Consider the following 72,089-nt stretch of genomic DNA (forward strand, 5'->3'; position numbering starts at 1 on the left):
ATGCATGTTTACACATATAGCGGTGTAGATATTTCCATGTTCATACAGATAGCTGTGTAGATATTTCCATGTTCATCCAGACGGCTGTGTAGACATATCCATGTTCATACAGATGGCGGTGAAGATATTTCCATGTTCATACAGATGGCTGTCTAGATATATCCATGTTCATACAGATGACGGTGAAGATTTTTCCATGTTCATACAGATGGCGGTGTAGATATTTCCATGTTCATACAGATAGCGGTGCTGATATTTCCATGTTTATACAGGTAGCATTGTAGATATTTCCATGTTTATACACATAGCGGTGTAGATATTTCCATGTTTATACACATAGCGGTGTAGATATTTCCATGTTCATACAGATAGCGGTGTAGATATCTCCATCTTAATAGAGATGGCGGTGTAGATATTTATATGTTCATGCAGATGGCGGTGCAGATATTTCCATGTTCATACAGATGGCGGTGAAGATATTTCCATGTTCATACAGATGGCGGTGTAGATACTTCCATGTTCATACTGATAGCGGTGCTGATATTTCCATGTTTATACAGGTAGCGGTGTAGATATTTCCATGTTTATACAGATAGCGGTGTAGATATTTCCATGTTTATACACATAGCGGTGTAGATATATCCATCTTTGTACAGATAGCGGTGTAGATATCTCCATCTTAATACAGATGGCGGTGTAGATATTTATATGTTCATTCAGATGGCGGTGCAGATATTTCTAAGTTCATACAGATGGCGGTGTAGATATTTCCATGTTCATACAGATAGCGGTGTAGTTATTTCCATGTGTAAAGAGATAGCTGTGTAGATATTCCCATGTATACGCAGATAGCTGTGTAGATATTTCCATTTTCAAGCAGATAGCGGTGTATATACTTCCCTGTTCAAACAGATTGCGGTGTAGATATTTCCATGTTCATACAGATAGTGGTGTAGATATTTCCATGTTTGTACAGATAGCGGTGTAGATATCTCCATCTTAATACAGATGGCGGTGTAGATATTTATATGTTCATACAGATGGCGGTGCAGATATTTCCATGTTCATACACACGGTGGTGAAGATATTTCCATGTTCATACAGATAGTGGTGCAGTTATTTCCTTGTGTAAAGAGATAGCTGTGTAGATATTTCCATGTATATGCAGATAGCTGTGTAGATATTTCCATTTACATGCAGATAGCGGTGTATATATTTCCCTGTTCAAACAGTTAGCGGTGTAGATATTTCCATGTTCAGAAAGATAGCGGTGTAGATATTTCCATGTTTATACAGATAGCGGTGAAGATGTATGCATGTTTACACAGATACCGGTGTAGACATTTCCATGTTCATCCAGATGGCTGTGTAGATATATCCATGTTCATACAGATAGTGGTGTAGATATTTCCATCTTCAAACAGATAGCGGTGCAGATATTTCCTTGTTCATCCAGATGGCTGTGTAGATATATCCATGTTCAAACAGATGGCAGTGAAGATATTTCCATGTTCATACAGATAGCAGTGTAGATATATCCATGTTCATACAGAAAGCGGTGTAGATATTTCCTTGTTCATACAGATAGCGGTGTATGTATTTCCATGTTCATACAGATAGCAGTGTAGATATTTCCATTTTCAAGCAGATGGCACTGTATATATTTCCATGTTCAAACAGATAGCGGTGTAGATATTTCCATGTTCATAAAGATAGCGGTGTAGATATTTCCATGTTTATACAGATAGCGGTGAAAATGTATGCATGTTTACACAGATACCGGTGTAGATATTTCCATGTTCATCCAGATGGCTGTGTAGATATATCCATGTTCATACAGATGGCGGTGAAGATATTTCCATGTTCATACAGATAGCGGTGTAGATATTTCCATGTTCATACAGATAGCGGTTTAGATATTTCCATGTTCATACAGATAGCGGTGCATGTATTTCCATGTTCATACAGATAGCGGTGTAGATATTTCCGTGTTCATCCAGATGTCTGTGTAGATATTTCCAGGTTCGTACAGATAGCGGTGTAGATATTTCCATGTTCATACAGATAGCGGTGTAGATATTTCCATTTTCATCCAGATGGCTGTGTATATATATCCATGTTCATACAGATGGCTGTGAAGATATTTCCATGCTCATACATATAGCGGTGTAAATATTTCCATGTTCATACAGATAGCCGTGTAGATATTGCCATGTTCATACCGATAGCGGTGCTGATACTTCCATGTTTATACAGGTAGCGGTGTACATATTTCCGTGTTGATACAGAGAGCGGTGTAGATATTTCCATGTTCATACAGATAGAGGTGTAGATATTTCCATGTTTATACAGATAGCGGTGAAGATATCTCCTTCTTAATACAGATGTCGGTGTAGATATATCCATGTTCATACAGATGGCGGTGTAGATATTTCCATGTTTAAAGAGATAGCGGTGTAGTTATTTCCATGTGCAAAGAGATAGCTGTGTAGATATTTCCATTTATATGCAGATAGTTGTGTAGATATTTCCATTTTCATGCAGATAGCGGTGTAGATATTTCCATCTTCATACAGATAGCGGTGTAGATATTTCCATGTTCATACAGATAGCGGTGTAGATATTTCCATGTTCATCCAGATGGCTGTGTACATATATCCATGTTCATACAGATGGCGGTGAAGATATTTCCATGTTCATACAGATGGCGTTGTAGATATTTCCATGTTCATACAGATAGCCGTGTAGATATTGGCATGTTCATACCGATAGCGGTGCTGATACTTCCATGTTTATACAGTTAGCGGTGTACATATTTCTGTGTTTATACAGGTAGCGGTGTAGATATTTCCATGTTCATACAGATAGCGGTGTAGATATTTCCATGTTTATACAGATAGCGGCGTAGATATCTCCTTCTTAATACAGACGGCAGTGTAGATATTTATATGTTCATACAGATGGCGGTGCAGATATTTCCATTTTCATACAGATGGTGGTGTAGATATTTCCATGTTTATAGAGATAGCGGTGAGGTTATTTCCATGTGCAAAGAGATAGCTGTGTAGATATTTCCATGTATATGCAGATAGCTGTGTAGATATTTCCATTTTCATGCAGATAGCAGAGTAGATATTTCCATGTTCAAACAGATAGCGGTGTAGATATTTCCATGTTCATACAGATAGCGGTGTGGATATTTCCATATTTATACAGATAGCGGTGAAGATGTATGCATGTTTACACAGATAGCGGTGTAGATATTTCCATGTTCATACAGATAGCTGTGTAGATATTTCCATGTTCATCCAGACGGCTGTGTAGACATATCCATGTTCATACAGATGGCGGTGAAGATATTTCCATGTTCATACAGATGGCTGTGTAGATATATCCATGTTCATACAGATGACGGTGAAGATTTTTCCATGTTCATACAGATGGCGGTGTAGATACTTCCATGTTCATACTGATAGCGGTGCTGATATTTCCATGTTTATACAGGTAGCGGTGTAGATATTTCCATGTTTATACAGATAGCGGTGTAGATATTTCCATGTTTATACACATAGCGGTGTAGATATTTCCATCTTTGTACAGATAGCGGTGTAGATATCTCCATCTTAATACAGATGGCGGTGTAGATATTTATATGTTCATTCAGATGGTGGTGCTGATATTTCTAAGTTCATACAGATGGCGGTGTAGATATTTCCATGTTCATACAGATAGCGGTGTAGTTATTTCCATGTGTAAAGAGATAGCTGTGTAGATATTCCCATGTATATGCAGATAGATGTGTAGATATTTCCATTTTCAAGCAGATAGCGGTGTATATACTTCCCTGTTCAAACAGATTGCGGTGTAGATATTTCCATGTTCATACAGATAGTGGTGTAGATATTTCCATGTTTGTACAGATAGCGGGGTAGATATTTCCATGTTCATACAGATGGCGGTGTAGATATTTCCATGTTTATAGAGATAGCGGTGTAGTTATTTCCATGTGCAAAGAGATAGCTGTGTAGATATTTCCATTTATACGCAGATAGTTGTGTAGATATTTCCATTTTCATGCAGATAGCGGTTTAGATATTTCCATGTTCAAACAGATAGCGGTGTAGATATTTCCATGTTCATACAGATAGCGGTGTAGATATTTCCATGTTTATACAGATAGCGGTGAAGATGTATGCATGTTTACACAGATAGCGGTGTAGATATTTCCATGTTCATACAGACGGCTGTGTAGACATATCCATGTTCATACAGATGGCGGTGAAGATATTTCCATGTTCATACAGACGGCTGTGTAGATATATCCATGTTCATACAGATGGCGGTGACGATATTTCCATGTTCATACAGACGGCGGTGTAGATATTTCCATGTTCATACAGATAGCGGTGCTGATATTTCCATGTTTATACAGGTAGCAGTGTAGATATTTCCATTTTTATACAGATAGCGGTGTAGATATTTCCATGTTCATCCAGATGGCTGTGTAGATATATCCATGTTCATACAGATGGCGGTGAAGACATTTCCATGATCATTCAGATAGCGGTGTAGATATTTCCATGTTCATACAGATAACCGTGTAGATATTGCCAAGTTCCTACCGATAGCGGTGCTGATACTTCCATGTTTATACAGGTAGCGGTGTAGATATTCCCATGTTTATACAGATAGCGGTGTAGATATCTCCATCTTAATACAGATGGCGGTGTAGATATTTATATGTTCATACAGATGGCGGTGCAGATATTTCCATGTTCATACGGATGGCGGTGAAGATATTTCCATGTTCATACAGATGGCGGTGTAGAAACTTCCATGTTCATACTGATAGCGGCGCTGATATTTCCATGTTTATACAGATAGCGGTGTAGCTATTTCCATGTTCATACAGATAGCGGTGTAGATATTTCCATGTTCATACAGATAGCGGTGAAGATATATGCATGTTTACACAGATAGCGGTGTTGATATTTCCATGTTCATAGAGATAGCGGTGTAGATATATCCATGTTCATACAGATAGCGGTGTAGATATTTCCATGTTCCTACAGATAGCGGTGTAGATATTTCCATGTTCATACATATAGCGGTGTAGATATTTCCATGTTCATACAGATAGCGGTGTAGATATTTCCATGTTCATACAGATAGCGGTGTAGATATTTCCATGTTCATACAGATAGCGGTGTAGATATTTCCATGTTTATACAGATAGCGGTGAAGATGTATGCATGTTTACACAGATAGCGGTGTAGATATTTCCATGTTCATACAGACGGCTGTGTAGACATATCCATGTTCATACAGATGGCGGTGAAGATATTTCCATGTTCATACAGATGGCTGTGTAGATATATCCATGTTCATACAGATGGCGGTGACGATATTTCCATGTTCATACAGACGGCGGTGTAGATATTTCCATGTTCATACAGATAGCGGTGCTGATATTTCCAAGTTTATACAGGTAGCGGTGTAGATATTTCCATGTTTATACAGATAGCGGTGTAGATATTTCCATGTTCATACAGATAGAGGTGTAGATATTTCCATGTTTATACAGATAGCGGTGTAGATATCTACATCTTAATACAGATGGCGGTGTAAATATTTATATGTTCATACAGATGGCGGTGCAGATATTTCCATGTTCATACGGATGGCGTTGAAGATATTTCCATGTTCATACAGATGGCGGTGTAGAAACTTCCATGTTCATACTGATAGCGGTGCTGATATTTCCATTTTTATACAGGTAGCGGTGTAGATATTTCCATGTTTATACAGAAAGCGGTGTAGATATTTCCATGTTTGTACACATAGCGGTGTAGATATTTCCATGTTTATACAGATAGCGGTGTAGATATTTCCATGTTTATGCATATAGTTGTGTAGATATCTCCATCTTAATACAGATGGCGGTGTAGATATTTAAATGTTCATACAGATGGCTGTGTAGACATATCCATGTTCATACAGATGGCGGTGAAGATATTTCCATGTTCATACAGATAGCGGTGTAGATATTTCCATGTTCATACAGATAGCGGTGTAGATATTTCCACGTTCATACAGATGGCTGTGTAGATATATCCATCTTCCTACAGATGGCGGTGAAGATATTTCCATGTTCATACAGATGGCGGTGTAGATATTTCCATGTTCATACGGATAGCGGGGCTGATATTTCCATGTTTATTCATGTAGCGGTGTAGATATTTCCACGTTTACACAGATAGCGGTGTAGATATTTCCGTGTTTATACACATAGCGGTGTAGATATTTCCATGTTCATACAGATAGCGGTGTATGTATTTCCATGTTCATACAGATAGTGGTGTAGATATTTCCATTTTCATGCAGATAGCGGTGTATATATTTCCCTGTTCAAACAGTTAGCGGTGTAGATATTTCCAGGTTCATAAAGATAGCGGTGTAGATATTTCCATGTTTATACAGATAGCGGTGAAGTTGTATGCATGTTTACACAGATAGCGGTGTAGATATTTCCACGTTCATCCAGATGGCTGTGTAGATATATCCATGTTCATACAGATGGCGGTGAAGATATTTCCATGTTCATACAGATAGCGGTGTAGATATTTCCATGTTCATACAGATAGCGGTGTAGATATTTCCATGTTCTTACAGATAGCGGTGTAGATATTTCCATGTTCATACAGATATCGGTGTATATATTTCCATGTTCATACAGATAGCGGTGTAGATATTTCCATGTTCATCCAGATGGCTGTGTAGATATTTCCATGTTCATACAGATAGCGGTGTAGATATTTCCATGTTCATACAGATAGCGGTGCTGATATTTCCAAGTTTATACAGGTAGCGGTGTAGATATTTCCATTTTTATACAGATAGCGGTGTAGATATTTCCATGTTCATCCAGATAGCTGTGTAGATATATCCATGTTCATACAGATGGCGGTGAAGACATTTCCATGTTCATACAGATAGCGTTGTAGATATTTCCATGTTCATACAGATAACCGTGTAGATATTGCCATGTTCCTACCGATAGCGGTGCTGATACTTCCATGTTTATACAGGTAGCGGTTTAGATATTTCCATATTTATACACATAGCGGTGTAGATATTTCCATGTTTATACACATAGTGGTATACATATTTCCATTTTTATACAGATAGCGGTGTAGATATCTCCATCTTAATACAGATGGCGGTGTAGATATTTATATGTTCATACAGATGGCGGTGCAGATATTTCCATGTTCATACGGATGGCGGTGAAGATATTTCCATGTTCATACCGATGGCGGTGTAGAAACTTCCATGTTCATACTGATAGCGGTGCTGATATTTCCATGTTTATACAGGTAGCGGTGTAGATATTTCCATGTTTATACAGATAGCGGTGTAGATATTTCCATGTTTATACACATAGCGGTGTAGATATTTCCATGTTTATACAGATAGCGGTGTAGATATTTCCACGTTTATGCAGATAGTTGTGTAGATATCTCCATCTTAATACAGATGGCGGTGTAGATATTTAAATGTTCATACAGATGGCTGTGTAGACATATCCATGTTCATACAGATGGCGGTGAAGATATTTCCATGTTCATACAGATAGCGGTGTAGATACTTCCATATTCATACCGATAGCGGTGTAGATATTTCCATGTTCATACAGATGCCTGTGTAGATATATCCATGTTCCTACAGATGGCGGTGAAGATATTTCCATGTTCATACAGATGGCGGTGTAGATATTTCCATGTTCATACAGATAGCGGTGTATGTATTTCCATTTTCTTACAGATAGCGGTGTAGATATTTCCATTTTCATGCAGATAGCGGTGTATATATTTCCCTGTTCAAACAGCTAGCCGTGTAGATATTTCCATGTTCATAAAGATAGCGGTGTAGATATTTCCATGTTTATACAGATAGCGGTGAAGTTGTATGCATGTTTACACAGATAGCGGTGTAGATATTTCCACGTTCATCCAGATGGCTGTGTAGATATATCCATGTTCATATAGATGACGGTGAAGATATTTCCATGTTCATACAGATAGCGGTGTAGATATTTCCATGTTCATACAGATAGCGGTGTAGATATTTCCATGTTCATACAGATAGCGGTGTAGATATTTCCATGTTCATACAGATATCGGTGTATGCATTTCCATGTTCAAACAGATAGCGGTGTAGATATTTCCATGTTCATCCAGATGGCTGTGTAGATATTTCCATGTTCATACAGATGGCGGTGTAGATATTTCCATGTTTATAGAGATAGCGGTGTATTTATTTCCATGTGCAAAGAGATAGCTGTGTAGATATTTCCATTTATATGCAGATAGTTGTGTAGATATTTCCATTTTCATGCAGATATTTGTGTAGATATTTCCATTTTCATGCAGATAGCGGTGTAGATATTTCCATGTTCAAACAGATAGCGGTGTAGATATTTCCATGTTCATACAGATAGCGGTGTAGATATTTCCATGTTTATACAGATCGCGGTGAAGATGTATGCATGTTTACACAGATAGCAGTGTAGATATTTCCATGTTCATACAGATAGCGGTGTAGATATTTCCATGTTCATCCAGACGGCTGTGTAGATATATCCAAGTTCATACAGATGGCGGTGACGATATTTCCATGTTCATACAGATGGCGGTGTAGATATTTCCATGTTCATACAGATAGCGGTGCTGATATTTCCATGTTTATACAGGTATCGGTGTATATATTTCCATGTTTATACAGACAGCGGTGTAGATATTTCCATGTTTATACAGATAGCGGTGTAGATATTTCCATGTTTATACAGATAGCGGTGTAGATATCTCCATCTTAATACAGATTGCGGTGTAGATATTTATATGTTCATACAGATGGCGGTGCAGATATTTCTATGTTCATACAGATGGCGGTGAAGATATTTCCAAGTTCATACTGATGGCGGTGTAGAAACTTCCATGTTCATACTGATAGCGGTGCTGATATTTCCATGTTTATACAGGTAGCGGTGTAGATATTTCCATGTTTTACTGATAGCGGTGTAGATATTTCCATGTTTATACACATAGCGGTGTAGATATTTCCATGTTTATACAGATAGCGGTGTAGATATTTCCATGTTTATGCAGATAGTTGTGTAGATATCTCCATCTTAATACAGATGGCGGTGTAGATATTTAAATGTTCATTCAGATGGCAGTGTAGACATATCCATGTTCATACAGATGGCGGTGAAGATATTTCCATGTTCATACAGATAGCGGTGTAGATATTTCCATGTTCATACAGATAGCGGTGTAGATATTTCCATGTTCATACAGATGGCTGTGTAGATATGTCCATGTTCCTACAGATGGCGGTGAAGATATTTCCATGTTCATACAGATGGCGGTGTAGATAATTCCATGTTCATACAGATAGCGGGGCTGATATTTCCATGTTTGTACATGTAGCGGTGTAGATATTTCTTTGTTTATACAGATAGCGGTGTAGATATTTCCATGTTTATACACATAGCGGTGTAGATATTTCCATGTTCATACAGATAGTGGTGTATGTATTTCCATGTTCATACAGATAGCGGTGTAGATATTTCCATTTTCGTGCAGATAGCGGTGTATATATTTCCCTGTTCAAAGAGTTAGCGGTGTAGATATTTCCATGTTCATAAAGATAGCGGTGTAGATATTTTCATGTTTATACAGATAGCGGTGAAGTTGTATGCATGTTTACACAGATAGCGGTGTAGATATTTCCACGTTCATCCAGATGGCTGTGTAGATATATCCATGTTCGTACAGATGGTGGTGAAGATATTTCCATGTTCATACAGATAGCGGTGTAGATATCTCCATCTTAATACAGATGGCTGTGTAGATATTTATATGTTCATACAGATGGCGGTGCAGATATTTCCATGTTCATACGGATGGCGGTGAAGATATTTCCATGTTCATACAGATGGCGGTGTAGAAACTTCCATGTTCATACTGATAGCGGTGCTGATATTTCCATGTTTATACAGGTAGCGGTGTAGATATTTCCATGTTCATACAGATAGCTGTGTAGATATTTCCATGTTCATCCAGACGGCTGTGTAGACATATCCATGTTCATACAGATGGCGGTGAAGATATTTCCATGTTCATACAGATGGCTGTCTAGATATATCCATGTTCATACAGATGACGGTGAAGATTTTTCCATGTTCATACAGATGGCGGTGTAGATATTTCCATGTTCATACAGATAGCGGTGCTGATATTTCCATGTTTATACAGGTAGCAGTGTAGATATTTCCATGTTTATACAGATAGTGGTGTAGATATTTCCATGTTTATACACATAGCGGTGTAGATATTTCCATGTTCATACAGATAGCGGTGTAGATATCTCCATCTTAATACAGATGGCGGTGTAGATATTTATATGTTCATACAGATGGCGGTGCAGATATTTCCATGTTCATACAGATGGCGGTGAAGATATTCCCATGTTCATACAGATGGCGGTGTAGATACTTCCATGTTCATACTGATAGCGGTGCTGATATTTCCATGTTTATACAGGTAGCGGTGTAGATATTTCCATGTTTTTACAGATAGCGGTGTAGATATTTCCATGTTTATACACATAGCGGTGTAGATATTTCCATCTTTATACAGATAGCGGTGTAGATATCTCCATCTTAATACAGATGGCGGTGTAGATATTTATATGTTCATTCAGATGGCGGTGCAGATATTTCCAAGTTCATACAGATGGCGGTGTAGATATTTCCATGTGTAAAGAGATAGCTGTGTAGATATTCCCATGTATATGCAGATAGCTGTGTAAATATTTCCATTTTCAAGCAGATAGCGGTGTATATACTTCCCTGTTCAAACAGATTACGGTGTAGATATTTCCATGTTCATACAGATAGTGGTGTAGATATTTCCATGTTTGTACAGATAGCGGTGTAGATATCTCCATCTTAATACAGATGGCGTTGTAGATATTTATATGTTCATACAGATGGCGGTGCAGATATTTCCATGTTCATACACAAGGTGGTGTAGATATTTCCATGTTCATACAGATAGTGGTGCAGTTATTTCCTTGTGTAAAGAGATAGCTGTGTAGATATTTCCATGTATATGCAGATAGCTGTGTAGATATTTCCATTTACATGCAGATAGCGGAGTATATATTTCTCTGTTCAAACAGTTAGCGGTGTAGATATTTCCATGTTCAGAAAGATAGCGGTGTAGATATTTCCATGTTTATACAGATAGCGGTGAAGATGTATGCATGTTTACACAGATAGCGGTGTAGACATTTCCATGTTCATCCAGATGGCTGTGTAGATATATCCATGTTCATACAGATAGCGGTGTAGATATTTCCATCTTCATACAGATAGCGGTGCAGATATTTCCATGTTCATCCAGATGGCTGTGTAGATATATCCATGTTCATACAGATGGCGGAGAAGATATTTCCATGTTCATACAGATAGCGGTGTAGATATTTCCATGTTCATACTGAAAGCGGTGTAGATATTTCCTTGTTCATACAGATAGCGGTGTATGTATTTCCATGTTCATACAGATAGCAGTGTAGGTATTTCCATTTTCAAGCAGATAGCACTGTATATATTTCCATGTTCAAGCAGATAGCGGTGTAGATATTTCCATGTTCATAAAGATAGCGGTGTAGATATTTCCATGTTTATACAGATAGCGGTGAAAATGTATGCATGTTTACACAGATAGCGGTGTAGATATTTCCATGTTCGTCCAGATGGCTGTGTAGATATATCCATATTCATACAGATGGCGGTGAAGATATTTCCATGTTCATACAGATAGCGGTGTAGATATTTCCATGTTCATACAGATAGCGGTTTAGATATTTCCATGTTCATACAGATAGCGGTGCATGTATTTCCATGTTCATACAGATAGCGGTGTAGATATTTCCGTGTTCATCCAGATGTCTGTGTAGATATTTCCAGGTTCGTACAGATAGCGGTGTAGATATTTCCATGTTCATACAGATAGCGGTGTAGATATTTCCATGTTTATACAGATAGCGGTTTAGATATCTCCTTCTTAATACAGATGGCGGTGTAGATATTTATATGTTCATTCAGATGGCGGTGCAGATATTTCCAAGTTCATACAGATGGCGGTGTAGATATTTCCATGTTCATACAGATAGCGGTGTAGTTATTTCCATGTGTAAAGAGATAGCTGTGTAGATATTCCCATGTATATGAAGATAGCTGTGTAGATATTTCCATTTTCAAGCAGATAGCGGTGTATATACTTCCCTGTTCAAACAGATTGCGGTGTAGATATTTCCATGTTCATACAGATAGTGGTGTAGATATTTCCATGTTTGTACAGATAGCGGTGTAGATATCTCCATCTTAATACAGATGGCGGTGTAGATATTTATATGTTCATACAGATGGCGGTGCAGATATTTCCATGTTCATACACACGGTGGTGTAGATATTTCCATGTTCATACAGATAGTGGTGCAGTTATTTCCTTGTGTAAAGAGATAGCTGTGTAGATATTTCCATGTATATGCAGATAGCTGTGTAGATATTTCCATTTACATGCAGATAGCGGTGTATATATCTCCCTGTTCAAACAGTTAGCGGTGTAGATATTTCCATGTTCAGAAAGATAGCGGTGCAGATATTTCCATGTTTATACAGATAGCGGTGAAGATGTATGCATGTTTACACAGATAGCGGTGTAGACATTTCCATGTTCATCCAGATGGCTGTGTAGATATATCCATGTTCATACAGATAGCGGTGTAGATATTTCCATCTTCATACAGATAGCGGTGCAGATATTTCCATGTTCATCCAGATGGCTGTGTAGATATATCCATGTTCATACAGATGGCGGTGTAGATATTTCCATGTTCATACAGATAGCGGTGTAGATATTTCCATGTTTATACAGATAGCGGTGTAGATATCTCCTTCTTAATACAGATGGCGGTGTATATATATATATGTTCATACAGATGGCGGTTCAGATATTTCCATGTTTATATAGGTAGCGGTGTAGTTATTTCCATGTGCAAAGAGATATCTGTGTAGATATTTCCATGTATATGCAGATAGCTGTGTAGACATTTCCATTTTCATGCAGATAGCGGTGTAGATATTTCCATGTTCAAACAGATAGCGGTGTAGATATTTCCATATTCATACAGATAGCGGTGTGGATATTTCCATGTTTATACAGATAGCGGTGAAGATGTATGCATGTTTACACAGATAGCGGTGTAGATATTTCCATGTTCATACAGATAGCGGTGTAGATATTTCCATGTTCATCCAGACGGCTGTGTAGACATATCCATGTTCATACAGATGGCGGTGAAGATATTTCCATGTTCATACAGATGGCTATGTAGATATATCCATGTTCATACAGATGGCGGTGAAGATTTTTCCATGTTCATACAGACTCCGGTGTAGATATTTCCATGTTCATACTGATAGCGGTGCTGCTATTTCCATGTTTATACAGGTAGCAGTGTAGATATTTCCATGTTTATACTGATAGCGGTGTAGATATTTCCATGTTTATACACATATTGGTATAGATATTTCCATTTTTATACAGATAGCGGTGTAGATATCTCCATCTTAATAAAGATGGCGGTGTAGATATTTATATGTTCATTCAGATGGCGGTGCATATATTTCCATGTTCATACAGATGGCGGTGTAGATATTTCCATGTTCATACAGATAGCGGTGTAGTTATTTCCATGTGTAAAGAGATAGCTGTGTAGATATTTCCATGTATATGCAGATAGCTGTGTAGACATTTCCATTTTCATGCAGATAGCGGTGTATATATTTCCCTGTTCAAACAGTTAGCGGTGTAGATATTTCCATGTTCATAAAGATTGCAGTGTAGATATTTCCATGTTTATACAGATAGCGGTGAAGATGTATGCATGTTTACACAGATAGCGGTGTAGATATTTCCATGTTCATCCAGATGGCTGTGTAGATATATCCATGTTCATACAGATAGCGGTGCAGATATTTCCATGTTCATACAGATGGCTGTGTAGATATATCCATGTTCATACAGACAGCAGTGTAGATATTTCCATGTTCATACAGATAGCCGTGTAGATATTGCCATGTTCATACCGATAGCGCTCCTGATACTTCCATGTTTATACAGGTAGAGGTGTACATATTTCCGTGTTTATACAGGTAGCGGTGTAGATATTTCCATGTTCATACAGATAGCGGTGTAGATATTTCCATGTTTATACAGATAGCGGTGTAGATATCTCCTTCTTAATACAGATGGCGGTGTAGATATTTATATGTTCATACAGATGGCAGTGCAGATATTTCCATGTTCATACAGATGGCGGTGTAGATATTTCCATGTTTATAGAGATAGCGGTGTAGTTATTTCCATGTGCAAAGAGATAGCTGTGTAGATATTTCCATGTATATGCAGATAGCTTTGTAGATATTTCCATTTTCATGCAGATAGCGGTGTAGATATTTCCATGTTCATACAGATAGCGGTGTGGATATTTCCATGTTTTTACAGATAGCGGTGAAGATGTGTGCATGTTTACACAGATAGCATTGTAGATATTTTCATGTTCATACAGACAGCGGTGTAGATATTTCCATGTTCATCAAGACGGCTGTGTAGACATATCCATGTTCATACAGATGGCGGTGAAGATATTTCCATGTTCATACAGATGGCTGTGTAGATATAACCAAGTTCATACAGATGGCGGTGAAGATTTTTCCATGTTCATACAGATGGCGGTGTAGATATTTCCATGTTCATACAGATAGCGGGGCTGATATTTCCATGTTTATACAGGTAGCAGTGTAGATATTTCCATGTTTATACAGATAGCGGTGTAGATATTTCCATGTTTATACACATAGCGGTGTAGATATTTCCATGTTTATACAGATAGCGGTGTAGATATCTCCATCTTAATACAGATGGCGGTGTAGATATTTATATGTTCATACAGATGGCGGTGCAGATATTTCCATGTTAATACAGATGGCTGTGTAGATATTTCCATGTTCATCCAGATGGCTGTGTAGCTATTTCCATGTTCATACAGATAGTGGTGTAGATATTTCCATGTTCATACAGACAGCGGTGTAGATATTTCCATGTTCATACAGATAGCCGTGTAGATATTGCCATGTTCATACCGATAGCGCTGCTGATACTTCCATGTTTATACAGGTAGCGGTGTACATATTTCCGTGTTTATACAGGTAGCGGTGTAGATATTTCCATGTTCATACAGATAGCAGTGTAGATATTTCCATGTTTATACAGATAGCGGTGTAGATATCTCCTTCTTAATACAGATGGCGGTGTAGATATTTATATGTTCATACAGATGGCAGTGCAGATATTTCCATGTTCATACAGATGGTGGTGTAGATATTTCCATGTTTATAGAGGTAGCGGTGTAGTTATTTCCATGTGCAAAGAGATAGCTGTGCAGATATTTCCATGTATATGCAGATAGCTGTGTAGATTTTCCATTTTCTTGCAGATAGCGGTGTAGATATTTCCATGGTCTAACAGATAGCGGTGTAGATATTTCCATATTCATACAGATAGTGGTGTGGATATTTCCATGTTTATACAGATAGCGGTGAAGATGTATGCATGTTTACACAGATAGCGGTGTAGATATTTCCATGTTCTTACAGATAGCGGTGTAGATATTTCCATGTTCATCCAGACGGCTGTGTAGACATATCCATGTTCATACAGATGGCGGTGAAGATATTTCCATGTTCATACAGATGGCTGTGTAGATATATCCATGTTCATACAGATGGCGGTGAAGATTTTTCCATGTTCATACAGATTCCGGTGTAGATATTTCCATGTTCATACAGATAGCGGTGCTGATATTTCCATGTTTATACAGGTAGCAGTGTAGATATTTCCATGTTTATACAGATAGCGGTGTAGATATTTCCATGTTTATACACATAGTGGTATAGATATTTCCATTTTTATACAGATAGCGGTGTAGATATCTCCATCTTAATACAGATGGCGGTGTAGATATTTATATGTTCATACAGATGGCGGTGCAGATATTTCCATGTTCGTACAGATGGCTGTGTAGATATATCCATGTTCATACAGATGGCGGTGAAGATTTTTCCATGTTCATACAGATGGCGGTGCAGATATTTCCATGTTCATACAGATGGCTGTTTAGATATTTCCATGTTCATACAGATAGCGGTGTAGTTATTTCCATGTGTAAAGAGATAGCTGTGTAGATATTTCCATGTATAAGCAGATAGCTGTGTAGATATTTCCGTTTTCATGCAGATAGCGGTGTATGTATTTCCCTGTTCAAACAGTTAGCGGTGTAGATATTTCCATGTACATAAAGATAGCGGTGTAGATATTTCCATGTTCATCCACATGGCTGTGTAGATATATCCATGTTCATAGAGATGGCGGTGAAGATATTTCCATGTTCATACAGATAGCGGTGTAGATATTTCCATGTTCATACAGATAGCGGTGTAGATATTTCCATGTTCATACAGATAGCGGTGTATGTATTTCCATGTTCATACAGATAGCGGTGTAGATATTTCCATGTTCATCCTGATGGCTGTGTAGATCTTTCCATGTTCATACAGATAGCGGTGTAGATATTTCCATGTTCATACAGATAGCGGTGTAGATATTTCCATGTTCATCCAGATGGCTGTGTAGATATATCCATGTTCATACAGATGGCGGTGAAGATATTTCCATGTTCATACAGATGGCGTTGTAGATATTTCCATGTTCATACAGATAGCTGTGTAGATATTGCCATGTTCATACCGATAGCGGTGCTGATACTTCCATGTTTATACAGGTAGCGGTGTACATATTTCCGTGTTTATACAGGTAGCGGTGTAGATATTTCCATGTTCATACAGATAGCAGTGTAGATATTTCCATGTGTATACAGATAGCGGTGTAGATATCTCCTTCTTAATACAGATGGCGGTGTAGATATTTATATGTTCATACAGATGGCGGTGCAGATATTTCCATGTTCATACAGATGGTGGTGTAGATATTTCCATGTTTATAGAGGTAGCGGTGTAGTTATTTCCATGTGCAAAGAGATAGCTGTGTAGATATTTCCATGTATATGCAGATAGCTGTGTAGATATTTCGATTTTCATGCAGATAGCGGTGTAGATATTTCCATGTTCAAACAGATAGCGGTGTAGATATTTCCATATTCATACAGATAGCGGTGTGGATATTTCCATGTTTATACAGATAGCGGTGAAGATGTATGCATGTTTACACAGATAGCGGTGTAGATATTTCCATGTTCATACAGACAGCGGTGTAGATATTTCCATGTTCATCCAGACGGCTGTGTAGACATATCCATGTTCATACAGATGGCGGTGAAGATATTTCCATGTTCATACAGATGGCTGTGTAGCTATATCCATGTTCATACAGATGGCGGTGAAGATTTTTCCATGTTCATACAGATTCCGATGTAGATATTTCCATGTTCATACAGATAGCGGTGCTGATATTTCCATGTTTATACAGGTAGCAGTGTAGATATTTCCATGTTTATACAGATAGCGGTGTAGATATTTCCATGTTTATACACATAGTGGTATAGATATTTCCATTTTTATACAGATAGCGGTGTAGATATCTCCATCTTAATACAGATGGCGGTGTAGATATTTATATGTTCATACAGATGGCGGTGCAGATATTTCCATGTTCATACAGATGGCGGTGAAGATATTTCCATGTTCATAAGGATGGCGGTGTAGATACTTCCATGTTCATACTGATAGCGGTGCTGATATTTCCATGTTTATACACATAGCGGTGTAGATATTTCCATGTGTAAAGAGATAGCTGTGTAGATATTTCCATGTATATGCAGATAGCTGTGTAGACATTTCCATTTTCATGCAGATAGCGGTGTATATATTTCCCTATTCAAACAGTTAGCGGTGTAGATATTTCCATGTTCATAAAGATAGCAGTGTAGATATTTCCATGTTTATACAGATAGCGGTGAAGATGTATGCATGTTTACACAGATAGCGGTGTAGATATTTCCATGTTCATCCAGATGGCTGTGTAGTTATATCCATGTTCATACAGATAGCGGTGTAGATATTGCCATGTTCATACAGATAGCGGTGCAGATATTTCCATGTTCATCCAGATGGCTGTGTAGTTATATCCATGTTCATACAGACGGCGGTTAACATATTTCCATGTTCATACAGATAGCGGTGTAGATATTTCCATGTTCATACAGATAGCGGTGTAGATATTTCCATGTTCATACAGATAGCGGTGTATATATTTCCATGTTCATACAGCTAGCGGTGTAGATATTTCCATGTTCATCCAGATGGCTGTGCAGATATATCCATGTTCATACAGATAGCGGTGTAGATTTTTCCATGTTCATCCAGATGGCTGTGTAGCTATTTCCATGTTCATACAGATAGTGGTGTAGATATTTCCATGTTCATACAGATAGCGGTGTAGATATTTCCATGTTCATACAGATAGCCGTGTAGTTATTGCCATGTTCATACCGATAGCGCTGCTGATACTTCCATGTTTATACAGGTAGCGGTGTACATATTTCCGTGTTTATACAGGTAGCGGTGTAGATATTTCCATGTTCATACAGATAGCGGTGTAGATATTTCCATGTTTATACAGATAGCGGTGTAGATATCTCCTTCTTAATACAGATGGCGGTGTAGATATTTATATGTTCATACAGATGGCAGTGCAGATATTTCCATGTTCATACGGATGGCAGTGAAGATATTTCCATGTTCATACAGATGGCAGTGTAGAAATTTCCATGTTAATACTGATAGCGGTGCTGATATTTCCATGTTTATACAGGTAGCGGTGTAGATATTTCCATGTTTATAGAGATAGCGGTGTAGTTATTTCCATGTGCAAAGAGATAGCTGTGTAGATATTTCCATGTATATGCAGATAGCTTTGTAGATATTTCCATTTTCATGCAGATAGCGGTGTAGATATTTCCATGTTCAAACAGGTAGCGGTGTAGGTATTTCCATGTTCATACAGATAGCGGTGAGGATATTTCCATGTTTTTACAGATAGCGGTGAAGATGTATTCATGTTTACACAGATAGCGGTGTAGATATTTTCATGTTCATACAGATAGCGGTGTAGATATTTCCATGTTCATCCAGACGGCTGTGTAGACATATCCATGTTCATACAGATGGCGGTGAAGATATTTCCATGTTCATACAGATGGCTGTGTAGATATATCCATGTTCATACAGATGGCGGTGAAGATTTTTCCATGTTCATACAGATGGCGGTGTAGATATTTCCATGTTCATACAGATAGCGGGGCTGATATTTCCGTGTTTATACAGGTAGCAGTGTAGATATTTCCATGTTTATACAGATAGCGGTGTAGATATTTCCATGTTTATACACATAGCGGTGTAGATATTTCCATGTTTATACAGATAGCGGTGTAGATATCTCCTTCTTAATACAGATGGCGGTGTAGATATTTATATGTTCATACAGATGGCGGTGCAGATATTTCCATGTTCATAAAGATGGCGGTGAAGATATTTCCATGTTCATACAGATGGCGGTGTAGATACTTCCATGTTCATACTGATAGCGGTGCTGATATTTCCATGTTTATACAGGTAGCGGTGTAGATATTTCCATGTTTATACAGATAGCGGTGTAGGTATTTCCATGTTTATACACATAGCGGTGTAGATATTTCAATGTTTATACAGATAGCGGTGTAGATATCTCCATCTTAATACAGATGGCGGTTTAGATATTTATATGTTCATTCAGATGGCGGTGCAGATATTTCCATGTTCATACAGATGGCGGTGTAGATATTTCCATGTTCATACAGATAGCGGTGTAGTTATTTCCATGTGTAAAGAGATAGCTGTGTAGATATTTCCATGTATATACAGATTGCTTTGTAGACATTTCCATTTTCATGCAGATAGCGGTGTATATATTACCCTGTTCAAACTGTTAGAGGTGCAGATATTTCCATGTTCATAAAGACAGCAGTGTAGATAATTCCATGTTTATACAGATAGCGGTGAAGATGTATGCACGTTTACACAGATAGCGGTGTATATATTTCCATGTTCATCCAGATGGCTGTGTAGATATATCCATGTTCATACAGATAGCGGTGTAGATATTTCCATGTTCATACAGATAGCGGTGCAGATATTTCCATGTTCATACAGATGGCGGTGAAGATATTTCCATGTTCACACAGATAGCGGTGTAGATATTTCCATGTTCATACAGATAGCGGTGTAGATATTTCCATGTTCATACTGAGAGCGGTGTATGTATTTCGATGTTTATACAGATAGCAGTGTAGATATTTCCATGTTCATCCAGATGGCTGTGTAGATATATCCATGTTCATACAGATAGCGGTGTAGATATTTCCATGTTCATCCAGATGGCTGTGTAGCTATTTCCATGTTCATACAGATAGTGGTGTAGATATTTCCATGTTCATACAGATAGCGGTGTAGATATTTCCATGTTCAAACAGATAGCGGTGTAGATATTTCCATGTTCATACAGATAGCGGTGAAGATATTTCCATGTTTATACAGATAGCGGTGAAGCTGTATGCATTTTTACGCAGATAGCGGTGTAGATATTTCCATGTTCATCCAGACGGCTGTGTAGACATATCCATGTTCATACAGATGGCGGTGAAGATATTTCCATGCTTATACAGAAGCTGTGTAGATATAACCATGTTGATACAGATGGCGGTGAAGATTTTTCCATGTTCATACAGATGGCGGTTTAGATATTTCCATGTTCATACAGATAGCGGTGCTGATATTTACATGTTTATACAGGTAGCAGTGTCGATATTTCCATGTTTATACAGATAGTGGTGTAGATATTTCCATGTTTATACACATAGCGGTGTAGATATTTCCATGTTTATACAGATAGCGGTGTAGATATCTCCTTCTTAATACAGATGGCGGTTTAGATATTTATATGTTCATACAGATCGCGGTGCAGATATTTCCATGTTCATACAGATGGTGGTGTAGATATTTCCATGTTTATAGAGATAGCGGTGTAGTTATTTCCATGTGCAAAGTGATAGCTGTGTAGATATTTCCATGTATATGCAGATAGCTGTGTAGATATTTCCATTTTCATGCAGATAGCGGTGTAGATATTTCCATGTTCAAACAGATAGCGGTGTAGATATTTCCATGTTCACACAGATATCGGTGTGTATATTTCCATGTTTATACAGATAGCGGTGAAGATGTATGCATGTTTACACAGATAGCGGTGTAGATATATCCATGTTCATACAGATAGCGGTGTAGATATTTCCATGTTCATCCAGACGGCTGTGTAGACATATCCATGTTCATACAGATGGCGGTGAAGATATTTCCTTGTTCATACAGATGGCTGTGTAGATATATCTAGGTTCATAGAGATGGCGGTGAAGATTTTTCCATGTTCATACAGAAGCGGTGTAGATATTTCCATGTTCATACAGATAGCGGTGCTGATATATCCATTTTTATACAGGTAGCAGTGTAGATATTTCCATGTTTATACAGACAGCGGTGTAGATATTTCCATGTTTATACACATAGCGGTGTAGGTATTTCCATGTTCATACAGATAGCGGTGCTGATATTTCCATGTTTATACAGGTAGCAGTGTAGATATTTCCATGTTTATACAGATAGTAGTGTAGATATTTCCATGTTTATACACATTGCGGTGTAGATATTTCCATGTTTATACAGATAGCGTGTAGATATCTCCATCTTAATACAGATGTCGGTGCAGATATTTCCATGTTCATACAGATGGCGGTGAAGATATTTTCATGTTCATACAGATGGCGGTGTAGATATTTCCATGTTCATACAGATGGCGGTGCTGATATTTCCATGTTTATACAGGTAGCGGTGTAGATATTTCCATGTTTATACAGGTAGCGGTGTAGATATTTCCATGTTTATACACATAGCGGTGTAGATATTTCCATGTTTATACAGATAGCGGTGTAGATATCTCCATCTTAATACAGATGGCGGTGTAGATATTTATATGTTCATTCAGATGGCGGTGGAGATATTTCCATGTTCATACAGATGGCGGTGTAGATATTTCCATGTTCATACATATAGCGGTGTAGTTATTTCCATGTGTAAAGAGATAGCTGTGTAGATATTTCCATGTATATGCAGATAGCTGTGTAGACATTTCCATTTTCATTTAGATAGCGGTGTATATATTTCCCTGTTCAAACAGTTAGCGGGGTAGATATTTCCATGTTCATAAAGATAGCAGTGTAGATATTTCCATGTTTATACAGAAAGCGGTGAAGATGTATGCATGTTTACACAGATAGCGGTGTAGATATTTCCATGTTCATCCAGATGGCTCTGTAGATATATCCATGTTCATACCGATAGCGGTGTAGATATTTCCATGTTCATACAGATATCGGTGCAGATATTTCCATGTTCATCCAGATGGCTGTGTAGATATATCCATGTTCATACAGATGGCAGTGGAGATATATCCATGTTCATACAGATAGCGGTGTAGATATTTCCATGTTCATACAGATAGCGGTGTAGTTATTTCCATGTTCATACAGATAGCGGTGTATGTATTTCCATGTTCATACAGATAGCGGTGTAGATATTTCCATGTTCATCCAGATGGCTGTGTAGATATATCTATGTTCATACAGATAGCGGTGTAGATATTTCCATGTTCATCCAGATGGCTGTGTAGCTATTTCCATGTTCATACAGATAGTGGTGTAGATATTTCCATGTTCATACAGATAGCGGTGTAGATATTTCCATGTTCATACAGATAGCCGTGTAGATATTGCCATGTTCATCCCGATAGCGGTGCTGATACTTCCATGTTTATACAGGTAGCGGTGTACATATTTCCGTGTTTATACAGGTAGTGGTGTAGATATTTCCATGTTCATACAGATAGCGGTGTAGATATTTCCATGTTTATACAGATAGCGGTGTAGATATCTCATTCTTAATACAGATTTCGGTGTAGATATTTATATGTTCATACAGATGGCGGTGCAGATATTTCCATGTTCATACAGATAGCAGTGTAGATATTTCCATGTGTAAAGAGATAGCTGTGTAGATATTCCCATGTATATGCAGATAGCTGTGTAAATATTTCCATTTTCAAGCAGATAGCGGTGTATATACTTCCCTGTTCAAACAGATTACGGTGTAGATATTTCCATGTTCATACAGATAGTGGTGTAGATATTTCCATGTTTGTACAGATAGCGGTGTAGATATCTCCATCTTAATACAGATGGCGTTGTAGATATTTATATGTTCATACAGATGGCGGTGCAGATATTTCCATGTTCATACACAAGGTGGTGTAGATATTTCCATGTTCATACAGATAGTGGTGCAGTTATTTCCTTGTGTAAAGAGATAGCTGTGTAGATATTTCCATGTATATGCAGATAGCTGTGTAGATATTTCCATTTACATGCAGATAGCGGAGTATATATTTCTCTGTTCAAACAGTTAGCGGTGTAGATATTTCCATGTTCAGAAAGATAGCGGTGTAGATATTTCCATGTTTATACAGATAGCGGTGAAGATGTATGCATGTTTACACAGATAGCGGTGTAGACATTTCCATGTTCATCCAGATGGCTGTGTAGATATATCCATGTTCATACAGATAGCGGTGTAGATATTTCCATCTTCATACAGATAGCGGTGCAGATATTTCCATGTTCATCCAGATGGCTGTGTAGATATATCCATGTTCATACAGATGGCGGAGAAGATATTTCCATGTTCATACAGATAGCGGTGTAGATATTTCCATGTTCATACTGAAAGCGGTGTAGATATTTCCTTGTTCATACAGATAGCGGTGTATGTATTTCCATGTTCATACAGATAGCAGTGTAGGTATTTCCATTTTCAAGCAGATAGCACTGTATATATTTCCATGTTCAAGCAGATAGCGGTGTAGATATTTCCATGTTCATAAAGATAGCGGTGTAGATATTTCCATGTTTATACAGATAGCGGTGAAAATGTATGCATGTTTACACAGATAGCGGTGTAGATATTTCCATGTTCGTCCAGATGGCTGTGTAGATATATCCATATTCATACAGATGGCGGTGAAGATATTTCCATGTTCATACAGATAGCGGTGTAGATATTTCCATGTTCATACAGATAGCGGTTTAGATATTTCCATGTTCATACAGATAGCGGTGCATGTATTTCCATGTTCATACAGATAGCGGTGTAGATATTTCCGTGTTCATCCAGATGTCTGTGTAGATATTTCCAGGTTCGTACAGATAGCGGTGTAGATATTTCCATGTTCATACAGATAGCGGTGTAGATATTTCCATGTTTATACAGATAGCGGTTTAGATATCTCCTTCTTAATACAGATGGCGGTGTAGATATTTATATGTTCATTCAGATGGCGGTGCAGATATTTCCAAGTTCATACAGATGGCGGTGTAGATATTTCCATGTTCATACAGATAGCGGTGTAGTTATTTCCATGTGTAAAGAGATAGCTGTGTAGATATTCCCATGTATATGAAGATAGCTGTGTAGATATTTCCATTTTCAAGCAGATAGCGGTGTATATACTTCCCTGTTCAAACAGATTGCGGTGTAGATATTTCCATGTTCATACAGATAGTGGTGTAGATATTTCCATGTTTGTACAGATAGCGGTGTAGATATCTCCATCTTAATACAGATGGCGGTGTAGATATTTATATGTTCATACAGATGGCGGTGCAGATATTTCCATGTTCATACACACGGTGGTGTAGATATTTCCATGTTCATACAGATAGTGGTGCAGTTATTTCCTTGTGTAAAGAGATAGCTGTGTAGATATTTCCATGTATATGCAGATAGCTGTGTAGATATTTCCATTTACATGCAGATAGCGGTGTATATATCTCCCTGTTCAAACAGTTAGCGGTGTAGATATTTCCATGTTCAGAAAGATAGCGGTGCAGATATTTCCATGTTTATACAGATAGCGGTGAAGATGTATGCATGTTTACACAGATAGCGGTGTAGACATTTCCATGTTCATCCAGATGGCTGTGTAGATATATCCATGTTCATACAGATAGCGGTGTAGATATTTCCATCTTCATACAGATAGCGGTGCAGATATTTCCATGTTCATCCAGATGGCTGTGTAGATATATCCATGTTCATACAGATGGCGGTGTAGATATTTCCATGTTCATACAGATAGCGGTGTAGATATTTCCATGTTTATACAGATAGCGGTGTAGATATCTCCTTCTTAATACAGATGGCGGTGTATATATATATATGTTCATACAGATGGCGGTTCAGATATTTCCATGTTTATATAGGTAGCGGTGTAGTTATTTCCATGTGCAAAGAGATATCTGTGTAGATATTTCCATGTATATGCAGATAGCTGTGTAGACATTTCCATTTTCATGCAGATAGCGGTGTAGATATTTCCATGTTCAAACAGATAGCGGTGTAGATATTTCCATATTCATACAGATAGCGGTGTGGATATTTCCATGTTTATACAGATAGCGGTGAAGATGTATGCATGTTTACACAGATAGCGGTGTAGATATTTCCATGTTCATACAGATAGCGGTGTAGATATTTCCATGTTCATCCAGACGGCTGTGTAGACATATCCATGTTCATACAGATGGCGGTGAAGATATTTCCATGTTCATACAGATGGCTATGTAGATATATCCATGTTCATACAGATGGCGGTGAAGATTTTTCCATGTTCATACAGACTCCGGTGTAGATATTTCCATGTTCATACTGATAGCGGTGCTGCTATTTCCATGTTTATACAGGTAGCAGTGTAGATATTTCCATGTTTATACTGATAGCGGTGTAGATATTTCCATGTTTATACACATATTGGTATAGATATTTCCATTTTTATACAGATAGCGGTGTAGATATCTCCATCTTAATAAAGATGGCGGTGTAGATATTTATATGTTCATTCAGATGGCGGTGCATATATTTCCATGTTCATACAGATGGCGGTGTAGATATTTCCATGTTCATACAGATAGCGGTGTAGTTATTTCCATGTGTAAAGAGATAGCTGTGTAGATATTTCCATGTATATGCAGATAGCTGTGTAGACATTTCCATTTTCATGCAGATAGCGGTGTATATATTTCCCTGTTCAAACAGTTAGCGGTGTAGATATTTCCATGTTCATAAAGATTGCAGTGTAGATATTTCCATGTTTATACAGATAGCGGTGAAGATGTATGCATGTTTACACAGATAGCGGTGTAGATATTTCCATGTTCATCCAGATGGCTGTGTAGATATATCCATGTTCATACAGATAGCGGTGCAGATATTTCCATGTTCATACAGATGGCTGTGTAGATATATCCATGTTCATACAGACAGCAGTGTAGATATTTCCATGTTCATACAGATAGCCGTGTAGATATTGCCATGTTCATACCGATAGCGCTCCTGATACTTCCATGTTTATACAGGTAGAGGTGTACATATTTCCGTGTTTATACAGGTAGCGGTGTAGATATTTCCATGTTCATACAGATAGCGGTGTAGATATTTCCATGTTTATACAGATAGCGGTGTAGATATCTCCTTCTTAATACAGATGGCGGTGTAGATATTTATATGTTCATACAGATGGCAGTGCAGATATTTCCATGTTCATACAGATGGCGGTGTAGATATTTCCATGTTTATAGAGATAGCGGTGTAGTTATTTCCATGTGCAAAGAGATAGCTGTGTAGATATTTCCATGTATATGCAGATAGCTTTGTAGATATTTCCATTTTCATGCAGATAGCGGTGTAGATATTTCCATGTTCATACAGATAGCGGTGTGGATATTTCCATGTTTTTACAGATAGCGGTGAAGATGTGTGCATGTTTACACAGATAGCATTGTAGATATTTTCATGTTCATACAGACAGCGGTGTAGATATTTCCATGTTCATCAAGACGGCTGTGTAGACATATCCATGTTCATACAGATGGCGGTGAAGATATTTCCATGTTCATACAGATGGCTGTGTAGATATAACCAAGTTCATACAGATGGCGGTGAAGATTTTTCCATGTTCATACAGATGGCGGTGTAGATATTTCCATGTTCATACAGATAGCGGGGCTGATATTTCCATGTTTATACAGGTAGCAGTGTAGATATTTCCATGTTTATACAGATAGCGGTGTAGATATTTCCATGTTTATACACATAGCGGTGTAGATATTTCCATGTTTATACAGATAGCGGTGTAGATATCTCCATCTTAATACAGATGGCGGTGTAGATATTTATATGTTCATACAGATGGCGGTGCAGATATTTCCATGTTAATACAGATGGCTGTGTAGATATTTCCATGTTCATCCAGATGGCTGTGTAGCTATTTCCATGTTCATACAGATAGTGGTGTAGATATTTCCATGTTCATACAGACAGCGGTGTAGATATTTCCATGTTCATACAGATAGCCGTGTAGATATTGCCATGTTCATACCGATAGCGCTGCTGATACTTCCATGTTTATACAGGTAGCGGTGTACATATTTCCGTGTTTATACAGGTAGCGGTGTAGATATTTCCATGTTCATACAGATAGCAGTGTAGATATTTCCATGTTTATACAGATAGCGGTGTAGATATCTCCTTCTTAATACAGATGGCGGTGTAGATATTTATATGTTCATACAGATGGCAGTGCAGATATTTCCATGTTCATACAGATGGTGGTGTAGATATTTCCATGTTTATAGAGGTAGCGGTGTAGTTATTTCCATGTGCAAAGAGATAGCTGTGCAGATATTTCCATGTATATGCAGATAGCTGTGTAGATTTTCCATTTTCTTGCAGATAGCGGTGTAGATATTTCCATGGTCTAACAGATAGCGGTGTAGATATTTCCATATTCATACAGATAGTGGTGTGGATATTTCCATGTTTATACAGATAGCGGTGAAGATGTATGCATGTTTACACAGATAGCGGTGTAGATATTTCCATGTTCTTACAGATAGCGGTGTAGATATTTCCATGTTCATCCAGACGGCTGTGTAGACATATCCATGTTCATACAGATGGCGGTGAAGATATTTCCATGTTCATACAGATGGCTGTGTAGATATATCCATGTTCATACAGATGGCGGTGAAGATTTTTCCATGTTCATACAGATTCCGGTGTAGATATTTCCATGTTCATACAGATAGCGGTGCTGATATTTCCATGTTTATACAGGTAGCAGTGTAGATATTTCCATGTTTATACAGATAGCGGTGTAGATATTTCCATGTTTATACACATAGTGGTATAGATATTTCCATTTTTATACAGATAGCGGTGTAGATATCTCCATCTTAATACAGATGGCGGTGTAGATATTTATATGTTCATACAGATGGCGGTGCAGATATTTCCATGTTCGTACAGATGGCTGTGTAGATATATCCATGTTCATACAGATGGCGGTGAAGATTTTTCCATGTTCATACAGATGGCGGTGCAGATATTTCCATGTTCATACAGATGGCTGTTTAGATATTTCCATGTTCATACAGATAGCGGTGTAGTTATTTCCATGTGTAAAGAGATAGCTGTGTAGATATTTCCATGTATAAGCAGATAGCTGTGTAGATATTTCCGTTTTCATGCAGATAGCGGTGTATGTATTTCCCTGTTCAAACAGTTAGCGGTGTAGATATTTCCATGTACATAAAGATAGCGGTGTAGATATTTCCATGTTCATCCACATGGCTGTGTAGATATATCCATGTTCATAGAGATGGCGGTGAAGATATTTCCATGTTCATACAGATAGCGGTGTAGATATTTCCATGTTCATACAGATAGCGGTGTAGATATTTCCATGTTCATACAGATAGCGGTGTATGTATTTCCATGTTCATACAGATAGCGGTGTAGATATTTCCATGTTCATCCTGATGGCTGTGTAGATCTTTCCATGTTCATACAGATAGCGGTGTAGATATTTCCATGTTCATACAGATAGCGGTGTAGATATTTCCATGTTCATCCAGATGGCTGTGTAGATATATCCATGTTCATACAGATGGCGGTGAAGATATTTCCATGTTCATACAGATGGCGTTGTAGATATTTCCATGTTCATACAGATAGCTGTGTAGATATTGCCATGTTCATACCGATAGCGGTGCTGATACTTCCATGTTTATACAGGTAGCGGTGTACATATTTCCGTGTTTATACAGGTAGCGGTGTAGATATTTCCATGTTCATACAGATAGCAGTGTAGATATTTCCATGTGTATACAGATAGCGGTGTAGATATCTCCTTCTTAATACAGATGGCGGTGTAGATATTTATATGTTCATACAGATGGCGGTGCAGATATTTCCATGTTCATACAGATGGTGGTGTAGATATTTCCATGTTTATAGAGGTAGCGGTGTAGTTATTTCCATGTGCAAAGAGATAGCTGTGTAGATATTTCCATGTATATGCAGATAGCTGTGTAGATATTTCGATTTTCATGCAGATAGCGGTGTAGATATTTCCATGTTCAAACAGATAGCGGTGTAGATATTTCCATATTCATACAGATAGCGGTGTGGATATTTCCATGTTTATACAGATAGCGGTGAAGATGTATGCATGTTTACACAGATAGCGGTGTAGATATTTCCATGTTCATACAGACAGCGGTGTAGATATTTCCATGTTCATCCAGACGGCTGTGTAGACATATCCATGTTCATACAGATGGCGGTGAAGATATTTCCATGTTCATACAGATGGCTGTGTAGCTATATCCATGTTCATACAGATGGCGGTGAAGATTTTTCCATGTTCATACAGATTCCGATGTAGATATTTCCATGTTCATACAGATAGCGGTGCTGATATTTCCATGTTTATACAGGTAGCAGTGTAGATATTTCCATGTTTATACAGATAGCGGTGTAGATATTTCCATGTTTATACACATAGTGGTATAGATATTTCCATTTTTATACAGATAGCGGTGTAGATATCTCCATCTTAATACAGATGGCGGTGTAGATATTTATATGTTCATACAGATGGCGGTGCAGATATTTCCATGTTCATACAGATGGCGGTGAAGATATTTCCATGTTCATAAGGATGGCGGTGTAGATACTTCCATGTTCATACTGATAGCGGTGCTGATATTTCCATGTTTATACACATAGCGGTGTAGATATTTCCATGTGTAAAGAGATAGCTGTGTAGATATTTCCATGTATATGCAGATAGCTGTGTAGACATTTCCATTTTCATGCAGATAGCGGTGTATATATTTCCCTATTCAAACAGTTAGCGGTGTAGATATTTCCATGTTCATAAAGATAGCAGTGTAGATATTTCCATGTTTATACAGATAGCGGTGAAGATGTATGCATGTTTACACAGATAGCGGTGTAGATATTTCCATGTTCATCCAGATGGCTGTGTAGTTATATCCATGTTCATACAGATAGCGGTGTAGATATTGCCATGTTCATACAGATAGCGGTGCAGATATTTCCATGTTCATCCAGATGGCTGTGTAGTTATATCCATGTTCATACAGACGGCGGTTAACATATTTCCATGTTCATACAGATAGCGGTGTAGATATTTCCATGTTCATACAGATAGCGGTGTAGATATTTCCATGTTCATACAGATAGCGGTGTATATATTTCCATGTTCATACAGCTAGCGGTGTAGATATTTCCATGTTCATCCAGATGGCTGTGCAGATATATCCATGTTCATACAGATAGCGGTGTAGATTTTTCCATGTTCATCCAGATGGCTGTGTAGCTATTTCCATGTTCATACAGATAGTGGTGTAGATATTTCCATGTTCATACAGATAGCGGTGTAGATATTTCCATGTTCATACAGATAGCCGTGTAGTTATTGCCATGTTCATACCGATAGCGCTGCTGATACTTCCATGTTTATACAGGTAGCGGTGTACATATTTCCGTGTTTATACAGGTAGCGGTGTAGATATTTCCATGTTCATACAGATAGCGGTGTAGATATTTCCATGTTTATACAGATAGCGGTGTAGATATCTCCTTCTTAATACAGATGGCGGTGTAGATATTTATATGTTCATACAGATGGCAGTGCAGATATTTCCATGTTCATACGGATGGCAGTGAAGATATTTCCATGTTCATACAGATGGCAGTGTAGAAATTTCCATGTTAATACTGATAGCGGTGCTGATATTTCCATGTTTATACAGGTAGCGGTGTAGATATTTCCATGTTTATAGAGATAGCGGTGTAGTTATTTCCATGTGCAAAGAGATAGCTGTGTAGATATTTCCATGTATATGCAGATAGCTTTGTAGATATTTCCATTTTCATGCAGATAGCGGTGTAGATATTTCCATGTTCAAACAGGTAGCGGTGTAGGTATTTCCATGTTCATACAGATAGCGGTGAGGATATTTCCATGTTTTTACAGATAGCGGTGAAGATGTATTCATGTTTACACAGATAGCGGTGTAGATATTTTCATGTTCATACAGATAGCGGTGTAGATATTTCCATGTTCATCCAGACGGCTGTGTAGACATATCCATGTTCATACAGATGGCGGTGAAGATATTTCCATGTTCATACAGATGGCTGTGTAGATATATCCATGTTCATACAGATGGCGGTGAAGATTTTTCCATGTTCATACAGATGGCGGTGTAGATATTTCCATGTTCATACAGATAGCGGGGCTGATATTTCCGTGTTTATACAGGTAGCAGTGTAGATATTTCCATGTTTATACAGATAGCGGTGTAGATATTTCCATGTTTATACACATAGCGGTGTAGATATTTCCATGTTTATACAGATAGCGGTGTAGATATCTCCTTCTTAATACAGATGGCGGTGTAGATATTTATATGTTCATACAGATGGCGGTGCAGATATTTCCATGTTCATAAAGATGGCGGTGAAGATATTTCCATGTTCATACAGATGGCGGTGTAGATACTTCCATGTTCATACTGATAGCGGTGCTGATATTTCCATGTTTATACAGGTAGCGGTGTAGATATTTCCATGTTTATACAGATAGCGGTGTAGGTATTTCCATGTTTATACACATAGCGGTGTAGATATTTCAATGTTTATACAGATAGCGGTGTAGATATCTCCATCTTAATACAGATGGCGGTGTAGATATTTATATGTTCATTCAGATGGCGGTGCAGATATTTCCATGTTCATACAGATGGCGGTGTAGATATTTCCATGTTCATACAGATAGCGGTGTAGTTATTTCCATGTGTAAAGAGATAGCTGTGTAGATATTTCCATGTATATACAGATTGCTTTGTAGACATTTCCATTTTCATGCAGATAGCGGTGTATATATTACCCTGTTCAAACTGTTAGAGGTGCAGATATTTCCATGTTCATAAAGACAGCAGTGTAGATAATTCCATGTTTATACAGATAGCGGTGAAGATGTATGCACGTTTACACAGATAGCGGTGTATATATTTCCATGTTCATCCAGATGGCTGTGTAGATATATCCATGTTCATACAGATAGCGGTGTAGATATTTCCATGTTCATACAGATAGCGGTGCAGATATTTCCATGTTCATACAGATGGCGGTGAAGATATTTCCATGTTCACACAGATAGCGGTGTAGATATTTCCATGTTCATACAGATAGCGGTGTAGATATTTCCATGTTCATACTGAGAGCGGTGTATGTATTTCGATGTTTATACAGATAGCAGTGTAGATATTTCCATGTTCATCCAGATGGCTGTGTAGATATATCCATGTTCATACAGATAGCGGTGTAGATATTTCCATGTTCATCCAGATGGCTGTGTAGCTATTTCCATGTTCATACAGATAGTGGTGTAGATATTTCCATGTTCATACAGATAGCGGTGTAGATATTTCCATGTTCAAACAGATAGCGGTGTAGATATTTCCATGTTCATACAGATAGCGGTGAAGATATTTCCATGTTTATACAGATAGCGGTGAAGCTGTATGCATTTTTACGCAGATAGCGGTGTAGATATTTCCATGTTCATCCAGACGGCTGTGTAGACATATCCATGTTCATACAGATGGCGGTGAAGATATTTCCATGCTTATACAGAAGCTGTGTAGATATAACCATGTTGATACAGATGGCGGTGAAGATTTTTCCATGTTCATACAGATGGCGGTTTAGATATTTCCATGTTCATACAGATAGCGGTGCTGATATTTACATGTTTATACAGGTAGCAGTGTCGATATTTCCATGTTTATACAGATAGTGGTGTAGATATTTCCATGTTTATACACATAGCGGTGTAGATATTTCCATGTTTATACAGATAGCGGTGTAGATATCTCCTTCTTAATACAGATGGCGGTTTAGATATTTATATGTTCATACAGATCGCGGTGCAGATATTTCCATGTTCATACAGATGGTGGTGTAGATATTTCCATGTTTATAGAGATAGCGGTGTAGTTATTTCCATGTGCAAAGTGATAGCTGTGTAGATATTTCCATGTATATGCAGATAGCTGTGTAGATATTTCCATTTTCATGCAGATAGCGGTGTAGATATTTCCATGTTCAAACAGATAGCGGTGTAGATATTTCCATGTTCACACAGATATCGGTGTGTATATTTCCATGTTTATACAGATAGCGGTGAAGATGTATGCATGTTTACACAGATAGCGGTGTAGATATATCCATGTTCATACAGATAGCGGTGTAGATATTTCCATGTTCATCCAGACGGCTGTGTAGACATATCCATGTTCATACAGATGGCGGTGAAGATATTTCCTTGTTCATACAGATGGCTGTGTAGATATATCTAGGTTCATAGAGATGGCGGTGAAGATTTTTCCATGTTCATACAGAAGCGGTGTAGATATTTCCATGTTCATACAGATAGCGGTGCTGATATATCCATTTTTATACAGGTAGCAGTGTAGATATTTCCATGTTTATACAGACAGCGGTGTAGATATTTCCATGTTTATACACATAGCGGTGTAGGTATTTCCATGTTCATACAGATAGCGGTGCTGATATTTCCATGTTTATACAGGTAGCAGTGTAGATATTTCCATGTTTATACAGATAGTAGTGTAGATATTTCCATGTTTATACACATTGCGGTGTAGATATTTCCATGTTTATACAGATAGCGTGTAGATATCTCCATCTTAATACAGATGTCGGTGCAGATATTTCCATGTTCATACAGATGGCGGTGAAGATATTTTCATGTTCATACAGATGGCGGTGTAGATATTTCCATGTTCATACAGATGGCGGTGCTGATATTTCCATGTTTATACAGGTAGCGGTGTAGATATTTCCATGTTTATACAGGTAGCGGTGTAGATATTTCCATGTTTATACACATAGCGGTGTAGATATTTCCATGTTTATACAGATAGCGGTGTAGATATCTCCATCTTAATACAGATGGCGGTGTAGATATTTATATGTTCATTCAGATGGCGGTGGAGATATTTCCATGTTCATACAGATGGCGGTGTAGATATTTCCATGTTCATACATATAGCGGTGTAGTTATTTCCATGTGTAAAGAGATAGCTGTGTAGATATTTCCATGTATATGCAGATAGCTGTGTAGACATTTCCATTTTCATTTAGATAGCGGTGTATATATTTCCCTGTTCAAACAGTTAGCGGGGTAGATATTTCCATGTTCATAAAGATAGCAGTGTAGATATTTCCATGTTTATACAGAAAGCGGTGAAGATGTATGCATGTTTACACAGATAGCGGTGTAGATATTTCCATGTTCATCCAGATGGCTCTGTAGATATATCCATGTTCATACCGATAGCGGTGTAGATATTTCCATGTTCATACAGATATCGGTGCAGATATTTCCATGTTCATCCAGATGGCTGTGTAGATATATCCATGTTCATACAGATGGCAGTGGAGATATATCCATGTTCATACAGATAGCGGTGTAGATATTTCCATGTTCATACAGATAGCGGTGTAGTTATTTCCATGTTCATACAGATAGCGGTGTATGTATTTCCATGTTCATACAGATAGCGGTGTAGATATTTCCATGTTCATAAAGATGGCTGTGTAGATATATCTATGTTCATACAGATAGCGGTGTAGATATTTCCATGTTCATCCAGATGGCTGTGTAGCTATTTCCATGTTCATACAGATAGTGGTGTAGATATTTCCATGTTCATACAGATAGCGGTGTAGATATTTCCATGTTCATACAGATAGCCGTGTAGATATTGCCATGTTCATCCCGATAGCGGTGCTGATACTTCCATGTTTATACAGGTAGCGGTGTACATATTTCCGTGTTTATACAGGTAGTGGTGTAGATATTTCCATGTTCATACAGATAGCGGTGTAGATATTTCCATGTTTATACAGATAGCGGTGTAGATATCTCATTCTTAATACAGATTTCGGTGTAGATATTTATATGTTCATACAGATGGCGGTGCAGATATTTCCATGTTCATACAGATAGCAGTGTAGATATTTCCATGTTTATACAGATAGCGGTGTAGATATCTCATTCTTAATACAGATGGCGGTGTAGATATTTATATGTTCATCCAGACGGCTGTGTAGACATATCCATGTTCACACAGATGGCGGTGAAGATATTTCCATGTTCATACAGATGGCTGTGTAGATATATCCATGTTCATACAGATGGCGGTGAAGATTTTTCCATGTTCATACAGATGGCGGTGTTGATATATCCATGTTCATACAGATAGCGGTGCTGATATTTCCATGTTTATACAGGTAGCGGTGTAGATATTTCCATGGTTATACAGATAGCAGTGTAGATATTTCCATGTTTATACACATAGCGGTGTAGATATATCCATGTTTATACAGATAGCGGTGTAGATATTTCCATGTTCATGCAGATAGTGGTGTAGATATCTCCATCTTAATACAGATGGCGGTGTAGATATTTAAATGTTCATACAGATGGCGGTGCAGATATTTCCATGTTCATACAGATGGCGGTGTAGATATTTCCATTTTCATACAGATAGCGGTGTAGTTATTTCCATGTGTAAAGAGATAGCTGTGTAGATATATCCATGTATAAGCAGATAGCTGTGTAGATATTTCCGTTTTCATGCAGATAGCGGTGTATGTATTTCCCTGTTCAAACAGTTAGCGGTGTAGATATTTCCATGTACATAAAGATAGCGGTGTAGATATTAACATGTTCATCCACACGGCTGTGTAGACATATCCATGTTCATACAGATGGCGGTGGAGGTATTTCCATGTTCATACAGATAGCGGTGTAGATATTTCCTTGTTCATACAGAAAGCGGTGTAGATATTTCCATGTTAATACAGATAGCGGTGTATGTATTTCCATGTTCATACAGATAGCGGTGTAGATATTTCCATGTTCATCCTGATGGCTGTGTAGATATTTCCATGTTCATACAGATAGCGGTGTAGATATTTCCATGTTCATACAGATAGCGGTGTAGATATTTCCTTCTTCATACAGATAGCGGTGTAGATATTTCCATGTTAATACAGATAGCGGTGTATGTATTTCCATGTTCATACAGATAGCGGTGTAGATATTTCCATGTTCATCCTGATGGCTGTGTATATATTTCCATGTTCATACAGATAGCGGTGTAGATATTTCCATGTTCATACAGATAGCGGTGTAGATATTTCCATGTTCATCCAGACGGCTGTGTAGACATATCCATGTTCATACAGATGGAGGTGAAGATATTTCCATGTTCATACAGATGGCTATGTAGATATATCCATGTTCATACAGATGGCGGTGAAGATTTTTCCATGTTCATACAGACTCCGGTGTAGATATTTCCATGTTCATACTGATAGCGGTGCTGATATTTCCATGTTTATACAGGTAGCAGTGTAGATATTTCCATGTTTATACTGATAGCGGTGTAGATATTTCCATGTTTATACACATATTGGTATAGATATTTCCATTTTTATACAGATAGCGGTGTAGATATCTCCATCTTAATACGGATGGCGGTGTAGATATTTATATGTTCATACAGATGGCGGTGCAGATATTTCCATATTCATACAGATGGCGGTGTAGATACTTCCATGTTCATACTGATAGCGGTGCTGTTATTTCCATGTTTATACAGGTAGCGGTGTAGATATTTCCATGTTTATACAGATAGCAGTGTAGATATTTCCATGTTTATACACATTGCTGTGTAGATATTTCCATGTTTATACAGATAGCGGTGTAGTTATCTCCATCTTGATAAAGATGGCGGTGTAGATATTTATATGTTCATTCAGATGGCGGTGCATATATTTCCATGTTCATACAGATGGCGGTGTAGATATTTCCATGTTCATACAGATAGCGGTGTAGTTATTTCCATGTGTAAAGAGATAGCTGTGTAGATATTTCCATGTATATGCAGATAGCTGTGTAGACATTTCCATTTTCATGCAGATAGCGGTGTATATATTTCCCTGTTCAAACAGTTAGCGGTGTAGATATTTCCATGTTCATAAAGATTGCAGTGTAGATATTTCCATGTTTATACAGATAGCGGTGAAGATGTATGCATGTTTACACAGATAGCGGTGTAGATATTTCCATGTTCATCCAGATGGCTGTGTAGATATATCCATGTTCATACAGATAGCGGTGCAGATATTTCCATGTTCATACAGATGGCTGTGTAGATATATCCATGTTCATACAGACAGCGGTGTAGATATTTCCATGTTCATACAGATAGCCGTGTAGATATTGCCATGTTCATACCGATAGCGCTGCTGATACTTCCATGTTTATACAGGTAGCGGTGTACATATTTCCGTGTTTATACAGGTAGCGGTGTAGATATTTCCATGTTCATACAGATAGCGGTGTAGATATTTCCATGTTTATACAGATAGCGGTGTAGATATCTCCTTCTTAATACAGATGGCGGTGTAGATATTTATATGTTCATACAGATGGCAGTGCAGATATTTCCATGTTCATACAGATGGTGGTGTAGATATTTCCATGTTTATAGAGATAGCGGTGTAGTTATTTCCATGTGCAAAGAGATAGCTGTGTAGATATTTCCATGTATATGCAGATAGCTTTGTAGATATTTCCATTTTCATGCAGATAGCGGTGTAGATATTTCCATGTTCAAACAGATAGCGGTGTAGATATTTCCATGTTCATACAGATAGCGGTGTGGATATTTCCAAGTTTTTACAGATAGCGGTGAAGATGTGTGCATGTTTACACAGATAGCATTGTAGATATTTTCATGTTCATACAGACAGCGGTGTAGATATTTCCATGTTCATCCAGACGGCTGTGTAGACATATCCATGTTCATACAGATGGCGGTGAAGATATTTCCATGTTCATACAGATGGCGGTGTAGATATAACCAAGTTCATACAGATGGCGGTGAAGATTTTTCCATGTTCATACAGATGGCGGTGTAGATATTTCCATGTTCATACAGATAGCGGGGCTGATATTTCCATGTTTATACAGGTAGCAGTGTAGATATTTCCATGTTTATACAGATAGCGGTGTAGATATTTCCATGTTTATACACATAGCGGTGTAGATATTTCCATGTTTATACAGATAGCGGTGTAGATATCTCCATCTTAATACAGATGGCGGTGTAGATATTTATATGTTCATACAGATGGCGGTGCAGATATTTCCATGTTAATACAGATGGCTGTGTAGATATTTCCATGTTCATCCAGATGGCTGTGTATCTATTTCCATGTTCATACAGATAGTGGTGTAGATATTTCCATGTTCATACAGACAGCGGTGTAGATATTTCCATGTTCATACAGATAGCCGTGTAGATATTGCCATGTTCATACCGATAGCGCTGCTGATACTTCCATGTTTATACAGGTAGCGGTGTACATATTTCCGTGTTTATACAGGTAGCGGTGTAGATATTTCCATGTTCATACAGATAGCGTTGTAGATATTTCCATGTTTATACAGATAGCGGTGTAGATATCTCCTTCTTAATACAGATGGCGGTGTAGATATTTATATGTTCATACAGATGGCAGTGCAGATATTTCCATGTTCATACAGATGGTGGTGTAGATATTTCCATGTTTATAGAGATAGCGGTGTAGTTATTTCCATGTGCAAAGAGATGGCTGTGTAGATATTTACATGTATATGCAGATAGCTTTGTAGATATTTCCATTTTCATGCAGATAGCTGTGTAGATATTTCCATGTTCAAACAGATAGCGGTGTAGATATTTCCATGTTCATACAGATAGCGGTGTGGATATTTCCATGTTTTTACAGATAGCGGTGAAGATGTATGCATGTTTACACAGATAGCATTGTTGATATTTTCATGTTCATACAGACAGCGGTGTAGATATTTCCATGTTCATCCAGACGGCTGTGTAGACATATCCATGTTCATACAGATGGCGGTGAAGATATTTCCATGTTCATACAGATGGCTGTGTAGATATAACCATGTTCATACAGATGGCGGTGAAGATTTTTCCATGTTCATACAGATGGCGGTGTAGATATTTACATGTTCATACAGATAGCGGGGCTGATATTTCCATGTTTATACAGGTAGCAGTGTAGATATTTCCATGTTTATAGAGATAGCGGTGTAGATATTTCCATGTTTATACACATAGCGGTGTAGATATTTCCATGTTTATACAGATAGCGGTGTAGATATCTCCATCTTAATACAGATGGCGGTGTAGATATTTATATGTTCATACAGATGGCGGGGCAGATATTTCCATGTTAATACAGATGGCTGTGTAGATATATCCATGTTCATACAGATGGCGGTGTAGTTTTTTCCATGTTCATACAGATGGCGGTGCAGATATTTCCATGTTCATACAGATGGCGGTGTAGATATTTCCATTTTCATACAGATAGCAGTGTAGTTATTTCCATGTGTAAAGAGATAGCTGTGTAGATATTTCCAAGTATAAGCAGATAGCTGTGTAGATATTTCCGTTTTCATGCAGATAGCGGTGTATGTATTTCCCTGTTCAAACAGTTAGCGGTGTAGATATTTCCATGTACATAAAGATAGCGGTGTAGATATTTCCATGTTCATCCACATGGCTGTGTAGATATATCCATGTTCATACAGATGGCGGTGAAGATATTTCCATGTTCATACAGATAGCGGTGTAGATATTTCCATGTTCATACAGATAGCGGTGTAGATATTTCCATGTTCATACAGACAGCGGTGTATGTATTTCCATGTTCATACAGATAGCGGTGTAGATATTTCCATGTTCATCCTGATGGCTGTGTAGATATTTCCATGTTCATACAGATAGCGGTGTAGATATTTCCATGTTCATACAGATAGCGGTGTAGATATTTCCATGTTCATCCAAATGGCTGTGTAGATATATCCATGTTCATACAGATGGCGGTGAAGATATTTCCATGTTCATACAGATGGCGTTGTAGATATTTCCATGTTCATACAGATAGCTGTGTAGATATTGCCATGTTCATACCGATAGCGGTGCTGATACTTCCATGTTTATACAGGTAGCGGTGTACATATTTCCGTGTTTATACAGGTAGCGGTGTAGATATTTCCATGTTCATACAGATAGCGGTGTAGATATTTCCATGTTTATACAGATAGCGGTGTAGATATCTCCTTCTTAATACAGATGGCGGTGTAGATATTTATATGTTCATACAGATGGCGGTGCAGATATTTCCATGTTCATACAGATGGTGGTGTAGATATTTCCATGTTTATAGAGGTCGCGGTGTAGTTATTTCCATGTGCAAAGAGATAGCTGTGCAGATATTTCCATGTATATGCAGATAGCTGTGTTGATTTTCCATTTTCATGCAGATAGCGGTGTAGATATTTCCATGTTCTAACAGATAGCGGTGTAGATATTTCCATATTCATACAGATAGCGGTGTGGATATTTCCATGTTTATACAGATAGCGGTGAAGATGTATGCATGTTTACACAGATAGCGGTGTAGATATTTCCATGTTCTTACAGATAGCGGTGTAGATATTTCCATGTTCATCCAGACGGCTGTGTAGACATATCCATGTTCATACAGATGGCGGTGAAGATATTTCCATGTTCATACAGATGGCTGTGTAGATATATCCATGTTCATACAGATGGCGGTGAAGATTTTTCCATGTTCATACAGATTCCGGTGTAGATATTTCCATGTTCATACAGATAGCGGTGCTGATATTTCCATGTTTATACAGGTAGCAGTGTAGATATTTCCATGTTTATACAGATAGCGGTGTAGATATTTCCATGTTTATACACATAGTGGTATAGATATTTCCATTTTTATACAGATAGCGGTGTAGATATCTCCATCTTAATACAGATGGCGGTGTAGATATTTATATGTTCATACAGATGGCGGTGCAGATATTTCCATGTTCGTACAGATGGCTGTGTAGATATATCCATGTTCATACAGATGGCGGTGAAGATTTTTCCATGTTCATACAGATGGCGGTGCAGATATTTCCATGTTCATACAGATGGCGGTGTAGATATTTCCATGTTCATAAAGATAGCGGTGTAGATATTTCCATGTTCATCCACATGGCTGTGTAGATATATCCATGTTCATAGAGATGGCGGTGAAGATATTTCCATGTTCATACAGATAGCGGTGTAGATATTTCCATGTTCATACAGATAGCGGTGTAGATATTTCCATGTTCATACAGATAGCGGTGTATGTATTTCCATGTTCATACAGATAGCGGTGTAGATATTTCCATGTTCATCCTGATGGCTGTGTAGATATTTCCATGTTCATACAGATAGCGGTGTAGATATTTCCATGTTCATACAGATAGCGGTGTAGATATTTCCATGTTCATCCAGATGGCTGTGTAGATATATCCATGTTCATACATATGGCGGTGAAGATATTTCCATGTTCATACAGATGGCGTTGTAGATATTTCCATGTTCATACAGATAGCTGTGTAGATATTGCCATGTTCATACCGATAGCGGTGCTGATACTTCCATGTTTATACAGGTAGCGGTGTACATATTTCCGTGTTTATACAGGTAGCGGTGTAGATATTTCCATGTTCATACAGATAGCAGTGTAGATATTTCCATGTTTATACAGATAGCGGTGTAGATATTTCCATGTTTATACACATAGCGGTGTAGATATTTCCATGTTTATACAGATAGCGGTGTAGATATCTCCATCTTAATACAGATGGCGGTGTAGATATTTATATGTTCATACAGATGGCGGTGCAGATATTTCCATGTTAATACAGATGGCTGTGTAGATATTTCCATGTTCATCCAGATGGCTGTGTATCTATTTCCATGTTCATACAGATAGTGGTGTAGATATTTCCATGTTCATACAGACAGCGGTGTAGATATTTCCATGTTCATACAGATAGCCGTGTAGATATTGCCATGTTCATACCGATAGCGCTGCTGATACTTCCATGTTTATACAGGTAGCGGTGTACATATTTCCGTGTTTATACAGGTAGCGGTGTAGATATTTCCATGTTCATACAGATAGCGTTGTAGATATTTCCATGTTTATACAGATAGCGGTGTAGATATCTCCTTCTTAATACAGATGGCGGTGTAGATATTTATATGTTCATACAGATGGCAGTGCAGATATTTCCATGTTCATACAGATGGTGGTGTAGATATTTCCATGTTTATAGAGATAGCGGTGTAGTTATTTCCATGTGCAAAGAGATGGCTGTGTAGATATTTACATGTATATGCAGATAGCTTTGTAGATATTTCCATTTTCATGCAGATAGCTGTGTAGATATTTCCATGTTCAAACAGATAGCGGTGTAGATATTTCCATGTTCATACAGATAGCGGTGTGGATATTTCCATGTTTTTACAGATAGCGGTGAAGATGTATGCATGTTTACACAGATAGCATTGTTGATATTTTCATGTTCATACAGACAGCGGTGTAGATATTTCCATGTTCATCCAGACGGCTGTGTAGACATATCCATGTTCATACAGATGGCGGTGAAGATATTTCCATGTTCATACAGATGGCTGTGTAGATATAACCATGTTCATACAGATGGCGGTGAAGATTTTTCCATGTTCATACAGATGGCGGTGTAGATATTTACATGTTCATACAGATAGCGGGGCTGATATTTCCATGTTTATACAGGTAGCAGTGTAGATATTTCCATGTTTATAGAGATAGCGGTGTAGATATTTCCATGTTTATACACATAGCGGTGTAGATATTTCCATGTTTATACAGATAGCGGTGTAGATATCTCCATCTTAATACAGATGGCGGTGTAGATATTTATATGTTCATACAGATGGCGGGGCAGATATTTCCATGTTAATACAGATGGCTGTGTAGATATATCCATGTTCATACAGATGGCGGTGTAGTTTTTTCCATGTTCATACAGATGGCGGTGCAGATATTTCCATGTTCATACAGATGGCGGTGTAGATATTTCCATTTTCATACAGATAGCAGTGTAGTTATTTCCATGTGTAAAGAGATAGCTGTGTAGATATTTCCAAGTATAAGCAGATAGCTGTGTAGATATTTCCGTTTTCATGCAGATAGCGGTGTATGTATTTCCCTGTTCAAACAGTTAGCGGTGTAGATATTTCCATGTACATAAAGATAGCGGTGTAGATATTTCCATGTTCATCCACATGGCTGTGTAGATATATCCATGTTCATACAGATGGCGGTGAAGATATTTCCATGTTCATACAGATAGCGGTGTAGATATTTCCATGTTCATACAGATAGCGGTGTAGATATTTCCATGTTCATACAGACAGCGGTGTATGTATTTCCATGTTCATACAGATAGCGGTGTAGATATTTCCATGTTCATCCTGATGGCTGTGTAGATATTTCCATGTTCATACAGATAGCGGTGTAGATATTTCCATGTTCATACAGATAGCGGTGTAGATATTTCCATGTTCATCCAAATGGCTGTGTAGATATATCCATGTTCATACAGATGGCGGTGAAGATATTTCCATGTTCATACAGATGGCGTTGTAGATATTTCCATGTTCATACAGATAGCTGTGTAGATATTGCCATGTTCATACCGATAGCGGTGCTGATACTTCCATGTTTATACAGGTAGCGGTGTACATATTTCCGTGTTTATACAGGTAGCGGTGTAGATATTTCCATGTTCATACAGATAGCGGTGTAGATATTTCCATGTTTATACAGATAGCGGTGTAGATATCTCCTTCTTAATACAGATGGCGGTGTAGATATTTATATGTTCATACAGATGGCGGTGCAGATATTTCCATGTTCATACAGATGGTGGTGTAGATATTTCCATGTTTATAGAGGTCGCGGTGTAGTTATTTCCATGTGCAAAGAGATAGCTGTGCAGATATTTCCATGTATATGCAGATAGCTGTGTTGATTTTCCATTTTCATGCAGATAGCGGTGTAGATATTTCCATGTTCTAACAGATAGCGGTGTAGATATTTCCATATTCATACAGATAGCGGTGTGGATATTTCCATGTTTATACAGATAGCGGTGAAGATGTATGCATGTTTACACAGATAGCGGTGTAGATATTTCCATGTTCTTACAGATAGCGGTGTAGATATTTCCATGTTCATCCAGACGGCTGTGTAGACATATCCATGTTCATACAGATGGCGGTGAAGATATTTCCATGTTCATACAGATGGCTGTGTAGATATATCCATGTTCATACAGATGGCGGTGAAGATTTTTCCATGTTCATACAGATTCCGGTGTAGATATTTCCATGTTCATACAGATAGCGGTGCTGATATTTCCATGTTTATACAGGTAGCAGTGTAGATATTTCCATGTTTATACAGATAGCGGTGTAGATATTTCCATGTTTATACACATAGTGGTATAGATATTTCCATTTTTATACAGATAGCGGTGTAGATATCTCCATCTTAATACAGATGGCGGTGTAGATATTTATATGTTCATACAGATGGCGGTGCAGATATTTCCATGTTCGTACAGATGGCTGTGTAGATATATCCATGTTCATACAGATGGCGGTGAAGATTTTTCCATGTTCATACAGATGGCGGTGCAGATATTTCCATGTTCATACAGATGGCGGTGTAGATATTTCCATGTTCATAAAGATAGCGGTGTAGATATTTCCATGTTCATCCACATGGCTGTGTAGATATATCCATGTTCATAGAGATGGCGGTGAAGATATTTCCATGTTCATACAGATAGCGGTGTAGATATTTCCATGTTCATACAGATAGCGGTGTAGATATTTCCATGTTCATACAGATAGCGGTGTATGTATTTCCATGTTCATACAGATAGCGGTGTAGATATTTCCATGTTCATCCTGATGGCTGTGTAGATATTTCCATGTTCATACAGATAGCGGTGTAGATATTTCCATGTTCATACAGATAGCGGTGTAGATATTTCCATGTTCATCCAGATGGCTGTGTAGATATATCCATGTTCATACATATGGCGGTGAAGATATTTCCATGTTCATACAGATGGCGTTGTAGATATTTCCATGTTCATACAGATAGCTGTGTAGATATTGCCATGTTCATACCGATAGCGGTGCTGATACTTCCATGTTTATACAGGTAGCGGTGTACATATTTCCGTGTTTATACAGGTAGCGGTGTAGATATTTCCATGTTCATACAGATAGCAGTGTAGATATTTCCATGTTTATACAGATAGCGGTGTAGATATCTCCTTCTTAATACAGATGGCGGTGTAGATATTTATATGTTCATACAGATGGCGGTGCAGATATTTCCATGTTCATACAGATGGTGGTGTAGATATTTCCATGTTTATAGAGGTAGCGGTGTAGTTATTTCCATGTGCAAAGAGATAGCTGTGTAGATATTTCCATGTATATGCAGATAGCTGTGTAGATATTTCGATTTTCATGCAGATAGCGGTGTAGATATTTCCATGTTCAAACAGATAGCGGTGTAGATATTTCCATATTCATACAGATAGCGGTGCTGATATTTCCATGTTTATACAGGTAGCAGTGTAGATATTTCCATGTTTATACAGATAGCGGTGTAGATATTTCCATGTTTATACACATAGTGGTATAGATATTTCCATTTTTATACAGATAGCGGTGTAGATATCTCCATCTTAATACAGATGGCGGTGTAGATATTTATATGTTCATACAGATGGCGGTGCAGATATTTCCATGTTCATACAGATGGCGGTGAAGATATTTCCATGTTCATAAGGATGGCGGTGTAGATACTTCCATGTTCATACTGATAGCGGTGCTGATATTTCCATGTTTATACAGATAGCGGTGTAGATATTTCCATGTTTATACACATAGCGGTGTAGATATTTCCATGTTTATACAGATAGCGGTGTAGATATCTCCATCTTAATACAGATGGCGGTGTAGATATTTATATGTTCATTCAGATGGCGGTGCATATATTTCCATGTTCATACAGATGGCGGTGTAGATATTTCAATGTTCATACAGATAGCAGTGTAGTTATTTCCATGTGTAAAGAGATAGCTGTGTAGATATTTCCATGTATATGCAGATAGCTGTGTAGACATTTCCATTTTCATGCAGATAGCGGTGTATATATTTCCCTATTCAAACAGTTAGCGGTGTAGATATTTCCATGTTCATAAAGATAGCAGTGTAGATATTTCCATGTTTATACAGATAGCGGTGAAGATGTATGCATGTTTACACAGATAGCGGTGTAGATATTTCCATGTTCATCCAGATGGCTGTGTAGATATATCCATGTTCATACAGATAGCGGTGTCGATATTTCCATGTTCATACAGATAGCGGTGCAGATATTTCCATGTTCATCCAGATGGCTGTGTAGTTATATCCATGTTCATACAGACGGCGGTTAACATATTTCCATGTTCATACAGATAGCGGTGTAGATATTTCCATGTTCATACAGATAGCGGTGTAGATATTTCCATGTTCATACAGATAGCGGTGTATGTATTTCCATGTTCGTACAGCTAGCGGTGTAGATATTTCCATGTTCATCCAGATGGCTGTGCAGATATATCCATGTTCATACAGATAGCGGTGTAGATTTTTCCATGTTCATCCAGATGGCTGTGTAGCTATTTCCATGTTCATACAGATAGTGGTGTAGATATTTCCATGTTCATACAGATAGCGGTGTAGATATTTCCATGTTCATACAGATAGCCGTGTAGTTATTGCCATGTTCATACCGATAGCGCTGCTGATACTTCCATGTTTATACAGGTAGCGGTGTACATATTTCCGTGTTTATACAGGGAGCGGTGTAGATATTTCCATGTTCATACAGATAGCGGTGTAGATATTTCCATGTTTATACAGATAGCGGTGTAGATATCTCCTTCTTAATACAGATGGCGGTGTAGATATTTATATGTTCATACAGATGGCAGTGCAGATATTTCCATGTTCATACGGATGGCAGTGAAGATATTTCCATGTTCATACAGATGGCAGTGTAGAAATTTCCATGTTAATACTGATAGCGGTGCTGATATTTCCATGTTTATACAGGTAGCGGTGTAGATATTTCCATGTTTATAGAGATAGCGGTGTAGTTATTTCCATGTGCAAAGAGATAGCTGTGTATATATTTCCATGTATATGTAGATAGCTTTGTAGATATTTCCATTTTCATGCAGATAGCGGTGTAGATATTTCCATGTTCAAACAGATAGCGTTGTAGATATTTCCATTTTCATACAGATAGCGGTGAGGATATTTCCATGTTTTTACAGATAGCGGTGAAGATGTATTCATGTTTACACAGATAGCGGTGTAGATATTTTCATGTTCATACAGATAGCGGTGTAGATATTTCCATGTTCATCCAGACGGCTGTGTAGACATATCCATGTTCATACAGATGGCGGTGAAGATATTTCCATGTTCATACAGATGGCTGTGTAGATATATCCATGTTCATACAGATGGCGGTGAAGATTTTTCCATGTTCATACAGATGGCGGTGTAGATATTTCCATGTTCATACAGATAGCGGGGCTGATATTTCCATGTTTATACAGGTAGCAGTGTAGATATTTCCATGTTTATACAGATAGCGGTGTAGATATTTCCATGTTTATACACATAGCGGTGTAGATATTTCCATGTTTATACAGATAGCGGTGTAGATATCTCCTTCTTAATACAGATGGCGGTGTAGATATTTATATGTTCATACAGATGGCGGTGCAGATATTTCCATGTTCATAAAGATGGCGGTGAAGATATTTCCATGTTCATACAGATGGCGGTGTAGATACTTCCATGTTCATACTGATAGCGGTGCTGATATTTCCATGTTTATACAGGTAGCTGTGTAGATATTTCCATGTTTATACAGATAGAGGTGTAGGTATTTCCATGTTTATACACATAGCGGTGTAGATATTTCAATGTTTATACAGATAGCGGTGTAGATATCTCCATCTTAATACAGATGGCGGTGTAGATATTTATATGTTCATTCAGATGGCGGTGCAGATATTTCCATGTTCATACAGATGGCGGTGTAGATATTTCCATGTTCATACAGATAGCGGTGTAGTTATTTCCATGTGTAAAGAGATAGCTGTGTAGATATTTCCATGTATATACAGATAGCTTTGTAGACATTTCCATTTTCATGCAGATAGCGGTGTATATATTACCCTGTTCAAACAGTTAGAGGTGCAGATATTTCCATGTTCATAAAGACAGCAGTGTAGATAATTCCATGTTTATACAGATAGCGGTGAAGATGTATGCATGTTTACACAGATAGCGGTGTATATATTTCCATGTTCATCCAGATGGCTGTGTAGGTATATCCTTGTTCATACAGATAGCGGTGTAGATATTTCCATGTTCATACAGATAGCGGTGCAGATATTTCCATGTTCATCCAGATGGCTGTGTAGATATATCCATGTTCATACAGATGGCGGTGAAGATATTTCCATGTTCACACAGATAGCGGTGTAGATATTTCCATGTTCATACAGATAGCGGTGTAGATATTTCCATGTTCATACTGATAGCGGTGTATGTATTTCCATGTTCATACAGATAGCAGTGTAGATATTTCCATGTTCATCCAGATAGCTGTGTAGATATATCCATGTTCATACAGATAGCGGTGTAGATATTTCCATGTTCATCCAGATGGCTGTGTAGCTATTTCCATGTTCATACAGATAGTGGTGTAGATATTTCCATGTTCATACAGATAGCGGTGTAGATATTTCCATGTTCATACAGATAGCCTTGTAGATATTGCCATGTTCAAACCGATAGCGGTGCTGATACTTCCATGTTTATACAGGTAGCGGTGTACATATTTCCGTGTTTATACAGGTAGCGGTGTAGATATTTCCATGTTCATACAGATAGCGGTGTAAATATTTCCATGTTTATACAGATAGCGGTGTAGATATCTCCTTCTTAATACAGATGGCGGTGTAGATATTTATATGTTCATACAGATGGCGCTGCAGATATTTCCATGTTCATACAGATGGTGGTGTAGATATTTCCATGTTTATAGAGGTAGCGGTGTAGTTATTTCCATGTGCAAAGAGATAGCTGTGTAGATATTTCCATGTATATACAGATAGCTGTGTAGATATTTCCATTTCCATGCAGATAGCGGTGTAGATATTTCCATGTTCAAACAGATAGCGGTGTAGATATTTCCATGTTCATACAGATAGCGGTGTGGATATTTCCATGTTTATACAGATAGCGGTGAAGATGTATGCATGCTTACACAGATAGCGGTGTAGATATTTCCATGTTCATACAGATAGCGGTGTAGATATTTCCATGTTCATCCAGACGGCTGTGTAGACATATCCATGTTCATACAGATGGCGGTGAAGATGTTTCCATGCTAATACAGAAGCTGTGTAGATTTATCCATGTTGATACAGATGGCGGTGAAGACTTTTCCATGTTCATCCAGACGGCTGTGTAGACATATCCATGTTCATACAGATGGCGGTGAAGATGTTTCCATGCTTATACAGAAGCTGTGTAGATTTATCCATGTTGATAAAGATGGCGGTGAAGATTTTTCCATGTTCATACATATGGCGGTATAGATATTTCCATGTTCATACAGATAGCGGTGTAGATATTTCCATGTTCATCCAGATGGCTGTGTAGCTATTTCCATGTTCATACAGATAGAGGTGTAGATATTTCCATGTTCATACAGATAACCGTGTAGATATTGCCATGTTCATACCGATAGCGGTGCTGATACTTCCATGTTTATACAGGTAGCGGTGTACATATTTCCGTGTTTATACAGGTAGCGGTGTAGATATTTCCATGTTCATACAGATAGCGGTGTAGCTATTTCCATGTTTATACAGATAGCGGTGTAGATATCTCCTTCTTAATACAGATGGCGGTGTAGATATTTATATGTTCATACAGATGGCGGTGCAGATATTTCCATGATAATACAGATGGTGGTGTAGATATTTCCATGTTTATAGAGATAGCGGTGTAGTTATTTCCATGTGCAAAGAGATAGCTGTGTAGATATTTCCATGTATATGCAGATAGCTGTGTAGATATTTCCATTTTCATGCAGATAGCGGTGTAGATATTTCCATGTTCAAACAGATAGCGGTGTAGATATTTCCATGTTCATGCAGATAGCGGTGTGGATATTTCCATGTTTATACAGATAGCGGTGAAGATGTATGCATGTTTACACAGAGAGCGGTGTAGATATTTCCATGTTCATACAGATAGCGGTGTAGATATTTCCATGTTCATCCAGACGGCTGTGTAGACATATCCATGTTCATACAGATGGCGGTGAAGGTATTTCCATGTTCATACAGATGGCTGTGTAGATATATCCAGGTTCATAGAGATGGCGGTGAAGACTTTTCCATGTTCATACAGAAGCGGTGTAGATATTTCCATGTTCATACAGATAGCGGTGCTGTTATTTCCATGTTTATACAGGTAGCAGTGTAGATATTTCCATGTTCATACAGATAGCGGTGTAGATATTTCCATGTTTATACACATAGCGGTGTAGATATTTCCATGTTTATACAGATAGCGTGTAGATATCTCCATCTTAATACAGATGGCGGTGTAGATATTTATATGTTCATACAGATGGCGGTGCAGATATTTCCATGTTCATACAGATGGCGGTGAAGATATTTCCATGTTCATACAGATGGTGGTGTAGATACTTCCATGTTCATACTGATAGCGGTGCTGATATTTCCATGTTTATACAGGTAGCGGTGTAGATATTTCCATGTTTATACATATAGCGGTGTAGATATTTCCAGGTTTATACACATAGCGGTGTAGATATTTCCATGTTTATACAGATAGCGGTGTAGATATGTCCATCTAAATACAGATGGCGGTGTAGATATTTATATGTTCATTCAGATGGCGGTGGAGATATTTCCATGTTCATACAGATAGCGGTGTAGTTATATTCCATGTGTAAAGAGATAGCTGTGTAGATATTTCCATGTATATGCAGACAGCTGTGTAGACATTTCCATTTTCATGCAGATAGCGGTGTATATATTTCCCTGTTAAAACAGTTAGCGGTGTAGATATTTCCATGTTCATAAAGATAGCAGTGTAGATATTTCCATGTTTATACAAAAAGCGGTGAAGATGTATGCATGTTTACACAGATAGCGGTGTAGATATTTCCATGTTCATACAGATAGCGGTGTAGATATTTCCATGTTCATCCAGACGGCTGTGTAGACATATCCATGTTCATACAGATGGCGGTGAAGATATTTCCATGTTCATACAGATGGCTGTGTAGATATATCCATGTTCATACAGACGGCAGTGAAGATATTTCCATGTTCATACAGATAGCGGTGTAGATACTTCCATGTTCATACAGATAGCGGTGTAGATATTTCCATGTTCATACAGATAGCGGTGTATGTATTTCCATGTTCATACAGATAGCGGTGTAGATATTTCCATGTTCATCCAGATGGCTGTGTAGATATATCCATGTTCATACAGATAGCGTTGTAGATATTTCCATGTTCATCCAGATGGCTGTGTAGCTATTTCCATGTTCATACAGATAGTGGTGTAGATATTTCCATGTTCATACAGATAGCGGTGTAGATATTTCCATGTTCATACAGATAGCCGTGTAGATATTGCCATGTTCATACCGATAGCGCTGCTGATACTTCCATGTTTATACAGGTAGCGGTGTACATATTTCCGTGTTTATACAGGTAGCGGTGTAGATATTTCCATGTTCATACAGATAGCGGTGTAGATATTTCCATGTTTATACAGATAGCGGTGTAGATATCTCCTTCTTAATACAGATGGCGGTGTAGATATTTCTATGTTCATACAGACGGCAGTGCAGATATTTCCATGTTCATACAGATGGTGGTGTAGATATTTCCATGTTTATAGAGATAGCGGTGTAGTTATTTCCATGTGCAAAGAGATAGCTGTGTAGATATTTCCATGTATATGCAGATAGCTTTGTAGGTATTTCCATTTTCATGCAGATAGCGGTGTAGATATTTCCATGTTCAAACAGATAGCGGTGTAGATATTTCCGTGTTCATACAGATAGCGGTGTGGATATTTCCATGTTTATACAGATAGCGGTGAAGATGTATGCATGTTTACACAGATAGCGGTGTAGATATTTTCATGTTCATACAGATAGCGGTGTAGATATTTCCATGTTCATCCAGACGGCTGTGTAGACATATCCATGTTCATATAGATGGCGGTGAAGATATTTCCATGTTCATACAGATGTCTCTGTAGATATATCCATGTTCATACAGATGGCGGTGAAGATTTTTCCATGTTCATACAGATGGCGGTGTAGATATTTCCATGTTCATACAGATAGCGGGGCTGATATTTCCAAGTTTATACAGGTAGCAGTGTAGATATTTCCATGTTTATACAGATAGCGGTGTAGATATTTCCAGGTTTATACACATAGCGGTGTAGATATTTCCATGTTTATACAGAGAGCGGTGTAGATATCTCCATCACAATACAGATGGCGTAGTAGATATTTATATGTTCATACAGATGGCGGTGCAGATATTTCCATGTTCATACAGATGGCGGTGAAGATATTTCCATGTTCATACAGATGGCGGTGTAGATACTTCCATGTTCATACTGATAGCGGTGCTGATATTTCCATGTTTATACAGGTAGCGGTGTAGATATTTCCATGTTTATACAGATATCGGTGTAGGTATTTCCATGTTTATACACATAGCGGTGTAGATATTTCCATGTTTATGCAGATAGTGGTGTAGATATCTCCATCTTAATACAGATGGCGGTGTAGATATTTAAATGTTCATACAGATGGCGGTGCAGATATTTCCATGTTCATACAGATGGCGGTGTAGATATTTCCATGTTCCTACAGATAGCGGTGTAGTTATTTCCATGTGTAAAGAGATAGCTGTGTAGATATTTCCATGTATAAGCACATAGCTGTGTAGATATTTCCGTTTTCATGCAGATAGCGGTGTATGTATTTCCCTGTTCAAACAGTTAGCCGTGTAGGTATTTCCATGTACATAAAGATAGCGGAGTAGATATTTCCATGTTCATCCAGATGGCTGTGTAGATATATCCATGTTCATACAGATGGTGGTGAAGATATTTCCATGTTCATACAGATAGCGGTGTAGATATTTCCATGTTCATACAGATAGCGGTGTAGATATTTCCATGTTCATACAGATAGTGGTGTAGGTATCTCCATGTTCATACAGATAGCGGTGTAGATATTTCCATGTTCATCCTGATGGCTGTGTAGATATTTCCATGTTCATACAGATAGCGGTGTAGATATTTCCATGTTCATACAGATAGCGGTGTAGATATTTCCATGTTAATACAGATGGCTGTGTAGATATTTCCATGTTCATACAGATGGCGGTGAAGATATTTCCATCTTCATACAGATGGCGTTGCAGATATTTCCATGTTCATACAGATAGCTGTGTAGATATTGCCATGTTCATACCGATAGCGGTGCTGATACTTCCATGTTTATACAGGTAGCGGTGTACATATTTCCGTGTTTATACAGGTAGCGGTGTAGATATTTCCATGTCCATACAGATAGCGGTGTAGATATTTCCATGTTTATACAGATAGCGGTGTAGATATCTCCTTCTTAATACAGATGGCGGTGTAGATATTTATATGTTCATACAGATGGCGGTGCAGATATTTCCATGTTCATACAGATGGTGGTGTAGATATTTCCATGTTTATAGAGGTAGCGGTGTAGTTATTTCCATGTGCAAAGAGATAGCTGTGTAGATATTTCCATGCATATGCAGATAGCTGTGTAGATATTTCCATTTTCATGCAGATAGCGGTGTAGATATTTCCATGTTCAAACAGATAGCAGTGTAGATATTTCCATATTCATACAGATAGCGGTGTGCATATTTCCATGTTTATACAGATAGCGGTGAAGATGTATGCATGTTTACACAGATAGCGGTGTAGATATTTCCATGTTCTTACAGATAGCGGTGTAGATATTTCCATCTTCATCCAGACGGCTGTGTAGACATATCCATGTTCATACAGATGGCGGTGAAGATATTTCCATGTTCATACAGATGGCTGTGTAGATATATCCATGTTCATACAGATAGCGGTGCTGATATTTCCATGTTTATACAGGTAGCAGTGTAGATATTTCCATGTTTATACAGATAGCGGTGTAGAAATTTCCATGTTTATACAAGTAGTGGTATAGATATTTCCATTTTTATACAGATAGCGGTGTAGATATCTCCATCTTAATACAGATGGCGGTGTAGATATTTATATGTTCATAGAGATGGCGGTGCAGATATTTCCATGTTCATACAGATGGCAGTGAAGATATTTCCATGTTCATACAGATGGCGGTGTAGATACTTCCATGTTCATACTGATAGCGGTGCTGATATTTCCATGTTTATACAGGTAGTGGTGTAGATATTTCCATGTTTATACAGATAGCGGTGTAGGTATTTCCATGTTTATACACACAGCGGTGTAGATATTTCCATGTTTATACAGATAGCGGTGTAGATATCTCCATCTTAATACAGATGGCGGTGTAGATATTTATATGTTCATTCAGATGGAGGTGCAGATATTTCCATGTTCATACAGATGGCGGTGTAGATATTTCCATGTTCATACAGATAGCGGTGTAGTTATTTCCATGTGTAAAGAGATAGCTGTGTAGATATTTCCATGTATATGCAGATAGCTGTGTAGACATTTCCATTTTCATGCAGATAGCGGTGTATATATTTCCCTGTTCAAACAGCGGTGTAGATATTTCCATGTTCATAAAGATAGCAGTGTAGATATTTCCATGTTTTTACAGATAGCGGTGTAAGATGTATGCATGTTTACACAGATTGCGGTGTAGATATTTCCATGTTCATACAGATGGCGGTGTAGATATTTCAATGTTCATACAGATAGCGGTGTAGTTATTTCCATGTGTAAAGAGATATCTGTGTAGATATTTCCATGTATATACAGATAACTGTGTAGACATTTCCATTTACATGCAGATAGCGGTGTATATATTTCCCTGTTCAAACAGTTAGAGGTGAAGCTATTTCCATGTTCAGAAAGATAACAGTGTAGATAATTCCATGTTTATACAGATAGTGGTGAAGATGTATGCATGTTTACACAGATAGCGGTGTATATATTTCCATGTTCATCCAGATGGCTGTGTAGATATATCCATGTTCATACAGATAGCGGTGTAGATATTTCCATGTTCATACAGATTGCGGTGCAGATATTTCCATGTTCATCCAGATGGCTGTGTAGATATATCCATGTTCATACAGATGGCGGTGAAGATATTTCCATGTTCATACAGATAGCGGTGTAGATATTTCCATGTTCATACAGATAGCGGTGTAGATATTTCCATGTTCATACAGATAGCGGTGTATGTATTTCCATGTTCATACAGATAGCAGTGTAGATATTTCCATGTTCATCCAGATGGCTGTGTAGATATATCCATGTTCATACAGATAGCGGTGTAGATATTTCCATGTTCATCCAGATGGCTGTGTAGCTATTTCCATGTTCATACAGATAGTGGTGTAGATATTTCCATGTTCATACAGATAGCGGTGTAGATATTTCCATGTTCATACAGATAGCCGTGTAGATATTGCTATGTTCATACCGATAGCGGTGCTGATACTTCCATGTTTATACAGGTAGCGGTGTACATATTTCCGTGTTTATACAGGTAGCGGTGTAGATATTTCCATGTTCATACAGATAGCTGTGTAGATATTTCCATGTTTATACAGATAGCGGTGTAGATATCTCCTTCTTAATACAGATGGCGGTGTAGATATTTATATGTTCATACAGATGGCGGTGCAGATATTTCCATGTTCATACAGATGGTGGTGTAGATATTTCCATGTTTGTAGAGATAGCGGTGTAGTTATTTCCATGTGCAAAGAGATAGCTGTGTAGATATTTCCATGTATATACAGATAGCTGTGTAGATATTTCCATTTCCATGCAGATAGCGGTGTAGTTATTTCCATGTTCAAACAGATAGCGGTGTAGATATTTCCATGTTCATACAGATAGCGGTGTGGATATTTCCATGTTTATACAGATAGCGGTGAAGATGTATGCATGTTTACACAGATAGCGGTGTAGATATTTCCATGTTCATACAGATAGCGGTGTAGATATTTCCATGTTCATCCAGACGTCTGTGTAGACATATCCATGTTCATACAGATGGCGGTGAAGATATTTCCATGCTTATACAGAAGCTGTGTAGATTTATCCATGTTGATACAGATGGCGGTGAAGATTTTTCCATGTTCATACAGATGGCGGTGTAGATATTTTCATGTCCATACAGATAGCGGTGCTGATATTTCCATGTTTATACAGGTAGCAGTGTCGATATTTCCATGTTTATACAGATAGTGGTGTAGATATTTCCATGTTTATACACATAGCGGTGTAGATATTTCCATGTTTATACAGATAGCGGTGTAGATATCTCCATCTTAATACAGATGGCGGTGTAGATATTTATATGTTCATACAGATGGCGGTGCAGATATTTCCATGTTCATACAGATGGCGTTGAAGATATTTCCATGTTCATACAGATGGCGGTGAAGATACTTCCATGTTCATACTGATAGCGGTGCTGATATTTCCATGTTTATACAGGTAGCGGTGTAGATATTTCCATGTTTATACAGATAGCGGTGTAGATATTTCCATGTTTATACACATAGCGGTGTAGATATTTCCTTGTTTATACACATAGCAGTGTAGATATCTCCATCTTAATACAGATGGCGGTGTAGATATTTATATGTTCATACAGATGGCGGTGCAGATATTTCCATGTTCATACAGATGGCGGTGTAGATATTTCCATGTTCATACAGATAGCGGTGTAGTTATTTCCATGTGTAAAGAGATAGCTGTGTAGATATTTCCATGTATATGCAGATAGCTGTGTAGACATTTCCATTTTCATGCAGACAGCAGTGTATATATTTCCCTGTTCAAACAGTTAGCGGTGTAGATATTTCCATGTTCATAAAGATAGCAGTGTAGATATTTCCATGTTCATACAGATAGCAGTGTAGTTATTTCCATGTGTAAAGAGATAGATGTGTAGATATTTCCATGTATATGCAGATAGCTGTGTAGACATTTCCATTTACATGCAGATAGCGTTGTATATATTTCCCTGTTCAAACAGTTAGCGGTGCAGATATTTCCATGTTCATAAAGATAGCAGTGTAGATAATTCCATGTTTATGCAGATAGCGGTGAAGATGTATGCATGTTTACACAGATAGCGGTGTATATATTTCCATGTTCATCCAGATGGCTGAGTAGATATATCCATGTTCATACAGATAGCGGTGTAGATATTTCCATGTTCATACAGATAGCGGTGCAGATATTTCCATGTTCATCCAGATGGCTGTGTAGATATATCCATGTTCATACAGATGGCGCTGAAGATATTTCCATGTTCATACAGATAGCGGTGTAGATATTTCCATGTTCATACAGATAGCGGTGTAGATATTTCCATGTTCATACAGATAGCGGTGTATGTATTTCCATGTTCATACAGATAGTAGTGTAGATATTTCCATGTTCATCCAGATGGCTGTGTAGGTATATCCATGTTCATACAGATAGCGGTGTAGATATTTCCATGTTCATCCAGATGGCTGTGTAGCTATTTCCATGTTCATACAGATAGTGGTGTAGATATTTCCATGTTCATACAGATAGCGGTGTAGATATTTCCATGTTCATACAGATAGCCGTGTAGATATTGCCATGTTCATACCGATAGCGGTGCTGATACTTCCATGTTTATACAGGTAGCGGTGTACATATTTCCGTGTTTATACAGGTAGCGGTGTAGATATTTCCATGTTCATACAGATAGCGGTGTAGATATTTCCATGTTTATACAGATAGCGGTGTAGATATCTCCTTCTTAATACAGATGGCGGTGTAGATATTTATATGTTCATACAGACGGCGGTGCAGATACTTCCATGTTCATACAGATGGTGGTGTAGATATTTCCATGTTTATTGAGATAGCGGTGTAGTTATTTCCATGTGCAAAGAGATAGCTGTGTGGATATTTCCATGTATATACAGATAGCTGTGTAGATATTTCCATTTCCATGCAGATAGCGGTGTAGATATTTCCATGTTCAAACAGATAGCGGTGTAGATATTTCCATGTTCATACAGATAGCGGTGTGGATATTTCCATGTTTATACAGATAGCGGTGAAGATGTATGCATGCTTACACAGATAGCGGTGTAGATATTTCCATGTTCATACAGATAGCGGTGTAGATATTTCCATGTTCATCCAGACGGCTGTGTAGACATATCCATGTTCATACAGATGGCGGTGAAGATGTTTCCATGCTTATACAGAAGCTGTGTAGATTTATCCATGTTGATACAGATGGCGGTGAAGATTTTTCCATGTTCATACAGATGGCGGTATAGATATTTCCATGTCCATACAGATAGCGGTGCTGATATTTCCATGTTTATACAGGTAGCAGTGTCGATATTTCCATGTTTATACAGATAGTGGTGTAGATATTTCCATGTTTATACACATAGCGGTGTAGATATTTCCATGTTTATACAGATAGCGGTGTAGATATCTCCATCTTAATACAGATGGCGGTGTAGATATTTATATGTTCATACAGATGGCGGTGCAGATATTTCCATGTTCATACAGATGGTGGTGAAGATATTTCCATGTTCATACAGATGGCGGTGTAGATACTTCCATGTTCATACTGATACCGGTGCTGATATTTCCATGTTTATACAGGTAGCGGTGTAGATATTTCCATGTTTATACAGATAGCGGTGTGGATATTTCCATGTTTATACACATAGCGGTGTAGATATTTCCATGTTTATACACATAGCAGTGTAGATATCTCCATCTTAATACAGATGGCGGTGTAGATATTTATGTGTTCATTCAGATGGCGGTGCAGATATTTCCATGTTCATACAGATGGCGGTGTAGATATTTCCATGTTCATACAGATAGCGGTGTAGTTATTTCCATGTGTAAAGAGATAGCTGTGTAGATATTTCCATGTATATGCAGATAGCTCTGTAGACATTTCCATTTTCATGCAGATAGCGGTGTATATATTTCCCTGTTCAAACAGTTAGCGGTGTAGATATTTCCATGTTCATAAAGATAGCAGTGTAGATATTTCCTTGTATATACAGATAGCGGTGAAGATGTATGCATGTTTACACAGATAGCGGTGTAGATATTTCCATGTTCATCCAGATGGCTGTGTAGATATATCCATGTTCATACAGATAGCGGTGTTGATATTTCCATGTTCATACAGATAGCGGTGCAGATATTTCCATGTTCATCCAGATGGCTGTGTAGATATATGCATGTTCATACAGATGGCGGTGAAGATATTTCCATGTTCATACAGATAGCGTTGTAGATATTTCCATGTTCATACAGATAGCGGTGTAGATATTTCCATTTTCATACAGATAGCGGTGTATGTATTTCCATGTTCATACAGATCGCGGTGTAGATATTTCCATGTTCATCTAGATGGCTGTGTAGATATATCAATGTTCATACAGATAGCGCTGAAGATATTTCCATGTTCATCCAGAGGGCTGTGTAGCTATTTCCATGTTCATACAGATAGTGGTGTAGATATTTCCATGTTCATACAGATAGCGGTGTAGATATTTCCATGTTCATACAGATAGCCGTGTAGATATTGCCATGTTCATACCGATAGCGGTGCTGATACTTCCATGTTTATACAGGTAGCGGTGTACATATTTCCGTGTTTATACAGGTAGCGGTGTAGATATTTCCATGTTCATACAAATAGCGGTGTAGATATCTCCTTCTTAATACAGATGGCGGTGTAGATATTTATATGTTCATACAGATGGCGGTGCAGATATTTCCATGTTCATACAGATGGCGGTGAAGATGTATGCATGTTTACACAGAGAGCGGTGTAGATATTTCCATGTTCATCCAGACGGCTGTGTAGACATATCCATGTTCATACAGATGGCGGTGAAGATGTTTCCATGCTTATACAGAAGCTGTGTAGATTTATCCATGTTGATACAGATGGCGGTGAAGATTTTTCCATGTTCATACAGATGGCGGTATAGATATTTCCATGTCCATACAAATAGCGGTGCTGATATTTCCATGTTTATACAGGTAGCAGTGTCGATATTTCCATGTTTATACAGATAGTGGTGTATATATTTCCATGTTTATACACATAGCGGTGTAGATATTTCCATGTTTATTCAGATAGCGGTGTAGATATCTCCATCTTAATACAGATGGCGGTGTAGATATTTATATGTTCATACAGATGGCGGTGCAGATATTTCCATGTTCATACAGATGGCGGTGAAGATATTTCCATGTTCATACAGATGGCGGTGTAGATACTTCCATGTTCATACTGATAGCGGTGCTGATATTTCCATGTTTATACAGGTAGCGGTGTAGATATTTCCATGTTTATACAGATAGCGGTGTAGATATTTCCATGTTTATACACATAGCGGTGTAGATATTTCCATGTTTATACACATAGCAGTGTAGATATCTCCATCTTAATACAGATGGCGGTGTAGATATTTATATGTTCATTCAGATGGCGGTGCAGATATTTCCATGTTCATACAGATGGCGGTGTAGATATTTCCAAGTTCATACAGATAGCGGTGTATGTATTTCCATGTTCATACAGATAGCGGTGTAGATATTTCCATGTTCATAGAGATGCCAGTGTAGTTTTTCCATGTTCATAGGGATGGCGGTGTAGATATTTCCATATTTATAGAGATAGCGGTGTAGTTATTTCCATGTTCCTGGAGATAGCGGTGTAGATATTTCCATGTATATTCAGTTAGCTTTGTACATATTTCCATGTTCAGACAGATAGCGGTGTAGATATTTCCATGTTCATCCAGATGGCTGTGTAGATATTTCCATGTTCATACAGATAGCCGTGTAGATATTGCCATGTTCTTACCGATAGCGTTGATGATACTTCCATGTTTATACAGGTAGCGGTGTACATATTTCCGTGTTTATACAGGTAGCGGTGTAGATATTTCCATGTTCATACAGATAGCGGTTTAGATATTTCCATGTTTATACAGATAGCGGTGTAGATATCTCATTCTTAATACAGATGGCGGTGTAGATATTTATATGTTCATCCAGACGGCTGTGTAGACATATCCATGTTCATACAGATGGCGGTGAAGATATTTCCATGTTCATACAGATGGCTGTCTAGATATATCCATGTTCATACAGATGGCGGTGAAGGTTTTTCCATGTTCATACAGATGGCGGTGTAGATATTTCCATGTTCATACAGATAGCGGTGCTGATATTTTCATGTTTATACAGGTAGCAGTGTAGATATTTCCATGTTTATACAGATAGCGGTGTAGATATTTCCATGTTTATACACATAGCGGTGTAGATATTTCCATGTTTATACAGATAGCGGTGTAGATATCTCCATCTTAATACAGATGGCGGTGTAGATATTTATATGTTCATACAGATGGCGGTGCAGATATTTCCATGTTCATACAGATGGCGGTGAAGATATTTCCATGTTCATACAGATTGCGGTGTAGATACTTCCATGTTCATACTGATAGCGGTGCTGATATTTCCATGTTTATACAGGTAGCGGTGTAGATATTTCCATGTTTATACAGATGGCGGTGTACATATTTCCATGTTCATACAGATAGCGGTGTAGTTATTTCCATGTGTAAAGAGATAGCTGTGTAGATATTTCCATGTATATGCAGATAGCTGTGTAGACATTTCCATTTTCATGCAGATAGCGGTGTATATATTTCCCTGTTCAAACAGTTAGCGGTGTAGATATTTCCATGTTCATAAAGATAGCAGTTTAGATATTTCCATGTTTATACAGATTGCGGTGAAGATGTATGCATGTTTACACAGATAGCGGTGTAGATATTTCCATGTTCATCCAGATGGCTGTGTAGATATATCCATCTTCATACAGATAGCGGTGTAGATATTTCCATGTTCATACAGATAGCGGTGCAGATATTTCCATGTTCATCCAGATGGCTATGTAGATATATCCATGTTCATACAGATGGCGGTGAAGATATTTCCATGTTCATACAGATATCGGTGTAGATATTTCCATGTTCATACAGATAGCGGTGTAGATATTTCCATGTTCATACAGATAGCGGTGTATGTATTTCCATGTTCATACAGATAGCGGTGTAGATATTTCCATGTTCATCCAGATGGCTGTGTAGGTATATCCATGTTCATACAGATAGCGGTGTAGATATTTCCATGTTCATCCAGATGGCTGTGTAGCTATTTCCATGTTCATACAGATAGTGGTGTAGATATTTCCATGTTCATACAGATAGCGGTGTAGATATTTCCATGTTCATACAGATTGCCGTGTAGATATTGCCATGTTCATACCTATAGTGGTGCTGATACTTCCATGTTTATACAGGTAGCGGTGTACATATTTCCGTGTTTATACAGGTAGCGGTGTAGATATTTCCATGTTCATACAGATAGCGGTGTAGATATTTCCATGTATATACAGATAGCGGTGTAGATATCTCCTTCTTAATACAGATGGCGGTGTAGATATTTATATGTTCATACAGATGGCGGTGCAGATATTTACATGTTCATACAGATGGTGGAGTAGATATTTCCATGTTTATAGAGATAGCGGTGTAGTTATTTCCATGTGCAAAGAGATAGCTGTGTAGATATTTCCATGTATAAGCAGATAGCTGTGTTGATATTTCCATTTTCATGCAGATAGCGGTGTATATATTTCCATGTTCAAACAGATAGCGGTGTAGATATTTCCATGTTCATACAGATAGCGGTGTGGATATTTCCATGTTTATACAGATAGCGGTGAAGATGTATGCATGTTTACACAGATAGCGGTGTAGATATTTCCATGTTCATACAGATAACGGTGTAGATATTTCCATGTTCATCCAGACGGCTGTGTAGACATATCCATGTTCATACAGATGGCTGTGAAGATATTTCCATGTTCATACAGATGGCTGTGTACATATATCCATGTTCATACAGATGGCGGTGAAGATTTTTCCATGTTCATACAGATGGCGGTGTAGATATTTCCATGTTCATACAGATAGCGGTGCTGATATTTCCATGTTTATACAGGTAGCAGTGTAGATATTTCCATGTTTCTACAGATAGCGGTGTAGATATTTCCATGTTTATACACATAGCGGTGTAGATATTTCCATGTTTATACAGATAGCGGTGTAGATATCTCCATCTTAATACAGATGGCGGTGTAGATATTTATATGTTCATACAGATGGCGGTGCAGATATTTCCATGTTCATACAGATGGCGGTGAAGATATTTCCATGTTCGTACAGATGGCGGTGTAGATACTTCCATGTTCATACAGATAGCGGTGTAGTTATTTCCATGTGTAAAGTGACAGCTGTGTAGATATTTCCATGTATATGCAGATAGCTGTGTTGCCATTTCCATTTTCAAGCAGATAGTGGTGTATATATTTCCCTGTTCAAACAGTTAGCGGTGTAGATATTTCCATGTTCATAAAGATAGCAGTGTAGATATTTCCATGTTTATACAGATAGCGGTGAAGATGTATGCATGTTTACACAGATAGCGGTGTAGATATTTCCATGTTCATCCAGATGGCTGTGTAGATATATCCATGTTCATACAGATAGAGGTGTAGATATTTCCATGTTCATCCAGATGGCTGTGTAGCTATTTCCATGTTCATACAGATAGTGGTGTAGATATTTCCATGTTCATACAGATAGCGATGTATATATTTCCATGTTCATACAGATAGCCGTGTAGATACTGCCATGTTCATACCGATAGCGGTGCTGATACTTCCATGTTTATACAGGTAGCGGTGTACATATTTCCGTGGTTATACAGGTAGCGGTGTAGATATTTCCATGTTCATATAGATAGCGGTGTAGATATTTCCATGTTTATACAGATAGAGGTGTAGATATCTCCTTCTTAATACAGATGGCGGTGTAGATATTTATATGTTCATACAGATGGCGGAGCAGATATTTCCAAGTTCATACAGATGGTGCTGTTGATATTTCCATGTTCATACAGATAGCGGTGTGGATATTTCCATGTTTATACAGATAGCGGTGAAGATGTATGCATGTTTACACAGATAGTGGTGTAGATATTTCCATGTTCATACAGATAGCGGTGTAGATATTTCCATGTTCATCCATACGGCTGTGTAGACATATCCATGTTCATAAAGATGGCGGTGAAGATATTTCCATGTTGATACAGATGGCTGTGTAGATATATCGATGTTCATACTGATGGCAGTGAAGATTTTTCCATGTTCATACAGATGGCGGTGTAGATATTTCCATGTTCATACAGATAGCGGTGCTGATATTTCCATGTTTATACAGGTAGCAGTGTAGATATTTCCATGTTTCTACAGATAGCGGTGTAGATATTTCCATGTTTATACACATAGCGGTGTTGATATTTCCATGTTTATACAGATAGCGGTGTAGATATAGCCATCTTAATACAGATGGTGGTGTAGATATTTATATGTTCATACAGATGGCGGTGCAGATATTTCCATGTTCATACAGATGGCGGTGAAGATATTTCCATGTTCACACAGATGGCAGTGTAGATACTTCCATGTTCATACTGATAGCGGTGCTGATATTTCCATGTTTATACAGGTAGCGGTGTAGATATTTCCATGTTTATACAGATAGCCGTGTAGATATTGCCATGTTTATACACGTAGCGGTGAAGATATTTCCATGTTTATACAGATAGCGGTGTAGATATCTCCATCTTAATACAGATGGCGGTGTAGATAATTATATGTTCATTCAGATGGCGGTGCAGATATTTCCATGTTCATACAGATGGCGGTGTAGATATTTCCATGTTCATACAGATAGCGGTGTAGTTATTTCCATGTGTAAAGAGATAGCTGTGTAGATATTTCCATGTATATGCAGATAGCTGTGTTGCCATTTCCATTTTCAAGCAGATAGTGGTGTATATATTTCCCTGTTCAAACAGTTAGCGGTGTAGATATTTCCATGTTCATAAAGATAGCAGTGTAGATATTTCCATGTTTATACAGATAGCGGTGAAGATGTATGCATGTTTACACAGATAGCGGTGTAGATATTTCCATGTTCATCCAGATGGCTCTGTAGATATATCCATGTTCATACAGATAACGGTGTAGATATTTCCAAGTTCATACAGATAGCGGTGCAGATATTTCCATGTTCATCCAGATGGCTGTGTAGATATATCCATGTTCATACAGATGGCGGTGAAGATATTTCCATGTTCATACAGATAGCGGTGTAGATATTTCCATGTTCATACAGATAGCGGTGTAGATATTTCCATGTTCATACAGATAGCGGTGTATGTATTTCCATGTTCATAATGATAGCGGTGTAGATATTTCCATGTTCATCCAGATGGCTGTGTAGATATATCCATGTTCATACAGATAGCGGTGTAGATATTTCCATGTTCATCCAGATGGCTGTGTAGCTATTTCCATGTTCATACAGATAGTGGTGTAGATATTTCCATGTTCATACAGATAGCGATGTAGATATTTCCATGTTCATACAGATAGCCGTGTAGATATTGCCATGTTCATACCGATAGCGGTGCTGATACTTCCATGTTTATACAGGTAGCGGTGTACATATTTCCGTGGTTATACAGGTAGCGGTGTAGATATTTCCATGTTCATATAGATAGCGGTGTAGATATTTTCATGTTTATACAGATAGCGGTGTAGATATCTCCTTCTTAATAAAGATGGCGGTGTAGATATTTATATGTTCATGCAGACGGCGGAGCAGATATTTCCATGTTCATACAGATGGTGGTGTAGATATTTCCATGTTTATACAGATAGCGGTGAAGATGTATGCATGTTTACACAGATAGTGCTGTAGATATTTCCATGTTCATACAGATAGCGGTGTAGTTATTTCCATGTGTAAAGAGATAGCTGTGTAGATATTTCCATGTATATGCAGATAGCTGTGTAGACATTTCCATTTTCATGCAGACAGCAGTGTATATATTTCCCTGTTCAAACAGTTAGCGGTGTAGATATTTCCATGTTCATAAAGATAGCAGTGTAGATATTTCCATGTTCATACAGATAGCAGTGTAGTTATTTCCATGTGTAAAGAGATAGATGTGTAGATATTTCCATGTATATGCAGATAGCTGTGTAGACATTATCATTTACATGCAGATAGCGGTGTATATATTTCCCTGTTCAAACAGTTAGCGGTGCAGATATTTCCATGTTCATAAAGACAGCAGTGTAGATAATTCCATGTTTATGCAGATAGCGGTGAAGATGTATGCATGTTTACACAGATAGCGGTGTATATATTTCCATGTTCATCCAGATGGCTGAGTAGATATATCCATGTTCATACAGAAAGCGGTGTAGATATTTCCATGTTCATACAGATAGCGGTGCAGATATTTCCATGTTCATCCAGATGGCTGTGTAGATATATCCATGTTCATACAGATGGCGGTGAAGATATTTCCATGTTCATACAGATAGCGGTGTAGATATTTCCATGTTCATACAGATAGCGGTGTAGATATTTCCATGTTCATACAGATAGCGGTGTATGTATTTCCATGTTCATACAGATAGTAGTGTAGATATTTCCATGTTCATCCAGATGGCTGTGTAGGTATATCCATGTTCATACAGATAGCGGTGTAGATATTTCCATGTTCATCCAGATGGCTGTGTAGCTATTTCCATGTTCATACAGATAGTGGTGTAGATATTTCCATGTTCATAGAGATAGCGGTGTAGATATTTCCATGTTCATACAGATAGCCGTGTAGATATTGCCAAGTTCATACCGATAGCGGTGCTGATACTTCCATGTTTATACAGGTAGCGGTGTACTTATTTCCGTGTTTATACAGGTAGCAGTGTAGATATTTCCATGTTCATACAGATAGCGGTGTAGATATTTCCATGTTTATACAGATAGCGGTGTAGATATCTCCTTCTTAATACAGATGGCGGTGTAGATATTTATATGTTCATACAGACGGCGGTGCAGATACTTCCATGTTCATACAGATGGTGGTGTAGATATTTCCATGTTTATAGAGATAGCGGTGTAGTTATTTCCATGTGCAAAGAGATAGCTGTGTGGATATTTCCATGTATATACAGATAGCTGTGTAGATATTTCCATTTCCATGCAGATAGCGGTGTAGATATTTCCATGTTCAAACAGATAGCGGTGTAGATATTTCCATGTTCATACAGATAGCGGTGTGGATATTTCCATGTTTATACAGATAGCGGTGAAGATGTATGCATGCTTACACAGATAGCGGTGTAGATATTTCCATGTTCATACAGATAGCGGTGTAGATATTTCCATGTTCATCCAGACGGCTGTGTAGACATATCCATGTTCATACAGATGGCGGTGAAGATGTTTCCATGCTTATACAGAAGCTGTGTAGATTTATCCATGTTGATACAGATGGCGGTGAAGATTTTTCCATGTTCATACAGATGGCGGTATAGATATTTCCATGTCCATACAGATAGCGGTGCTGATATTTCCATGTTTATACAGGTAGCAGTGTCGATATTTCCATGTTTATACAGATAGTGGTGTAGATATTTCCATGTTTATACACATAGCGGTGTAGATATTTCCATGTTTATACAGATAGCGGTGTAGATATCTCCATCTTAATACAGATGGCGGTGTAGATATTTATATGTTCATACAGATGGCGGTGCAGATATTTCCATGTTCATACAGATGGTGGTGAAGATATTTCCATGTTCATACAGATGGCGGTGTAGATACTTCCATGTTCATACTGATAGCGGTGCTGATATTTCCATGTTTATACAGGTAGCGGTGTAGATATTTCCATGTTTATACAGATAGCGGTGTAGATATTTCCATGTTTGTACACATAGCGGTGTAGATATTTCCATGTTTATACACATAGCAGTGTAGATATCTCCATCTTAATACAGATGGCGGTGTAGATATTTATATGTTCATTCAGATGGCGGTGCAGATATTTCCATGTTCATACAGATGGCGGTGTAGATATTTCCATGTTCATACAGATAGCGGTGTAGTTATTTCCATGTGTAAAGAGATAGCTGTGTAGATATTTCCATGTATATGCAGATAGCTGTGTAGACATTTCCATTTTCATGCAGATAGCGGTGTATATATTTCCCTGTTCAAACAGTTAGCGGTGTAGATATTTCCATGTTCATAAAGATAGCAGTGTAGATATTTCCTTGTTTATACAGATAGCGGTGAAGATGTATGCATGTTTACACAGATAGCGGTGTAGATATTTCCATGTTCATCCAGATGGCTGTGTAGATATATCCATGTTCATACAGATAGCGGTGTAGATATTTCCATGTTCATACAGATAGCGGTGCAGATATTTCCATGTTCATCCAGATGGCTGTGTAGATATATGCATGTTCATACAGATGGCGGTGAAGATATTTCCATGTTCATACAGATAGCGTTGTAGATATTTCCATGTTCATACAGATAGCGGTGTAGATATTTCCATTTTCATACAGATAGCGGTGTATGTATTTCCATGTTCATACAGATCGCGGTGTAGATATTTCCATGTTCATCCAGATGGCTGTGTAGATATATCCATGTTCATACAGATAGCGCTGAAGATATTTCCATGTTCATCCAGAGGGCTGTGTAGCTATTTCCATGTTCATACAGATAGTGGTGTAGATATTTCCATGTTCATACAGATAGCGGTGTAGATATTTCCATGTTCATACAGATAGCCGTGTAGATATTGCCATGTTCATACCGATAGCGGTGCTGATACTTCCATGTTTATACAGGTAGCGGTGTACATATTTCCGTGTTTATACAGGCAGCGGTGTAGATATTTCCATGTTCATACAGATAGCGGTGTAGCTATTTCCATGTTTATACAAATAGCGGTGTAGATATCTCCTTCTTAATACAGATGGCGGTGTAGATATTTATATGTTCATACAGATGGCGGTGCAGATATTTCCATGTTCATACAGATGGCGGTGAAGATGTATGCATGTTTACACAGAGAGCGGTGTAGATATTTCCATGTTCATCCAGACGGCTGTGTAGACATATCCATGTTCATACAGATGGCGGTGAAGATGTTTCCATGCTTATACAGAAGCTGTGTAGATTTATCCATGTTGATACAGATGGCGGTGAAGATTTTTCCATGTTCATACAGATGGCGGTATAGATATTTCCATGTCCATACAGATAGCGGTGCTGATATTTCCATGTTTATACAGGTAGCAGTGTCGATATTTCCATGTTTATACAGATAGTGGTGTAGATATTTCCATGTTTATACACATAGCGGTGTAGATATTTCCATGTTTATACAGATAGCGGTGTAGATATCTCCATCTTAATACAGATGGCAGTGTAGATATTTATATGTTCATACAGATGGCGGTGCAGATATTTCCATGTTCATACAGATGGCGGTGAAGATATTTCCATGTTCATACAGATGGCGGTGTAGATACTTCCATGTTCATACTGATAGCGGTGCTGATATTTCCATGTTTATACAGGTAGCGGTGTAGATATTTCCATGTTCATACAGATAGCGGTGTAGATATTTCCATGTTTATACACATAGCGGTGTAGATATTTCCATGTTTATACACATAGCAGTGTAGATATCTCCATCTTAATACAGATGGCGGTGTAAATATTTATATGTTCATTCAGATGGCGGTGCAGATATTTCCATGTTCATACAGATGGCGGTGTAGATATTTCCAAGTTCATACAGATAGCGGTGTATGTATTTCCATGTTCATACAGATAGCGGTGTAGATATTTCCATGTTCATAGAGATGCCGGTGTAGTTTTTCCATGTTCTTAGGGATGTCGGTGTAGATATTTCCATATTTATAGAGATAGCGGTGTAGTTATTTCCATGTTCCTGGAGATAGCGGTGTAGATATTTCCATGTATATTCAGTTAGCTTTGTACATATTTCCATGTTCAGACAGATAGCGGTGTAGATATTTCCATGTTCATCCAGATGGCTGTGTAGATATTTCCATGTTCATACAGATAGCCGTGTAGATATTGCCATGTTCTTACCGATAGCGTTGATGATACTTCCATGTTTATACAGGTAGCGGTGTACATATTTCCGTGTTTATACAGGTAGCGGTGTAGATATTTCCATGTTCATACAGATAGCGGTTTAGATATTTCCATGTTTATACAGATAGCGGTGTAGATATCTCATTCTTAATACAGATGGCGGTGTAGATATTTATATGTTCATCCAGACGGCTGTGTAGACATATCCATGTTCATACAGATGGCGGTGAAGATATTTCCATGTTCATACAGATGGCTGTCTAGATATATCCATGTTCATACAGATGGCGGTGAAGGTTTTTCCATGTTCATACAGATGGCGGTGTAGATATTTCCATGTTCATACAGATAGCGTTGCTGATATTTTCATGTTTATACAGGTAGCAGTGTAGATATTTCCATGTTTATACAGATAGCGGTGTAGATATTTCCATGTTTATACACATAGCGGTGTAGATATTTCCATGTTTATACAGATAGCGGTATAGATATCTCCATCTTAATACAGATGGCGGTGTAGATATTTATATGTTCATACAGATGGCGGTGCAGATATTTCCATGTTCATACAGATGGCGGTGAAGATATTTCCATGTTCATACAGATTGCGGTGTAGATACTTCCATGTTCATACTGATAGCGGTGCTGATATTTCCATGTTTATACAGG

Source organism: Gorilla gorilla, chromosome 7 (assembly GCF_029281585.2).
Source record: "Gorilla gorilla gorilla isolate KB3781 chromosome 7, NHGRI_mGorGor1-v2.1_pri, whole genome shotgun sequence".
Taxonomy (NCBI): Eukaryota; Metazoa; Chordata; class Mammalia; order Primates; family Hominidae; genus Gorilla; species Gorilla gorilla.